Source organism: Quercus suber, unplaced genomic scaffold (assembly GCF_002906115.3).
Source record: "Quercus suber isolate HL8 unplaced genomic scaffold, Cork oak 2.0 scaffold_969, whole genome shotgun sequence".
Lineage (NCBI taxonomy): Eukaryota > Viridiplantae > Streptophyta > Magnoliopsida > Fagales > Fagaceae > Quercus > Quercus suber.
The window spans coordinates 3,123-75,211 of NW_027070388.1; the positions used below are offsets into that span (position 1 = coordinate 3,123).

Genomic DNA, 72,089 nt, shown 5'->3' on the forward strand with positions numbered 1-72,089 from the left:
TCCGAGGAGATAAATTATTTTTTTTAAAGCTAATACAATTCTTAGAGCTACAGTAAATCTTTCTTCTTCTTCCCTCCTTCTCTTTTTCGATCCCCCTTTCATGAGAGGTCTTTTACATTTATATAGTTTTCTTTTAGATCATCTTAATCGTACACTTGTTCTTCATCTAAGCATTCACTTGAGTATATGTCCCATCAAATATCTTCTTTAGTTCTCCATGAGTGGTGGTAGTTGAGACTGCATTGTTCAAGGGTCTTCTCTACATAAATGCGACCAGAAAAGTTGCTGCAGTGCATTTAATGCTGTGGTAGCAGCTTTTCCTTTAGATATTTCTCATTCTTATCATCTTTATACGTGCCTAAAGTTCATACTTATCGTTGGAACTTCCTGGGAGGTCACCCAAACCACCCAGGTGTTTGCTTGATCGGTATTCCTCATATCCGAGAAGGATACACTCCTCGAACTATATTTCTCTATCTTTTCCTTATGTGATTCTCCACTACGAGGACTTTCTCAATCATTTACTCCTCCTTGGACGTACTCACATCTTCAAATAGGGCTCAAGGCCCAATATATGAATTTGCTCCAGGCGACGCTATGTTTTTGGACATCCAACGGTGAACCATTGATCCAACGAATGACGTTTTTCCTCAAGATTTGGGCGGGATAATTCCCACTCATTTTCTGACCCCTATATAAAGCCTCAAAGGAGGTCATTTTTCCTTTACTTCACAATTTCTCTGACTCTCCAGCGAACTCAAGCATTCAAACTCACAAAGTTTTTCAAATCACCAGTCACATTTCTTTAAAAATCCAAAAGAATCTTTCTAAGGACTTAAGGATCACTCCCCAACCCAGTTTGTGTAAGTTCCAATTTCTTCTAATCCTTCATTCTCTCCTCAGCCATCTTCCTTGGCCTTCAAATTTCATTTCCCAGTTGTCATTCTTAGTGTTTCCCTCTTTCTGCTTATCTGAAATAGGTAGATTTAATTATTTAGTGGATAGTCTTGCCCAGATAGAGATATTTAAAGAAATGTATCACATACCACAAGACATAAACTTGTGGTATTGTCCCCCAGAAGGATTAGCAAAAGATGGAAGGGTGGGGGAAGTCATAATCCCTGTCATAGCTTTCATAGAAGGGGGAATGACTCTTCCTATAGGTTCCATTACAAGAGATTACCTTCGTAATCAAAGGATTAGTCCTGATCAATGCGCACCTAACGTCTTTAGGATCTTAGGAGCAGTTGATGCCTTGAATCATCATTTAGGCTTGGGGCTCACTTGGCTTGATGTAGTCCATATGTATGAGTGTCATAAACAAAAGGGGGTGGGATTTTACCTTAAATCCCGATCCGACATCGTTAGACTCATCTCCTGTCTTCCCAAGTCTAACAAGGGGATGAAAGACGACTACCTGATTGTCTCGAGAGCATGGCATGACGGTCTTCATTGCCCAACCCAACTAAGAGAGCCAGGTGGGATATCCTAGACATAGGTTCCCCAGCAATAGATTTAGAATCTTCATTACTAGCGTTGTCTTTCTTCTATTCGTATTAGTATTTTATCTTAAGTTTCTAATTATACTTAGTTTTGTTGTGGCGTTAACAGATAAAAGGCATGTAGCTCCTTGGCTGAGCCTGACTAACGTTGCCACGCTCAATTTCCTACTAAGATCAGAGATTTTTGTAAGTGAAGACAGGCAACTTCAAGCCATCCATCTTATTCTCGATTTCAAACCTCTCTTTGACACGTTTCAACCGGTCGGCAACGCAGTAAGACAGGGAGACTATCGGATAAACCAGATAGACGTATCTCGACCAAATTTTTTATCTCCATTTGATCTTCCTCCTGCACCACATCCAGTTCCACAGGGTGTGCCACTGTTCATCCCTCCAGTTCAACAGATTCCCCTTGAAGCCGCCGCAGTAGGGGAAAGAGTTGCTTCCTCGACTTCCTCGCTAGAGGAACAAATTGAAAATTTCCGTTTCGAAGAAGAGGCATCAAGGGAGGTTCAAGTAATTCCCCTCTTAGACACTAAGGAAGAGACTGATAGGCATTCCAGCATCCACGTCCCCGTTTTAATAACTGCCCTCCTAGACGACTCATCGGAAGAGGAAGAGGAGATGGCCTTGAATACTAGGAGTAAGAGCTTAAAGGATCTTATGAAGATAAGGAATAAAGTAGCCATGCCCAAAGAAACCACCAAGTCCTAGCCCGCTGTTAATCTTCCCCCACCCCCTCCTCAACTCCTTTCTAACCTCGGCCTAAAGCCAAACCCCGAGCTGAAGAAGAAAAGGCCTAATGCCTTTCTCGAAGAGGGTGAGGTGGAGCCCTTGAAAGGAAACGAGCAATAGAGAGTGCCTAGGGACCAACAGAGCAAAACGGCTTCGTCTGTTAAGAGCTGAGAGGACCATCTCATTGCTGATGTGCATCGAGGACTGCCCATCTGGTCTCCTAAGCTGGAGCTAGATGGTGCCCCCCCGGGATACTTCGATCAATAATTACCAAGGGGGTAGGCAAGTCTTATTGCTGAAGCCTTGGAGTAACCACTTCTTTTACCAAATGATATGGAGGCCTACAGGCGCTTCAATCAGCACGAGCTCTTCCTATCCCTAAAGAGGGATTTGGCCATGGTAGGTGACTTGATCTGCTTCTTTAAGTAAATTGTTGGTCATTTTCGTTCTTTCCCTTTTTTTATTTTTTTTTATTTTTTTATTTTATATATATATATATATTAATAATTTTTTCCTATTCTATTATGCAGATTACTTAACAAGTTTATGTGGCCGAAGAATGGAATAAAGATGCTCGCAATGAAACCAAAGTAGAGGCCCATTCTCAGTCCGAGGTTGAAAAATCTCTGGGTAATCTAAAGGAAGATTATTCTAAGCTATCCGAGCAGCTAAAAGAGATGACCAAGGAAAGGAATAGTATTAATGCAGGCCTTAACTATGTTGAAAAGCAGGCCGAAGACCAACGCCGTCAGTTGCATATGACTGAAATCAATCTGGAAATAGAGAGGCAAATGGTGAAGGACCTTCAAGCTGAGCTTCAAAAAGCCAGGGATGCTGCCCAATTGGCCAAGGAGGTAGTTGAGGTTGAAAAGCAGGTAGCATACAAGCTTGGGGTGGAGGAGACTCAAGTTAGACTCACAGAGGAGTTTTCCACAGTCTGCAGGGATTATTGCGATATAACCTGGGGTAAAGCCCTTGATGCTGCTAGGGTCTCTGCAGAATTTTACTTGAGGCGACCTGGGAGCGTCTATTTCGATCCTAAAATTTACAAACTCCCAGGTTCTGACTCCTCTTCCCTCAAACAAATCCCAAAGGCCTTGGAATAGCCCTTGGTCGGCCAAGTCCCTCCTACCCTTCCTGAAGCTCCCAAGGAGTCTGATGAAGCTGGTGGTCAAGGAAAACAAGCTGAGGATCCTCAAGATAAGGGTAAGGACTTGGGTAAGAAGAAAACTCCTCCTGAACCCAAGGACCAAGCCCCAGTTGTTACTGCCACCCAGTCTAGTCAGACTATTGACCCCGTAGTCTTCATAAAGAAGGCTTAGAAACTAGGATTTTTTATTTTATTTTTTTAATTTTATTTTTTAATCTGTAAGGAATTGATAAATACTATCTTTTTGATCAATGAAAGTGTGCTTCTTTTATTCTCTACATTTTCATTGCATTCCTTATAAATTTTATTGTTGCAAGTAATGTTAACCTGTAACTATCTTAATCTGAGTAAGCTCAACAATAGTATTTTGCTAATGATGCAAATAACTTAGATAAATATGGGCAAACATTGGGTCATATAAGAATTGTTACTGTACTTATTAAGTTAATGACAGGAAGAAAAGTCTTATGTATTAAAGTGAATGATTAAAGACTTTACCTGAACTGGATTATGTACAACACTTACAAAGGACACCGTGGAGCGTTAACTTTAAATCCAGTCTATGGTCCGAGAAGTCTAACATGGTTTAAGATTCATTTCAGCATTTATGAAAATTGTTATGAAGTGTAAACTAATTCATATCATCTGGTTTGAAGACTTCAGGCATGACTAAATTTAAGTTTAAACACTTATAAGATTTGCGAGGGAGTGTTAAGTAACCCATATCATCTGGTTCGAGAACTTTAGGCATGATTAGGTTTAAGTTTAAACACTTATAAGAATTGTAAAGGAGTGTTAACTAACCCATATTATCTGGTCCAAGGACTTCAGATATGATTGTATTTAAATTTAAACACATACAAGAATTGTAAAGGAGTGTTAACTAACCCATATCATCTGGTCTGAGGACTTCAAACATGATTGGATTTAAGTTTAAACACTTATAAGAATTGTAAAGGAGTGTTAACTAACCCATATCATCTAGTCCGAGGGCTTCAGGCATGATTGGATTTAAGTTTAAACACTTATAAGAATTGTAAAGGAGTGTTAACTAACCCATATCATTTGGTCCGAGGACTTCAGGCATGATTGGATTTAAGTTTAAATACTTTCTCTGAAACCTTTATGTAATAAATAAACATATTGATCAAAGAAAAAACTCGATTAATAATAATACATTTTAAGGTTATTTACAGTACAGGGGTGTGGTATTACTTGACCATCTAAGTCTTCCAAAAAATATGCCCCAATGCCAGCCCTTGAGGTAATCCGATATGGCCCTTTCCAATTGGGTCCTAATTTTTCCCAAGCTGGGTTCTTTGTAGTGCCCACAACTTTCCTGAGCACTAGATTACCAGGTGTTAAAGGCCTTAGTTTTACGTTGGCATCATAACCTTGTCTAAGCTTTTGTTGGAATATGCCAATTGGACCATTGCATTTTTCCTTATTTCCTCAATGAGATCCAAACTCTTCTCTAGCTGCTCAATATTGCTAATCGGACTGAATGAACTAGTTCTCAATGTTGGGAACCCAGTCTCCAGAGGGATAATAGTTTCAGCCCCATAAGTCATTGAAAAGGGGGTCTCCCCAGTAGACCTACGAGGTGTAGTTCGGTATGTCCAGAGTACATGTGGTAGTTCCTTCACCTACTTGCCCTTCGCGTCATCTAGCCTCTTCTTCAGTCCATTTACTATAACCTTGTTAACAGTTTCTACTTGCCCATTCCCCTGGAGATAAGCAGGGGTGGAGTATCTGTTCATGATTCTCAATTCACAACAATAATTTCTGAACGCTTTATTGTCAAACTGAAGGCCGTAGTCCGAGATGAGGGTATGAGGAATCCCAAAATGAGTGACAATATTTTTCCAAACAAACTTCTTTGCATCAATGTCTCTGATGTTAGCTAGAGGTTCAGCTTCAACCCATTTGGTGAAATAATCTGTGTCGACTAGGAGATACTTCTTGTTTCCTACTGCTTTAGGGAACGGACCCACGATATCTAAGCCCCATTGAGCAAATGGCCATGGGCTGGATAATGGATTAAGGATTCCACCTAGTTGGTGTATGTTTGGTGCAAACCATTGACATTGATCGCACTTTTTAACATATTCATGGGCCTCCTTTTGCATATTTGGCCACTAATAGTCTTGAGTAATGGCTTTATGTGCCAAGGATCTACCTCGAGTATGACTTCCACAGATTTCTTTATGTAACTCCTTGAGGAGTGATTCAGCTGCTTCAGGATGTATGCACAACAAATACGACCCTGAATAGGAACGTTTGTACAATTTTTGGTTCTCGGATAGCCAAAATCTAGTAGCCTTTCTCCGAACTTTGTTAGTTGCCAACCTTACTTCAAGCAAAGTATCCTCCTTTAGGAATTGAATTATAAGGTCCATCCAGCTTGGCTCAGCTCTGATTTGATGAACTTGAACTGCCTCTTTTCTTATCTTTGTGGGTTTATGCAAGTCTTCAACGAGGATAACTTGAGGCAGATTCTGTGCCGAGGAGGTTGCGAGCATGGCCAGAGAATCAGCATGTGCATTACCATTTCTAGGGATATGTAGCAAATTAAAAGATTTGAACTCTGACTGTAGACATTTAACTTAGCTCAAGTATCCTTGCATTCTTTCATCTTTCGCCTCAAATTCCCCTTGTACTTGACCAACGACTAGCCTTGAGTCTGATAACATTTCCACCAATTTTCCTCCCATTCTTTGAACCATTGCAATTCCCATCAGTAGAGCTTCATATTTAGCCTCATTATCTGTGGCCGTGAAGCTTAGTCTTAGTGATTTTTCAATAACAATCTTCTCTGGAGATATTAACACTAGCCCCATTCCAAAACCTTTCTGATTTGTTGCACTATCTACATATACCTCCCAAAATGAGGGCCCTTCTAAGAGATCACACCAACCGATTTTTCATCCATGTTCTATGTTGGTTTTTATTCTTCTAACAAGGGCTCAGTGAACTTGGCTACTAGATTCACGAGGACCTGTCCCTTTGTGGAGGTACGGGGCATATACTTGATGTCAAAAGCCCTTAAGACAGTGCCCTATTTAGCTATTCTCCTTGTGTAGTCAGCACTTCTGAGTATGGTTTTAAGCGGGAGTTGGGTAAGAACAATAGCCGTATATGCTTGGAAATAATGAGGCAACTTCCGTGTACCAAGCACTACTGCCAGGATAGCTTTCTCCAGTGGCATAAATGAATCTAGGCCTCATGCAGCAACTTACTTACATACTAAATTGGCCTTTGCACACCACGATCCACTTGTATCAACACCAAACTTACAGCATAAGGAGCCACAGCGATGTAGGCAAACAAGACTTCATCTAGCTCAAGACTGGACATGATTGGTGGCTGAGCTAGATAGTCTTTAAGTTGCTGGAAAACTAAAGAACATTCTTCAGTCCACTCAAATCCTTTCCACTTATTGATTAGCAAGAAGAAAAGTCTACATCTATCTGCTGATCGAGAGATAAATCGGTTCAGAGCGGCAGCCATTCCAATTAATTTTTGAACTTCTTTGAGATTCCGAGGAGGTTGTAAATTGTTGATGACCTTTATCTGATCAAGGTTAACCTCAATTCTCCTGTGAGTTACAATGTAACCCAAGAATTTGCCTGATCCCACACCAAATGAGCATTTGGAAGCATTTAAATGCAACTTGTGTCTTCTAAGAACTTCAAAAATGTTTCCAAGATCTTTCACATGCTTAGAAACAATTTTTCTCTTCATTACCATGTTATCTATGTAAATCTCAATACTCTTATCCAGCTGTGGCTCAAACATCCTCGTCATCATTCTTTGGTAGGTGGATCTCACGTTTTTCAAGCCAAATGACATCACTTTGTAGTGGTAGTCCCCAATAGGGGTGACAAAAGCAGTCTTCTCTTGATCATCCAGGGCTAATGGTATTTGGTGATAACCTTGAAAAGCATCCAAGAAACTCATCTGAGGATGGCCAACAGTGGCATCCACTAGCTGGTCTATTTTAGGCATAGGAAATGGATCCTTAGGGTAAACCTTATTTAAGTTAGTGAAATCTACATAGACTCGCCATTTCCCATTCTTCTTCTTCACCACCACAGTATTTGCTAGCCAGTCAGAATAAAAAACTTCTTTAATAGCTCCAGCTTGTTTGAGCTTTGTTACTTCCTCTCGCACTGCATTAGCGTGCTCTTTGGATGGGCGCCGAGGAAGCTGTTTCCTAGGGGTGATCAAATGGGTTGACCTTCAGATGGTGACATATGAATTCTGGATCCACCCCTGGGGCTTGGTAAGCATTTCACACAAATACATCAATGTTTCTTTTAAGGAATTTTATCAACTCTTCTTTCTCCTGAAGAGGTAATTGAGATCCAACTTGAAAGAACTTCTCCGGATCGTCTCTGATAGCAACTTTTATCGAATCTTCACACCTCGCACCCTCGGCTGAATCATCAATGGGCAATGCCAGAGGTTTTAACTGCTATAAATCTTTTTCAGCATGGGTCGAGGACTCAGCTTCAGGCTTATGCTGAATGGCAGCCACTAAGCATTGTCTAGCCATAGATTGATTTCCCAAAATTTCATTAACTTGGCCTTCAGATGGATACTTAACCTTTTGATGCAGAGTAGAGGAAACAGCCCCTAGCGTATAAAGCTAAGGTCTAGCCACGATTGCAGTATAGGGTGAATACGCACTTACAATAATGAAATCTACCTCTACAACCTTTAAACCAGTCTGCACAGGTAGTCGTATTTGGCCCTTCGAGATAACAACTCTTCCTTCGAAACTCACCAGGGGGAACTATAAGGCGTTAAGTTCTCGGGTTTTAAGTTCAGCCCCTTATAGAGATCAGGGTACATTATCTCAGTTTCACTGCCTTGGTCCACCATTACCCTCTTCACATCATACCCCCAAATTCTGAGGGTGATTACCAAAGTGTCGTTATGGGGTTGGATGGTTCCAATCTTATCTTTGTCCAAGAAACCTAGAACTGGTGGAATATCCATTTTAGCCCTCTTCGGATCTTGATTAACGTCTCCTGTGGGTAAACGGGCTACGGACATTATCTTGGATGGGTAGGATCCTATTCTCCTAGGTGTAGTGAAGATGACATTGATAGTTCCCAAGGGGGGTCTTGAAGAAATATCTCTTCGAGATTCTGAGCTTGCTTGACTCCCTTGACGACTAGAATGATTCAGGAGTTGTTTTAATTTACCCTTGCGGACAAGTTGTTCCAAGTGATCCCAGAGACTCCTATAATCTTCTGTGGAATGCCCATGATCATGGTGATACTAACAGTAGAGGTTATGATTACATCTTTCAGGATTTCCCACCATCTTGTTCGGTCGTTTGAAGAATGGTTCATTTTTAATCTTCTCCAAAACTTGATGCACTGGCTTTCGGAATACTGCGTTGATTGCTTGAGGATTCGCCGATCCTAACTGTCCAACGAAATCTCTCTGTGGTCTATTGTTACTGTAACAATCTGACCTGAAATTCCTACTCTTCTGAGGAATAACCTTATCCTTCCCTTTTCCTTGTTGTTGATCCTCTTCAACTCTTTTATACTTATCAATCCTGTCCATCAGTTGATGCACATTAGTGACAGGTTTTCCAGTCAGAGATTTCCTCAAACCATGGTCAGTGGGGAGGCTGAGCTTAAAAGTATTGAGGGCCACTTCGTCAAAATTTCCTTCCATCTCATTAAACATCTCCCAGTATCTATCTGAATACGTTTTCAGGGTCTTACCCTCTTGCATGTTCAAGGATAGCAAGGAAGCTAAGGGCAGAGCGACTCTTCGACAGGTGACAAAACGGGAACCAAATGCTTGAGTGAGTGCTTTAAAGGAGCTAATAGAATCTGCTTTCAGGCTATCAAACCATCTCATCGCAACTGGTCCTAGACTAGAGGGGAAAACTTTACACATCAAAGCTTCATCCTTGGAATGGACAGCCATCCTTTGGTTGAAATGACTCACGTGTTCTACAGGGTCTGTTTGACCATTATAGATAGTGAATGTTGGCTGATGAAAATGACAAGGAAGTGTTGCCTTTTCATTCCTACGTGTGAAAGGCGATCTGGAGATTTGGTTTAAAGCTTTGCTCATAGCGTCGTTCCCTACACCTCCATGTGATAGGCTTCAAAGTTGCTGTTTACGATAATGTTCTTCTTCATAGAAAAATGATTCACTAACTGGTGTTCGAGACATCCGTCTATAAGTAACATCTTGCTCGTCATCGGAATTGTCATTAGAGTTTGAAGGAGTCTGCTTTCTCTTTTCATGGCGTAACTCCCTTTTTAACTGGTCAATCTCCAATTGCATGTTCTTGTTATTCTCTGTATGAGACATATGACTTCCACCTCATGATTGGTTTCGGTCAGTACATGTGGTATGTACACTACCTTCACGATCACCTCTCTGCTCTAGGTTGAGAAAAGGATCAACATGTTGGGATGCCCTGGATTCTGCCAGTTGTTGACCTGGTTCAACCATCATCAACCATTGCTCTCACTCGTACTCAAGCTCTTCCAACAAACGGCGCCAATTGTAGGGTCAAGATTTGTAGCCCAAGCCTAAAAGATGTGGGATGTGAGCCCAACGAGCCCAATACAATGAATTTGTAGAAAGTGGGTGAAAGAGCTGGGGTGTTTATGAATTAAACAACGGTTAATAAATATTTGAAAGTTGAACAAGCACAAAAACACACTTGAAACTTGAATCAATTGATGTCCGAGGAGATAAATTATTGTTTAAAAAGCTAATATAATTCTTAGAGCTACAGTAAATCTTCCTTCTTCTTCCCTCCTTCTCTTTTTCGATCCCCCTTTCATGAGTGGTCTTTTACATTTTTATAGTTTTCTTTTAGATCATCTTGATCGTACACTTGTTCTTCATCTAAGCATTCACTTGAGTATATGCCCCATCAAATATCTTCTTTAGTTCTCCATGAGTGGTGGTAACTGAGACTGCACTGTTCAGGGTCTTCTCCAGATAAATGCGACCAGGAAAGTTGCTGCAGTGCATTTAATGCGGTGGTAGCAGCTATTCCTTTAGATATTTCTCTATTTTTATCATCTTTATACGTGCCTAAAGTTCATACTTATTGTTGGAACTTCCTGGGAGGTCACCCAAACCGCCCAGGTGTTTGCTTGATCAGTATTCCTCATATCCGAGAAGGATACACTCCTCGGACTATATTCCTCTATCTTTTCCTAATGTTATCCTCCACTCCGGGGACTTTCTCAATCATTTACTCCTCCTTGGACGTACCCACATCTTCAAATAGGGCTCAAGGCCCAATATATGAATTTGGGCCTTTATCCCCATAGCTACTATACCAAACACCTGTTTAGATGCGTATTTAGAAGCGTAGCATCCCATAAAAACCTCTTACTCAATTGACATAAAGCTAGAAAAGCAAACAGCTCCAAAAAACATGCAAGTACTTCACACTCCTAGCTTTAGTGTTCTTGGAACCAAATGCTTACTGAACATCAGATTTTGTATATCAAATTGTTGCACACTCTAAATGCTTTTATTCACCTATTAACAATTTCCACAATTACTACAACAGGCCATTGAAAAAATATTATATAGTAATAGTAACTAATAATGCTAGGTCTATCTTTATCTTAAAGCTAAGATAGTGATGTTTGAGGGAACATTTCAACTTAATGAGGTGTAAGCAAAATGCAAATCAAACTAAACTATTAGGATAAACCACTACTATAAAAAAAAAAAAAAAAAAATGCAGGTCCTCCCATTCCTTCTTGCAAGCCAATAGTAGCTGCAAGAGTTATCACGATTGCTTAATTCCATGAGTGTATTCCACCAATGGTCTTGACGCAAGCATCCTCCTTCTTTATCCCATCCCCTGCAACTTAAAATTTTTAAGAATGAAAATTGTCAATCAGTGGTTTCAAGCAAAAGTTACATTTGTACAAAATATAAGTGACCAACACCTCAGTTAAAAATTTCTAACTACAAATCGGAAATTGCTTCAATTTAGCTGGAAAAAAAGAAAGAAAAGAAAATGCAAGTCTACAATGCTTCCCAAACCTAAAAGAAAATAAAAAGAATGAAAGAAAATGTTCATCAAAGCATCATTCATAGTAATATATATATATATATAAAAGTGCCCAAAAGAACTACAAACAACCAAATCAATTAAAAAGTAACAATATACACACACAAAAAGAGCCTCATGTGAGGATTATGCTACTCTTTAAGTTTTTTTGTTTTTTTTTTTTGTTTTGTTTTGTTTTATTTTGTTTTTTTTTTTTTTTTTTTTTTTTTTTTTTTTTTTTTTTTTTTTTTTTTTTTTTTTTACTTTAAATCTCACTTATCAAAAAGTAGAACTTTTTTTTTTTTTTAATCTCTCACCATTTTGTGAGTACCATCATCAATTGTAACAAAATTAGAATCCTTTTGGTCTGGAATTTAGATTGGAAACAAATCATGCCATCAAAAACTTTAGATGTCTAGGATTTAAATCCTTTTAGGAATACAGAAAGAAAAAAAAAATAGGCACCCTCCTAGAGCACCTAGGTCATGTTCAACCGTTTCATCCATAACTACTTGCTACAATTGCTCAGTTGCATTGAAAACCAAAGAAAACCCAACAAATGCAGTTTTTTTGCATTTATTTTATGTATATGATGAGATGACACCAGCTAATATCCATTTTAATGACCTTCATGAAATATCAACATTGAGAATTTGTGATGCTGCATACAGCAAGATTAAAGATGGTTAGTCACTGTGGTTCTTTTGTCAATCATAGTAACAGGGTGCTAAGTAAACTGCTTAGCCCCTCAGGGGTGAAAAGCCCTTGAATTAAGCATCTCTTATGAATGCAAGTATATGTAGCCAATTATAACAATATAACCCAACAGTGCAAGTTGTTAAACAATTGTTTTTGTTGAAAACAAATAATTTTCCTTTGAAACAAATAGAAGCTCATTTAGCAAATATATGTTTCTGGGAAAATAGCAAGACGCAGATGTAATGGAATATGTAGCCCACTTTATCAATGAAGAAAAGCCAAAAGAATTGGTGCATAGAAACGTGATTTTATCAAAAATTTCTAATAGCCATTAGTCACAACAGCATACTAATTTCCTATATGTTTCTAAAAGAAATTTCACTAAACACATGGTATGAACAATAACTAAAAGTAACAAACACTGAAGAGTGTAGGACTACCACAATACTATTAATGCCGACTCCCTAAAATAGAGCACCAAAACCTTCTCATAGCAAACTCGTAAATAATAAATTAATAATTGAGACTTTTGAGACTTTGCAAATACTAAGTGGTATTTAAAATAAAGAAAAAAAACCACAAATTGAAAGAAAAGGAAAAAAATATTACATTGGTTTAAAGCAAGTATAGAGTAGTCATGAAGTCCCTCTAAAGATGATTCTTTCACAATCACGTGAAATTTGAATATGAAATCTGAAGAATTGGCTCCTTTAGGATATGGAATTCTGGAATGTGCGAGCAACTGAAAGGTGAGTGTCTAATGTTTCTTCACCAATCTGAAAGGTAGGTTTGTTCATGCTATGACAAAGGCTAAGGTTTTTGACTTTCTTATTAAAGATTATAAAACTATCCCCAGTTATTTTTAAGTCATTATGGTAGAGATCAATTGTAAATCATATGTAATGTCAATAATTTTGCATCCTTGTGAAACATGTTCAGGTTCTATAGATTTAACCTTACACGGTGGGCATATAAGTGCATAAATCCCCTTGAGATTAATACCGAAACACAATCAAATTAGTAAGTAAATATATGCATGTCTACTTATAGTCATTTCCAACAACAAAATAAAAAATCGAGGCCAATGACAATGTATCCAAATCAGAGTAGTGCTTCCAGCTTTTCTACTTATCATAACAAAAATCACTTATTTTTAAGGATTACATATATATTGAGGGGATGAATAACAGATAATCCTCATATTTTCCTGACGAATGTTATCAAACATAATATACAACGTACATTCAGTTGAATTAAGTAGTCAATTCAAAACCTTCTCCACTAATAGATGCTTTCATGTAAGAATGTAGTATTATTCATGAAATAGTAATATCAATTCAATTCTGACAAATAAGAGAGCATCGCCAACATTATACATGTTGATATTACAAATTAACTTCTAGTAATTTCAGAACTCTAATAACTAAAAATCATTATCATGCAGCCATTATATATGGGTTTAAAAGCATCCTATCAATCATTCAGACCCATTGCATTATCTAATAGGAAAAAAAATTTATAAAATTTAAGCAATACTAGATCTTGATGATCCTAAAAAACCATCTAAAATGTTAGATCTTGATTAGCTTGTAATACGTACCTGATACCTACAGGAGGTCTCTATCTACACTCTTCAACAACCACTCTTGTCTGATTAGTTTTCTAAGCTTCCATAAATTTCTATATCAAGATTAAAAGCTGTCTGCACCAAATTCATTGCTGTCTAGCTTCACTCACCCACCTTTGGTTCTGATTGTACCATAACAGTCAGACTACATTCAGCATAACTCCACCTCCATGACATGCCCATTTTGCTAATAACACTATACCTATGGAAACATCATGGTTGGTCTCTAGACTTCAGGCGCTTTTGAGCACTCCCACATTTCATGTGTCACCGATTCTGCACTATCCCCACATATTTCACTTGAGAATGATGGAATTATTTTCCTACAGTAAAGATTGAGCTTATTCATAGGTAAAATATTGTGGACCACCTTTCAAGCAAAAATTAAAAGTTATGGCTGCACATTTAGTGTCCAATACAAAGAGAAGTACTTTTTAGCACGTCACAACACATCATGCTCTTTAAGAGTGACAAACCACATGTGCAATATAGACCACTCCAATAAGAGCAATTGATGAATTTTGAATGTTCCCTAAATCCTAAATTAGACCTTGTTACAATAGTGCAGCCAAAAAAAAAAAATTGTACAATACAATCAACTATTATCAAAACTATCTAAATGTTGTTTTCTACAATATAAACCTATCCCACCATCAATACCAATCCCAATATCTAACAAATGAATCATAAAAAATTCAAACCCATACCAATCCCAATATCTAAATTAGAATATAACCAATATAACCCAATGTACTCACATAACACTCATCACCCAAATTAGAATTATTGTACATTAATTCTAGCAAATTTAAAGATTGTAATTTTTTGTAATTAAAATTTACAACATGAAACAAATATAACCCCAATGTACTCACATTACACCCATTTAAGAAAATACCAAAGCACAAGTAATGCAACCTATCAAATGAAAATTCTTCTCTAAAATAAAAATACATTATGGATGATAAACTTTTGTAATATCTACAACTACTCTTTACCTACATCATAAAATTCTCTATGTACTTCAAAGGAGAAAATGAGTTTCTTACCTGAGATGATAGAGAGATAACACCGAGTTTAGGGATGTATAATTGTGGTTTTATGAGGATAAGCTGTGAAGAAAATGAGGAAATTTTGTGCATTTGTGAAGGGAGGTGTGAATAGCAATATAACTCGATTATACCAGTGTCGAGTATGGGTTAGTAAACTTGATGTTCCTTTAATCGGGTTACATACACTACAAAAACAATTCAAGTGCAAACTGGTGATTTTAATTCCCTCAGTTATTAGGATTGAGTTCTGGTAAAATTAAAAATATTGTGGAAAATCCACAATTGCGATCCAGCATGGAAACAAGTTCAAGGAAACTTGACTTTAGTATAATCAAGTTTCGTATGTAACTTGTCTATTGGGTTATTGAGTACTAAAATAGGAACATGGGCCTAACTAGTTTGGAAATTGATGAGAATGCAAAATGTCATATTTTTTCTCCCTTAATGTTTAGTCTTTTATACTTATTTGGTGCCTAAATGTACTCATTATTCTTATATTTTGATTTAGGATGCAAATGGAGACATCAAGTGCAAAACGTAGTTAATTGGGTGATTCTGGACAGATTTGATATCGCTTTGTAATCTGGGCATAACTCTCTCATCCGAGCTCCGATTGAGATGATTAAAGATGCTGTGGAATTCCAAGACAAAGCTCTACAACTTTAATGTTTTAAGTTTTGAGAGTTACGGGACACATCAAGGTCGAAATTGGGCTTGAAGTTGCTGCACCTGCATTGTTGACGTTCTGGAATGTTCCTTTGCCTACAATTCTAATATGCAGATCTGATATGGTTTATTTTCAGAAGCTTCCAGATCTGGGGCACAAAAATTCCAGCAGAAAAACACCACTTTCCTAGTTATATTAGGACTTTGTTTTATTTTTAATATTTTTCCTTAATTAGTCAAATTTGGATATTATTATTTAGAATATTTTTAGGAGATTTTTTAGGCTTAGGAAAGGGGGAATTAACGTGTAAAAGGGGGAGGAGAAATCAGAATTGGACACACACGCCTCTCTCTCCCCTCTTCTCTAATTTTCTCCTTCGAGTTTTCTGTCATGGCCCTACATGGCTAAAACTTTTATACTTGGTCAAAGGAAACTAAAGCCTTGGAATCAATAAAATTGTGAGATCTAATTTGTTTTTATTGTTCAATTTATGCTTTGAATATTAGATGTTCTTTTGTGCCTATTTTCATGATTGTCTCGTTTAATTACTAGGAGGCCTACTAGTTGATAGGCCAAAAACATATTGACCCCTTGTGATTGAATTAATTGATTAATTAGCTAAGTTATTAATTAATTAAATTAACATGCAAATGCCTGATAGCATAAACAAATCACCAATTAAACTAAGTATGCAGCGGAAAATAAATTGACACAGTGATTTGTTTAGAAATAGGGAAAACCTACACGGCAAAAACACCACTGGGTGATTTTAAGGTCACCACTCCCGAAATTCCACTATTATCACAACAAGCAGTTACAAGTAAAGGAATCCCAGTACCTTATACTAACCTACAGTTAAACCCTTACCCCAATACCCAATTGGACTTGTTTTGTAGTGACAATTTCTCCTTTCGATGCACGGCTCCCAGTACGTGACTAACTAATTGCGCGGATCCTAGTACGCGACTTCAATCACCAATTAGAGAAGGTTGTTGGTTACAAAGTTCTTCAGTTCATTCACACGATGAAGATTAAGAAGATGCTTGGTCACAAAACCCTACGGTGTACAAACATAGCAACTTCTTCACAAGAATGATGAACTAGGGCAAAACTTTTTCTCCGGTCACAATTTGCTTGAACAGACTTTGCTCAATGCTTGTGCAACTTGTGAACTCTTTGACAGCTCTTAAAATAATCTTTTTATATGTCTAGGGTTAGGAGATAAGTCTCCATAAAAGAACTAGAAGAGCTACCAACATAGTGAGGAGAAGCAATCTTTTCTTTTTCTTCCTCTCCCTCTTCCCCTCCTTCAGAAGATGGAGACTAAAAGTCCAACATGCAAATATTGTAGAAATATGGAAAAGGAGAATACAAGATGAAAATTTGACTTCAAAAGGGAAGGGAAATACTGATGTCATAGAAATGCTAGCCAAACAACCTTTCAATTAAATTTGAATAAATTCAAAATAAGTCCCTAGTATTCCTGAAATAACATGGCTAACACGAGCCCGAGCAATCTCTTCATTAGTTAGAAGATCAGTCAACTGGATGGAGGGATAATGAGGCATCAGAATTGTTGTAGAAGGGTACATATGTTGAACCTGTAGCAACACCCGATCACAAAGATACCGGTACCTCCCATGCCTACATTCAAACAATACTTGATGATTATTTAGCTCTAAAGCCTGCTGACACTCATCATATATATAAAACTACAAAAGTATCTAAAATATATATATAATTGATCCATACTAACTTATTGCCCCAGTGCAAATATCACAAGGGCCGCCTCCAAGGCCTAAGAGGGAGTTTCATGAACTTTATATGTTGATGAGTCAAGTATTTGAAAGCCTTAAAACAAAAGGGTTACTTAAACCCTTAGACCAAAAACCAGTCCCAAACCCATTACCTGCAAAGTTTGATGTGAGTAAAAGTTATGCCTCCTATCAAGGCCCCGGCCATGACACTGACCGGTGTTATAATCATTGTCATGCAATCCAAGAGTTAATAGACACCAAGATGATTGCAATGCCTACAAGGCCTAATATCACCAAAAATCCCTTGCCCAACCACAATTTTGGGAGAGGACCAAGAATAAACTATTTGATTCCTGAAGGGGAAAGAGAAGAGGACCCGTTTGATTTGATCTATGAGCTACCCGAATGCTTTATGATGACTTGGGAGGAGCTAATAGGCATGACGTCTATGGTAAGACATGATATATGGAGCGAAAATACTATAGAAATCCCAAATTACCCAACATCCACATATCGGGGAAACACTTCAAACCCCAAATAGATAATCCAACATTCACACATGGGGGGAGACACTTCAAATTCCAATCAAATAACCCAACATCCGCATATGGGGGGAGACACTTCAAACCCCAATCAAATATCCCAACACCCACATATGGGGGGAGATACTTCAAACCCTAAGACAATGAATCAAATGACCCATAAAAAATTGTCCACATTACAAGGGGGAGACACTTCAAAACCCCACACTTGGACATAGACAACCCAGTAGAGGCCTTGAATAAGGCAACCAAACAAACACCCAATGAAAAGGAAGAGGTCCTTAAGCAGTTACAGAAGACGCAAGCCAACATATCCTTATGGGGTTTACTCATCACCTCATACAAGCACCGCCAGAATCTGGTGGACCTTCTCAATCAAATCTAAGTCCCTACAACCACTACTTCTTAAGATTTGAATGCTATGATTGGGTTTATAAGTAGGGAGCTTACTATTTCCTACTCTGACATAGATTTGATTATAAAGGGGAAGCGTCATAATGACCCAATGCACATTATTGTAGATGCCAAAGGCGAGGATACCAATGGTCTTAATTGATGATGGAAGTGCTCTAAATGTGTGTCCTTTAAAAACTGCAAGTTGCTTAGGCTTGAGTATTGAAGATTTTGTACCATCTGATCCAGAATGTAAAAGCATATGACAACAGTAGAAGGGAGGTTTTAGGGACATTGACACTGGAGCTCACCACAGGGCCAATGACCAAAAAAGTGAAATTTCAAGTACTGAACATAGCATCATGCTTTAACATGCTTTTTGGGTGACCATGGATTTATGATACAGAGGCCATGCCTTTATCCTTGTACCAAAAGGTTCGATTTCCACATGAAGGATCTATAGTTACAATATATGGTGACACTTTAACTGTATCAAAGCTTATTTTTGGTGTCGATTCTAAGAAAGAGCCAGTAATCCTAGATGGTTTTGAGATTGAGAAGCCTGGCTTTGAAAGAAGGGAAGAAGAGGTTGAAAAGATCCCTATGGATTTCGATCCCTATAACAATAAGAATGTGGTAGGAATGATGAGGAAGACGAGTTATTTTCCAGGGATGAACCTAGGGATGACCGTGAAAGAGGTGGTTGTTCAAGTCCCGACAATTCCTATAGCCACACCACCTTTTGGGTTAGGTTATAAACCTACGAATGATGATCTATTAAAGTTGGAGTTGAGGAAGATGACCCACGTAAAGGATAAAGCAAAAGGACTTCCTAGTCCCCTAGAACCTTTGAAGCCATACACTCCTACACTAAATAGAAATTTGTCAAAACTAGAGATAGTCAGTGTTATTGGGATTTCCTGAACCGAGATATGATCTTAAATTGAAAAAAATGGTGCTTGGATTTGAATTATTCCTTGATTGTGACAATAAGCTTCCAGAACTAGAGGAAAATACAAATCGGGTCCCGACTAATTGGGCAGATCACATGGATACTGATGCAATGACTACACTGTTGGAAGATGCACTTTAATATAGGAGAGGAAGAGTACTGGGAGGCCTACCAACACGCATTGAAGAACCCATACGAAGCAAGAACAGAGGACAAAAATGATGAAGGGGAAGAACCCCTAGTGATGATGATGAAGGTATTGGCGGTGAAGATGATAATAGTAGTGATAACAATAGTGATGATGGTGAAGACAGTGATGGTGGAGACAATAGCAGTGATGATAGTGATAGTGAAGGAAGTAATAGTAAAGATTATGATAGCCAAGATAGTGGTAATGATAGGGGTGAACCCCTTAGTGATAGGGAGGATGAAGATGCATAAGCCTTCTATGAAGACAATTCTTATGATGATGTGGACTATTATGATGGAGACATAAAAGATGATGCAGAAGCTGTAGGTGGAGACTATAATGAATACCTTTATGGGTGACCTTTAGATTGGAGTTGCATTACAAATGCTAGTTTAGAATCAAGCCCACAATATGATAAGAATGGTAGGGAGATTCTTGAGCTTAGTTCATTTCATATTTCAGAATTTGGCTCATTGACTGCATACATTGATGAAGAAGATTACATAGATGCAAGATTGGTGACACTTGATAGAAATTTAATGATCCACAACTTTAGAAACTTAACTTTGGAGGATTTTGAAGATGAAGACGAGAGAATGGAACGGAGCAAATTAGAATACTTCCCTAAATATGTTCGTCCAAGCAACAAAGGAAGGCAAGATTTATTTAGGGAATGGATGGATAGTATAGAATGCCTAGATGGCTATGCATTTGACAAGCCCACAAATATGGAAGTTGATGGTGAAAGCCCAAATTATATGGATGAAGACCCCAAAGTTCTGATACTGAAGGAAGAAGGAACTCACTAGGAGCCAGTTGCCATTGTCAAAGCCATAACTAAGTTGCCCACCCCATGGAAGACCATCTGGAGAAGATCAAGATCATCGAGCCAGTCACTCTTGCCAAAAACATTGTTTCTATCCCCTATTGAGTTTATCTATGCTAGTATTGTTACTCCTACTGAGTCTATTTGTGATTATGTTTCAATTCCTATAGAGTCCATTCTTGTTGGGTTCATTCAAAACTCTATTCCTTATAGTATAATTTTTTTTATTTTGCTTATTTGTTGGCTTTAAATGTTTTTATTTAAAAAATTAGTAAAGAAACTTTTAATAATGAGGAATTAAAACAAGGACATGTAGAACCCATAAACGAAGAAACCCAATCTATTAACTTGGGAATTGATAATGGACCTAAGATGGTCCAAATTGGTAACCCCTTAACCTCCTCTTAAAAGGATGTATTAGTCACACTACTGAAGGAATTCAAAGAGGAATTTGCATGATCATACGAGGATACGCTCGGGATTGATACAGATATAGTGCAAAATTGCATTCCTACAAACCCAACTATGAAGCCAGTCAAGCATAAGCCGAGAAGGATGAAGCCAGAATGGACTTTAAGATCAAGGAAGAAGTTGAGAAATAGTACAATGTAGGATTCTTAAGGGTGGTAGACTACCCAGAATGGTTAGCTAATGTGGTTCCAATACTGAAAAGGGATCACAAAGTGAAAATGTGTGTAGACTTCAAATACCTTAGTAAGGCCAGCCCAAAGGAAGATTTTCCCTTACCTCACATTGATATTTTGGTTGATAATACAGCAAGACAAGCATTGCTGTCATTCATGGATGGCTTTTTGGGATACAACTAGATAAAGATGACTCTAGAAGATATGGAGAAGACATCCTTTATTACTCCATGGGGGACCTATTGCTACAAGGTTATGCCATTTGGCCTTAAGAATGTTGATGCCACTTACCAACGGGCAGCCACTACTCTGTTGCATGATTTGATATACAAAGAAGTAGAAGCTTATGTGGATGACATGATAGTGAATTCCAAAGAATGTGAAGAACACATACCGGCTTTACGGAAGTTCTTTAAGAGTATCTGATTTTATAAGTTGCAGTTGAATTTGAAGAAGTGCACTTTCGGCATGACATCCAGAAAATTGTTAGGGTTTATGGTAAGTCAGAGAGGAATTGAATTAGATCCCAAGAAGATCAAGCCAATTGTAGGCATGAAGTCTCCAAGGACTGAGACAATACATAAGCAAGTTCATAGCCTGACTTACCATGACATGTGAACCACTTTTTTAATTGCTCAAGAAAGAAGTTCCCAGGATATGGAATGAACAATGCCAAGAAGCTTTTGAGAGGATTAAGAGTTATTTGATGAAGCCACTGATACTGGTTCCACTGGTACCTGAAAAGCCATTATTGCTAAATCTCACAACTGTGGATATAGCAATGAGGGCTTTTCTTGCTCAATATCTAGAGAAGTCTTGAAAAGAGAATGCAATTTATTATATTAGCAAGAAGATGTTGACTTATGAAGAGAAGTATACAACACTTAAGAAGACATGTGTAGCACTTGTATGGGCTACCCAAAAACACTTAAAATTATGTAAGTCATGATGCAAATTAATTTGCAAAAGAAAGAAGTTTACCGATGCTCCTGAGATGTTAGCTAAGCAACCTTGTAAGTGAGCCTTGACAATTTCAAGGTAGTGTCTCGGTGTCCCAGGAACGATAAGGCCAGTCCGAACATGAGAAGGTCTGACAACTGGATAGAAGGACAAGGATGGGCAAGAATCATGTCAGGAGAATACACATGGTAAACCTATGGAAGCACCCAATCTCCAAGATACCAGTATCTACCATGGCCACATTCAAACAAGGCCTGATGCTCATTCAACTCTCGAGCCTATGCACACTCATCATGCTCCTCACATCCAAGCCAAGGGTCTAATGACATTTGAACATTAAAAAAAAAAAAGAAAAAAAAAAAGAAAAGGAAAATCACAACGAACCCAAAATTAAAAAAAAGAAAAAAGAAAAAGGAGAAGTCATACCCAAACAAAGAAAAAAAAAGAAAAAACGAAACAAAACTCACCTCATCAACATCTAAGTCGTCAATCACCATCTGCCAAGCCTACAAAGAATGCTTGGGGGGCGCTAACAGATCATGCTTAGGCAGCTAGCAAATAAGCCTTTGAAACATATCATCAACATCTTTTAAACTTTGTGAACCAACCCCAAAATATTCATACATCCAAACATGTGAAAAAAAAAATAAGTACACTTCAACAAGGGCACATTTTTACTCCTAACTCATGGAGGGATCACACCCAAAAGACGCCTAATCTCCATTGGTGAAATGGAGTCATTACCCTCAATTCTCTCACTACCCAATTTTAAGCTAGTAATGGCTAAGAAGTCATATGGTGTCAACATCACCTCGCCAATTCCCAAAAACTAAAAGGTACAAGTGGTATCCCAGAATCACTTAGACAATGCGACAAGTAGTTGAAGATCCTTATATTTAGTGGTGTCGTAATCCAAAAGAGCTTGGAAAAAGGTTTGGAAGTCGGCTTCATTGATGACATTTCTAATGTCTAGGGATAACGCCACCCACCTGTGTTTCAGTAACTATAGACTACCTTGGCTCTTGAGATTTTACAATTAACAAGGATACCCCACATTAGAAATATGAAAAAAAAAAAAAAAAAAAAAAACAAAAAAAAACAAAGCTTAACCCATCATCATGATATTCACAAAAATACCTTGTTCCAAAAATACTTAGTCCAAAATCCCAATGAACAAATAAAATGTCCCTCACAAAAATTAGTTGCGCCCAAATGTCATTTCACCAATTTAAATTCTACAACACCCTAACAATACCCCAATCAACCAAAAAAAAAAAAAAATCCTTCATCCCATAAAATCATTCAACAATGACTCAAACATATACCCATGAAAAATGATGCCCAAACATCCTAACAAAATCTTCGTACTCGTAAAAAATAAGCTTACCTAATTTTGTCTACATATCAAATTCACAATTCAATAAAAAATTGTCCAACAATATCCAAAAATCATATCCAATACAAAACTCCACCAATGACCAATATTGTCCAAACTTCACAATATCAAACAACTCAACAATTCAAAAATGTGCCAAAAAATCAACATGCCTACACAATGATTTCCATCTAAATCATACAATATCCAAAAATTCCCACAAGAGCATATGACAACAATGACAATGCCTCATCATAAATTTCCCAATAAAACAAGAAATCATCAAATGTACCCACAAAAACAAAAAATGAGCTCACCTTGAAATCTTTTTTGGATCAGTGTGGATTATGAGTGCTTGGGTTTTGAAGAAATCCCTCTTCATCATTCCATTCTTTTGATGTGTGATACTTCTTCCCATTGAATGTAAGAAAGTAAGGTGGTCTAGGAGGAAATGCCACCGGGGGGGGGGGGGGGAAGAAAATTGGAAATGGGTTTCAAAAATGGGTTTCGCAAAGATACTTAAAAACTTAAAGATCTGAAGAAATATTCAAAGGGATTGTAGATATCAAGTTTAGAAGCTTGGAGAAGTGATTTTCTAAGCAAGAAATGGTGTGGAAAAAGACAAAATGCAAGAGGAATGGAGCTTGGAATAGCAACAATGGCAGAAAAGGAAGAAAAAAGAAGTGAAAAAAAAGTAAAAGGGGGCCAAAATTTTGGCCCCCTACCCTTTTTTTTTTTTCACGAGTTGATGAGTCAAGTCAAGTTTGACCAAGTTGACTCGGTCAAACTTGAGTTAACTCATCAAAAATAAATAAATAAAATGAATTTTAAAAAAATGAATGAGAGATGAAAAAAAGAGTGAAATGGAAGAAAAATGGATGAGAGATGAAAAAATGAGTTAAATTAAAAAAAAAAAAAAAAAAAAGAATGAATGAAACAAAAAAAAAAAAAAAAAAATTGAAAGAGAAATTTTTGAAACAAAAAAATGAAGGAAAATAGGTCTTTAAAATCTACTCTGTATTTTTCAAAATAAAAATCTGACCTGTTTCTTTAAAAATAAAAATCAGATCTGCATTTTTTGTAAAAAAAATGATATTTTCATAAATTAAAAAAAAATCTTTTTTTCTCACATTTAAAAATCCAAACTAGATATGAATTTTTATTAAAAATTCACTCTTTTTCCTTTATGGAAACTCAGATTTAAATTTTTCATCAAGCCTCTCATCAAACTTTCTTTACACAAAATAAATTGTAGATCTAAGGTTCTTAAATTGAATTTTAACCCTAGGTCTAGGATTTGACGTGGCATTTGTTGTATATCATTTGACATTCTAAATATAGGTATTTAGTGGTCATTTAAAGTTTATAAAACTAGACTTTGTCTGGGTAGGATAGGTTAACACCTTCCCATCCTGTAACCTAGCCCCTGAACCTTAGAATTTTAGGTTGGTAGATTTAGTTTCTTATTTTTTATTTTGGGTAGAATGTAACTACGAAACAAAACTTTGTATTTTTTTTTTACTAGATTGTACCTAAGAATCAAAGCAATGTAAAATTCTTTCTAGCAAGATGTAATTGTTTCCAATTAATAAGAATGCGTACTATTCAATATATATTCTAGTTTGTAAAGTTTTCTTATTTTACTTATAAAATAAGTGGTTACTCCATAGAATCTTGAAAAAGGAAGGTGTCGATGCCTACACCATTTTCTGAGAGCAACCAAGTTCCTTGGTCTCTCACAGGCATGATTAGAAATTGTCTATTACTCTACTTTCAAACAATAGCATAATAGTCATAAATAATTGCAAAACTTCAATTTAACAGGAAAAATTCAAAGAACATGTATCAGTACTTCCAAATCTACTATCTAAGCCCATATCCTACCGATCAAATTGTTTGGACATTCAATTGCAAAAAAATATCACGCAATGGATTTTAAAATCTCCAATGTACTACCTAGGGCCTTTAGTGTTACGACATGCAATCATGTATCAATCACCCTTCAACCCTGCTAATCCTTTATTTATTTATTTATTTATTGTCAATAAGTAACCTTCTTAGTCCTTTCCCTGGTCTAAGCACCCTCAAATTTCACAGTAGTACTCATTATTATTGCAGTAATAAGTTCTTACCATTAAACCAATTGTGAAAACTGGTTCTCGCAAAGCAAATCCTCCGCTTTTCAAAGGCAACAAAGTAGTGAAAATTAACCCACTATTTTCCTATTAGATTCAATAATCAATAAATCAACTTGGCTCACAGTGAAGTCTCACAAAATATGCTTCAAAAATAGATATGGCAGAAGAAATAACATAACTCTAACTTTGCTATTGTTGGAATTTCTAGACAGCTTCTAAACTCTATAGGTTCAATCCTTCCCTGTGCATGGCTGAAAGTAGAAAATAAAAGTCAGTAGTAGGAATGGATCTTAGCTTCAATGGTTATTCCAAAATTTAAAATATAAACCTTACCGTAAATAACAAATAAAATTTGTAGATAAATAGCAAAGCCAAGGTTGCTGGAGGAGGATATTGGAAAAGATGGTAGGGTCTGCAATTAAACAAAGAATCAAACAAAACCCCTTAAAAATCTAGATGCTGCTCTTAAAGAAGATTCTTATAGCATGGTAATAAAAACAATGGTAAACTTGAGATGAAATAATAATTAAGCTAAACATAAAACCAAGCTTGACCATAACCCAAAAACATAAATTAAATCCAAACACAAAAAAAATGAATCACAAAAACATCAAGGGCATGACAAGGATGCTTGTCTAATTAAAGGACAAGAAATATCATTATTGTCCTAAAAGATCAGCATCAAGTATAGTAGAAACCTTAACTTGTGTTATTCATTCCAGCTATCACCTTTTTTTTGGGTGCAAAACTCCTTACACAAAAAAAAATAAAATAAAATAAAATAAAAAATAAAAAAGAAACAGAATAACAACTCTAAAATCCCAGATGGATTTTCTTGCGGCCAATAATTGAAATTAACAAAACCCACTACGGGCTCCAAACCCGTCAATCTAAGCTAATCATTCAAACGAAACACTCCTAAGTGAAACCATAAATCATATTTAACAACCAAAAATGAAACCCTAAATCATATTTAACAGCCAAAATTATAGAACAAAATTAAAAACTTACCGGTAATTTTGTGGAGAGAATCTGGTCTGATGGTAAAGTCTCAAAATCAAAAAGTTTCTGCCACTGAAGGAGTGGGAGGCTTGCTTCCATGGACTATAGTTTAGGAGTTTGAGAATTGAGAGAAGCAAAGAGAATAGAAGAGGCAAAGAAGGAGAGGGAGTTTATCGGGTGAGGGTAGTTTGTCAAGTTAACAAGTAAAAAACCTAATAATTTTTTTTTATTAAAAAAATAACAAAGCAGAAGGACCTAGAGACAAAGTGGAGAGAGAGCTCAAAGGTTAGGGTTTTGGGTTTTAAGAAAAAGAATAGAAAAAAATTAATTGCTAATGTGGAAATTTGTAGAGCTTAGTAAAAACGTCGGAGGCTTCAGTTATATATATATATATATATATATGTTTATATAGATTAGGTGTTCTATGACCATGAAGAGTTATAGTATTAAGAATTCAAAATAGAGATCTTCCTATGTTATCAGTTTCACCTGATTTCGATTTAATTACATTTGCCATCCATTGTTAAAAAAATTTGCTTTAAAAATTATAATTAGAAAAGAATCATCATCTACCTATCCTTATGGAAATTCTTAGAAGAATTCCACCTTTTTTTTTTAAGAGAGAGTTTTAACCTATGATGTCCGCTTTTGATAATACTTCTTTATCATCAAACCAAAACACCAATCAGTTTTTGGTGTAGACAGAGATTGAACCCCAAATCTCTTATTCAATCATCAGAAACTTTACCAGTTTAGCCAATTGAAACCTAAGACCTTTTGTTTTCATTACAAGGGAAAGATAAATTTGAATTGGGTCCTATTAATGGATGCTTTTAGGGAATTCTTTTTCTTTTTCTTTTCTTTTTTTTTTGAGAAAATTTTAATACCATTTTAAGAATGTTGTAATATCATTTCATGTGAAATATGAAAACTATTAAAAAGCCAGTTGTTTATTTTTTTCTTTTTCCATAAAAAGTCTATAAAAATATTTCATAAACCATTGCCCTTAGGGTCTGTTTGGTTAGAGAAGTGAAAAAGTAGAAGGATAGAAAATAGAAAAATGATGGAAAAGTGCAAGGATAGAAGAGATTTAGTTTTCTCTCATATGTGTTTGGTTGAAAAGAAAAGTGAGAGGATGGAAAATGAAGTTAGTATAAATTAACTCATATACCGTTATCAAAACAATTATGCTTAATTAAAAAATAAATAAACAATCAACCAAAAAAATAATCCCACCAAGTTTATTAAAACAAAAATATGTCCAATTAAAAAAAAAAAAAAAACTAAAAGCAAATGAGAAAAAAAAAAAAAAAAAAAAAAAAAAAAACCAAGACTCCTAACATTGAAGTAGGAGATTCTTGAATTTTCGTTAGCTCTTTCCATTTAATTTGAATTTAAATTCTTTATCACGATAGAACTTGTTAGGGTCATACTTTTATGTAATTGGCTAATCATTTGACAAAATGCACTTTACTTGTAATTAGGTAGATCTAAGTTGGGTTTAATACATCAAGAAATATGTTGTTCAAGCATATCAAGTGTTTGTATTAAAGACATGAAGATTGATCTAAGAAACAAGTGAAGAAAAATTGTTCATTAAGTCTCGACATATAGCCCAACAGAAGATTGCTATCGAGACTTAATACAAAGCTCGATAGATGGCTTGACACATCCTCAATCCATTGAGAATTACAATTTTTAGTTTTCTAGATATGAAATTTGGTCCAATCTTATGTATTTGTTTAGGGTTTCTTTTCTCACAACCCTAGACATATATAAGACTTATTTTAAGAACCGTCAAACACGGATACAGAGACCAAGAGATTATTTTTCTCTGTGAGAAGCTACTATATTTGTACGCCATAAGGTTTTGTAACCAAGTGCTTCATAATCTTCATTGTTGATGAAATGAAGAACTTTGCAACCAACATTTGTTCAAGTTACTGAAGTTAGTTAAGTACTAGGATATGTGCAAAGAGATAGTCATAGATTGGAGATTTGTGTATTAAGGGAAAGAAAACTACTACAAGATCAAGTCTAATTGGGTATTGGAATAAGGGTTCAACTGTAGATTGGTATTTCGGGATAGGCCAGGGTAGCGGTAAGATTCCTTATTCTTGTAACCGCTTGATTGTTGATTAGTGGATTCTTGGGAGGGTGCCCTTAAAATCACTCGATGCGGTTTTTGCCTTGTGAGAGGTTTTTCCCATTTGTCAACAAATCGTTGTGTCAATTTATTTTCCACTACATTTAGTTTAATTAGTGATTTTTTGGTGCCTCCATGATTTGTATGTAATTTAACCTAATTAATTAACTTGGGTAATTGAATTAATTAACCGGGATCAAGCTATCTTAACCCAACAAGTGGTATTAGAGTAGGTGCACTCAGATTAGGTTTTAATCTTTGCTGTGTGATCTATTGACTATGGACAATCCCTAATTATTTCTCCTTTATTTAATGGTACTAACTATGCATACTAGAAAGTACACATGAAAGCCTTTTTGCAATCTTTAAATGAGAAAGTTTGGCTTGTAGTTGAAGTAAGTTAGACTAAACCTATATATCCACCAATATCGTGGGATAATGATAAGAAAAAAGCTACAAATATTAACAGTAGAGCTCTAAATGCCTTGTTTAGCACTGTGACCAATGAGGAATTCAGGAAGATCTCCTCAACTAACAATGCAAAGGAAGCATGGACTATTCTTCAGAATACCTACGAGGGATAAAAGCTGTTAAAAACTCCAAAGGTTCACTACTAGTTTTGAGGAAATAAGGATGGATGATGATGAGTCATTTGATGATTTTTATGCCAAGTTAAAGGACATAGTGAATTTAGGTTTTAATCTTGAAGAATAGATTCCAGAGCCTAAGATTGTCAGAAAGATTCTCAGATATCTTCCAGAAAGATTTCATGTTAAGATCACTGCCATATAAGAATCAAAGGATCTTGACTCTATTCCTTTGACAGAACTGATTGGGAATTTGCAAACCTATGAAAGATGCAAATACAAAGATAACACGACAATGTTTTATCGAAGAGGAAACCGAAGTACTTGGCGAAAAACCTCTCCGCCGTTCTCCAAGCAATCAATAATCCACTAGAGAATAAAGTTGGGATACATGAATAGTAGAAGACCCTCCAAGCCTAATTTACCCAATGCACCTAAGCCCTCCGAGCTTCTTGCTCCAACAAGGTTATGCCGAACCTTGTCTTCTCTAACTTACCAGATCCCGCAATAGCCCATTTCATCAATCAAAATGAATTGGTCCCTTCTGAATTGCTTCCCAAGCACCAAAATACCTCCTCACTGATATAGGTATGGGGAGATAAGGATTTGGCTAAATGTACTTCTTAAGGATATGTTAATGGAGAGGGTGAAAGTAGAGGAATTTGGAGACTCAAATGGTAAAGATTGTGGATGAGTCAATCTTGTTTTTCTCTAGGGTTTCTCTCTTAAAATTCTCTTTGGAAGCTCTCTACATTTCGTGAGTATGAGGGTATTTATAGTAGAGTGTATGAGGAATGCGAAAGGTTAGTTTTCATCAAACAGGGCTTTCTAGTGACTCGACCTCGCGACTGAAACAAATTGTGAGCTAACTGCCTAGCTAGACTGGAAGTTCTATCCTGTAGTGCTCTAACTGTTGTGACCCTTCAGCTCCCCCTGCATGCTTCACACATGTGCCATTCTGGCGACTTGCCAGTCGCGAGACTTCCTTAAATTGCACACTTCTTGAGATTTCTTCACATTCTCTCACATACTACCCTTACATAATTCCCACCTAAATACAGGGCATCCAATTGTTAAATTACAAGCAAATTTGGTACGGAATAAAGCCAACTCATGATTGAATAAATTCAACCTTATAATCTTCTCCTTTGGCTCTTCTGTTACAAAACCCTAAAACAGACTCTAGACTTAATATGTGAGTTGGGGACAATTGCCAAAACTCACTCACACCTAACTCTAGAAACTGTGAAGCTCATGAACCATACGAATAAGTTTTTCCTAAAAACAACAACACAAGACGATCATTGTAAGTAGAAATCTTGAAATGCATATAGAGCAAGCACAATACGATCAACTATAAAGATTAAAGCAATAAAGCATGACATGACCAAACAGGACGCTATAAATAGTGATCACAATGATCATTCACACAAGAAATGAACATTCAGACATGAAATCTAATAAGCTCAATGCAAACTATCATTTGCATGTCCAACACTCAACCGATACAAAAACACAAGGTAATTGCATTAAGGATATAAAATCCAACAAGAGTATAAAAGTGAAGTACTAAATAAAATGCTAATATTAACTAAAAGTACTGAGCCACAAAGCAAAGGTACAAAAAGAAAAACAAACAAAAAAAAGTTTTCTTATAATCAAAGTCTTCTCCCCCTTGATATATGCATCTCCCTTATGGAATATCTCTCCCCCTACAAATGTGAATGAGAAATAGAATTTCTTCCCCTACGAATGTGCACAAGAGTCATATAGAAATGACAAAACTCTCCAGTATACTCTCTAGAGTATACTCTCCCCCTTTTTGTCACGAATAAACAAAGGGTCAAGGAGAAACAAAGACAAGAGACAAAGGTACGAACAATGATAATGATGCATGAGGAGTGCGAGATGAATTAGAAAATAAAGCTCAAACCTAAGAGAAAACAAAATTCTACAAAGCATAAGGTAAACATGACATGCTAGGATGAAAAAACAAGGTATAGACCAATGCATGATAAGGGTAGCAAAAGTGTGTGCAAGAGGTGGTTATGTACAATGCATGACCAAAGCATGGAAAGTGCACATTTGGGGCAAGGTGTGTTAAATATACAACCAATGAAATAAACATGTTCCTAATGAGGAAACATGACAAACACCAAATTTTGGTACTCATCAAAGTCCAAAAAAGTGAGAAAATGCCTAAAAGGCATTTTATTAAACACCTAACGTGCACACTAAGAACAATAATGTAAAACAATGCACGAACATCATGAAATCCACCTTTAATACATGTTCTTTTTGCCATAAGGGGCCAACGTCCAAAGCAAATCATCAAAAGAAACCAATCCCATACAAAAATTTGACAAAAATTAAGTTTCCCCAACCCCTATGATGAAAATCCCAACCAAGAGCATAAAACTCTGCAAAACATAATCTAAGGATCCAAATCAATGAAAATAGTGTAAAATTACCTTAGAGATGTTAATGTAATGAAAATCCATTCAAATTGAATGTAAAAATATTGAAATAGGGGTTTAAGAGAGGATGGGAGAGGTTTAAAATAGGTTTTCTACGAAAAACATTTTAAAAAGCTGTTTTTGGGCGATTCGCAACTGGTAAGTTGTGAAAATTTTCGCCAGTTGCGAGTGAGTCATGAGAGCTTCTAGATGAACTTGCGACTGGGTGAGTTGCCAAAATAAGTAGCCAAAACTCGCTACTCATGAGAGTAGCAAGAACTAGCAGCCAAAAATTCTAACACCTATTTTTCAACACAGAACATGTTTAAACAATGAAAAACAAAGTAAGCACTAAACATGAACACAAAGAGTGATAAAAATTACTTCCAAATACATATAAAATGATCAAAAATCTTTTTAGATTGATCCATATATAGTTAAACACACACACATCACATTTAAACATGTACAATCGAATAAATGAATATGGCATTCATTGAACATTAGGCATGTGTATTGTGTGCGTGTATCAAATGTGGAATAGTCCTTAGTCTAAACTGAAGCTTCAATGATTAATTCAATCAAATCATACATAACTAGTACTAAGTCAAGTGGTCTATCTCAATTATAGAAATGAACATATATGACCTCCCATAAGAAAATGATTACATATCTTTGAAGCTTTTCATTTGGCTTCTTTATAATTCATAACATTTGATTATTTCTGATCTTTACATCTCTTTTTGAGATTGATGCCTAAAATTTTTGATATTTTAATTTGATGAACAAGCCTTGGGCTTTTGGGCACCATACATTTTCAATACTAGTCACTTTCCCTTTTTCCTAGTCAAATACTAGTATGTGTGATGGTTTTTGCAGCTCATTATCTCTTTTTGAGATTTGACATTAGTTAAGCTCTTAAGAAAAAAAAAATGAGTGGGAAGAGATATAGGCACAAGTCTACGCATCGATTAAAACCAATATGAGTATTGACTGATCATTCATGACAACCTTGAAGATCGATTTACAAAAATCACACATAGATATCAAGATTTTTTTTCCATAAAGATAGATATGCGTACATAACAAGCTAAGCTCACAAATGCACTAAGTCATTTGTACGAAGGTACTAGGCCAAACTCACATTTGATATGTGCTTAAACATATACGATCAAATTTTTTGAATTTTTTACTTTTTATGTGGTTTTGGATTTTTACTCACACAAAACTAAAACATAAAAGTAAGATCAAAACAAAAAAATGCATATAAAGAAATGCAAGATGCACAAAATGCATGAAGATGTGACAAACAATGCATGAAGGGTCCTATAATGATCAAAAGAATTAGATCAAGAACCAAAAGAGCAAAAGCTCAACCATAGGAAACCTTCCTTATCCAAATAGAAAAATTGTTTGGCATGAGTGTATCATGAGAAGAGACGAGGCTTGGAAGAATGAGAATTAGAAATGCACATAGACAAGGAATTAAGAGCATTTAACACTTTCTTTAACAACATGCTATTTTCACCCAACACTAGTTTTGCTTTCATAGCACAACTTCAAAGAAGCTCAAGTTTTTCTTTTCTTTTGATTCTTTTAAGAGCATGAAACTTAGAGCAATGAGGTCTATGATGACCAAAAGCACCACAATGGTGACAAACAATGTGTTTAGGTCCAGTAGGCTTTTTGGGAAGGGGTCTAGCAACATGGTTTTGTTCTCTCTTCAACTTATGACATTGAGGTCTTATATGACCAATCACACCACAATGGTGACAAGTTGGAACAAATTTAGATCCATCCAATACCTTAGGTTGATACCTAAACAGAGGCTTTGACTTAATAGCCTTTTTGTCCACCTTTGGATTTCTTTTGTGTAGAGGAATGTACACCGATTTGTCCTTTGAGGTAGAACACACAATAGGCACAAATTTGGGTACTATAACATGATTGCAACAAATATTTTCATCATTTTTATTAATAGGTTCAGCAATCAAACACTTGGCATGCATCTTAAGAGAGTCATTTTCACATTTTAGCTTATCAACATGTTTGTTAAACAGAACAAGTTTAGCATCCAAGTCCATATTCAAACATTCAAACTCTTTCAGCTTTTTAAGAGAATTTTCAGCAAGTTTCTTATATTTCTCAACCAATTTGTTGGATTCATTGTGCTTAGCAATCCAATCATCATTTTCACAAAATAACTTACACAAACTCTTATGAAACTTCTTAGCCTTTTTCTTCAAGAGTTTGAAGTTAGGAATATCAACAACACCCAAAGATTCATGTAACATAGCATCACAATCACGAGGATTATCACTCATAGAGTCATTTTCACAAACATATGGCATGTTACATTCATCATCAACCAAATCATGCATAGAGGCATACAAAGCACTATCCATGACAAATAAACACAAGGGGTCAAGGATCACACTTAGGTATTTAAACTAAAACAAGTGTACTAATTTTGATACCAATTGAAAGTTCAAATAGTGTGTAAAACACTTATGAACGTTTAGACCCCCAAATATAAAAATACCAACACAAGCTTCTACTCAAACAATATATGTGTGGAAAATGAAATATAAGCTATAACCAAATTGGTATCACATTCTAAACCATAATCAATAACCAACACAGTAGTAATTAAAAGGTAAAGAGAAAGGGAAGAAAGATGCAAACACAAAGATAACAAGGTGATGTGTTATCGAAGAGTAAACCAAAGTATTCAGCAAAAAATCTCTCCGCCGCCTTCCAAGCGGTCAATAATCCACTAGAGAATAGAGTTTGGATACATGAATAGCATAAGGCCCTCAAAGCCTAATCTACCCAATGCACCTAAGCCTTTCACTTTAGGTTGTGTATTCACCTTGGGAGATGGAGCCATAAGTTGGAGGAGTGTTAAGCAATCTTGTATTGCTAATTCTACCATTGAAGCGGCAAAGGAAGTTGTTTGGCTCAAGAAATTCCTTTCTAATCTTGCTGTTATGAGAATGGTGTAAGTTCTTATCACATTGTTTTGTGACAATAGTGGAGCGGTTGTACAATCCAAAGATCTAAGGAACCACATGAAAGGAAAGCACATTGAAAGAAAGTACCACATCATTCGAGACATTGTTGCTTGAGGAGATGTAGTAATAGCAAAGATTGATAGTGCAAATAATCTAGCAGATCTCTTTACCAAAGCCTTGCCCCAAAGGACTTTTGAGTCATATTTGGAGAGAATGGGAGTTAGATTAGTGCATAGTCTTTAGGGCAAGTGGGAAATTATTAGGGTTAATACCCTTAAATCCTATTGTATGATAATATGTATGACATTATATATGACTTAACGTTGTAATTAATAAAATTGTTATATTATTATCAAAAATAATGGTAACATGAATATTTGGACATTATCATATAGTCCATGAGATGCATAGTATGTGATTTATGTGATTTAGTCATAGAATATATAAGTTACAAGTTCTTTGTAAACTCAAAATTTTAGTTCGTAGTTGGTGATGAAATTGAGCATTTCATTTGTGAAGACTATAACATATCAACTAAGATGATTTGTCTTGATCATGGAAGTGGAGACTTCTAGTTGATATGTTTTAAGAGTCAAGACATGTTGAATTGGACCACCGTAAGATTTATTACTCTCCTAATGACTGTCAAATGAATAATAAATATCACAAATTCTATTTACATGAACTCTTAATCCTGAGAGAGTAATGGACCTAATCATGAAGTGTAGGTTGCTTTGATATATCAGGAGTGAGATCTAAAGTTACGATCAAAACCTTGGTATGTTAGGCAGTCACATTTAGTGTTGATGGAACATATATTCTCTAGATGAAATTCATAATCTCTTAACGGAGATATAAAATATTCTCTTGAGATAAGTTTAATGGGTTTGGTTATTTAGAGTGTTAAGCCTAACCACTTTAGTAAGGAGTTACTAAAGTATATATTTATGAAATTGGATTTCATAAATATATGATGAATAATTTAAAGGATTAAGCTGGGTACTCAAGGATTAAGATGTAGTAATCTTCAAAGTGGCAGTCTACATTCATGACTTTATATTACTATGAATATTATTTTCACCCTCGTTGAGGTACCACGAATATATATACTTTTAAGCTTGTAAAAACACCTTGTTTGTTTGGTTGACGATTGCAGCTGTTGGCCATGTTTGTTTTTCTTTTTTAGTGACTCTAGGATAGTGAGTCACTTGCCTTTCTCTTGCTATTGCCAAAACAAGTTCTGAGATAATGAACATGTCGTTGCTTGATTCCCAAGTAACAAAGGCGAAACTTTAGACATATGAATCCCATGCAACTCTACGAAGTTGCAACCCGCCCCACATATGCATGTTGTTTGTTGTGTGCGTAGGTTGGGCCCGAGTCGTATGTTGAAACAAAATGTCTTGTCTCTTATTCTTTTGATTTCATTAGTGGAGCTCACAAATCAAAAGAAGGGCATCTGTAGAAACCACATTTTGTACCCTTTATAACTCAGGTCCCCATTCCCTAATGATGTTGGAATTCTAAAGGCCGAGGTTGGTTTAGGGCTCGATCAGATTGAAATTGACTTGAGGAAAGTGTTTTCATAAAATATAACTCTTCTATGAACTAAATACGCTATTTTTGGAAATGAAAGGTCATGTAAACCCTAGGGCATGCATATGCTTACACGCATATACGCACGCATGCTTAAGATCTATGTGCTCATGCTTTATGCATACATACGCATACATAGGCATACGTGCGCATGCTAGGGTTCTAGAAACTATGAAAAGCAAGTTTTTCTGCATTAGATTTTGGTTTTGGAATGAATCCCACATAGTTTGGAAGCCGTTTCAAACCCCTATTTTCTTACTATAAAAAGTCATACATGGTACCTTTTCAAAACACGTAGAAAATCATAAGGGAAAACACAAGATTCACTAGAAATAGTGAATGAAAGAGGGATTTTTTCACAAAACATCTTCAAGTCAATATATTTTTGATTGAGGCCTTTTTTGACCTTGATCTTCGAGTTCAAATTTACTAATCACTTTCTTTGTTTGATTGTGAATAGATTGATTGAGGGGAACAGTCAAAATCAAGCTAAGGAGCTTTGTGTTTTGAGGTATAATGTTCTAGTCCCTTTTCTTTTTCTTTTCCTTGTTTTGATCTTCTTTTCTTTGTTTTTCTTGTTTGTTTGTATTTTAACATGCTTGTTTAGTTTAGGTTCACGTTCCTTTTCTGTTTTTAAGCATGCTAGATTGCTAGATTTAAAGTTTTTGTACTGCTATGTTCTTGTGTTAATGGGTTAGAGCTTAGTGCGTGTTTGCGTACGCATGCTTACTACATGCGCACGCATACTTGAAGTATACGTACGCATACAACTAGGCTGCACAAGTAGGCCCTATGCATGCACACACATACTCATGCCCAGAATCCCTAATCCGAACCTTTTTACTTCTGTTTCTTTATTTTACTTATATAATATGCCTCTACCTTGTTTTGTTTTATGCTTATGAGTCTCTGCCTCCATGTTTGTTTGCTTCATTAGTTCTTTGTATGCTAGTTTAGGGTTTTTACCTTTTATTTTGCCATGAACATGCATATAACATGTCTATGCATTGATGCATAAGTGTTGAGATGTGGTGAGGTAAGGCATGCTTTCGCATTATTAAGTTATGGTTTTTCATATAACATTTATGTTGGCTTTATTTCAAGTCAAAAAGTGTTGTAATTTCATTAAATTATTTTCTTGTATTTTGTGGGATTTATTTGTAATGAGTTTAGAATTAAAGTGGCGAATATTTGCTCAAGAAGTTGATCTCGTGACTTGGCTTGTGAGTGGTGCAACTTGTGAAGGTCACATGAGGAACACATGCCGAAAGCCGAAGAGTTAGAGTGTTTCGCGACTCATCTTGCAACTTGGCCAACTCGCAGGATGACCCGTGAAATGCACTGATAGCTGGGATTTTAAGTGTGAACCTTATACCCTTCACCCATACTATATATACCTCATTACTCGCAAAAGTGTAAGTAGATTATTCAGAAGAAAACCTTAGAAAGGTTTCTACAGCACACCCACTTTGTTAGAGAGAGCTACTCATCCTCAAGACATAAATCCCTGTAGTCTTTTCTCTTCCCTTCTCCCATAGTCATACCTTGAGTGGAGATTTGTATCCAAACACAACCCACACCTACTCAAAGAAAATTCAAGCATAGGAAGCAATGGGGATTTGACAAAATAAGCTGGTAAGGCTTGGCGAATGCAATTTGGTGATATTGCGGGATTTGGGAAGGTAGTGAAGACAAGACTCTGAGAAATCTGTTGGTAGCAGGAGCTTGAAGGGCTCAAGTACTTTGGGTATATTAGGTTGGGAGGGCCATTTTGGTATCCTTGTACTCCAACTTATTCACTAGTGGATCATTTCGACCTGGAGGGTCGCGAAGAGGTTTTTCACTGAGTTTTTCGATTTCCACTTCGATAATACATCTTGGTGTTAGCTTGTGTTTGCATCTCTCTTCCCTTATTGTTTAAGCTTCATATTTGTTATTGCTTGCTTGTGTTTATGGCTTAGAGTGTAGTTCTAGTTATTATGTATCATTTACTCTTGTTCTGCACTTAGATAAGTTAGAGTAAACTTGTTTTGGTATTAGAGCGGGTACACTTATTTTGGTTTAATTTCCTAAGTGTGATCGTTGACCCTTTGTGTTAATTGCCATGGATAGTGCTTTGTTTGCATTTTTGCATGTTTTGGATGATGTTGATTGTAATATACCATGTGTTTATGAAAATGCCTCTATAAGTGTTTATCCTCATACATGTGATGACATGTTACAAGACTCTTTGGGTGGTGTTAAAATTCCAAATGTAATCCTCTTGAAGAAAAATTCTAAGAAGTTACATGAGAATTTGAGCAAGTTCATTTGTGAAAAGGATAATTTGATTGCTGAGCTTAATGTTATTATTTCACATTAAATGGCTCCATCTTCGGGAAAAGAAATGATGTTAATTTTTCGGTTCAAACAAATATGGAACTAAATATTATCTCTGAGATAATAAGCCCAATGAAGCCCAAAATAGCTGTATAGATGTCTGAGGATATAGGCTATTTAGACATGGCCCAAAACAAAGAAAATAAGCAAAAATGAAAAAGGAAGTTGGAAGAAAATGGCTAGAGAGCAGGGCCTAGTGAGGGACACAGGTATGAGGATCCATGAATGTGATGTTGGGGATAAAAGAATAAATAAAGGGGAAAGCTTGGAGATAGAAGAAGGCAGAAGGCACAAGAAAGCTAAAGAAAGAGCTCACATAGGTAATATTGTTCTGACTAATGAAACGACGATGACTACTAGTTAGGACCACCGAGACCCATGAGTCTCTTAGGATGGAACTATCGGGGCGTGGGAACCCCTGGACAATTGGAGCATTGCGGGAATATGTGAGGTGTTGAGATCCCAAAGTTGTCTTTTTATCGGAGAAGAAGATGAAAAATAAACAGAATGAACAGAGCGAAGGGAAAAATTGATTTTGCAAATGGTTTTTATGTATAGAGAGAAGGAAAGGGTGGAGGCTTGGCAATGTTTTGGAGGAAGGAAATGAATTTGGAAATCAAAAGTTTCTCAAGACACCATATTGATGCCGTGGTAACGGAGGAAGGAACATGATTTTATGTGGAGGATAACTAGGTTTAATGGGCATCCAGAAACTCATCAAAGAAAGGAGTCATGGAATTTTCTAAATACACTAAATAGGCAATACAAGCTTCCATGGTTTTGCTTTGGAGACTTTAATGAGATTCTCTCAAAGGAAGGAAAAATTGGGAGGAGCCCCAAGACCTTAACAACAAATGGATAGTTTTCACAATTTGGTTGACAAATGTGACTTTAAAGATATGGGTTATTGTGGTCTAGATTTTACTTGGTGCAACCAACAAGAAAGGAACGATAGAATTTATTTAAGACTTGATCGAGCTTTTGCAATAGCTGACTGGATTAACCATTTTAACAATATCAAGGTACACCACTTGCTTGACACAACATCTGATCACTGTGCACTTTTACTATCTGAGTCCATTACTATTGGACAACGTAGAGGTCATAGGTTCCATTTCAAAGTCATGTGGACTAGAAAAGCTTATTGTAAGGAGATAATTGAAGAAAAATGGAATGAAAGTATGGAATCAAGCACCCTAGAAGGTATTGTAGCTAAGCTTAAATAGTGTGCATCTACCCTAACAATTTGGAGCAATAATATTTTTGGCCACATCCCTAGAAGATTAAAGAGAAGAAGAAGGTTCTCAATGATCTGATTATACAAGATAAGGAGGGATATAATGGAGTAGAAATTAATGAACTGTTAGACAGGGAGGAGATGTGGTGGGTGTAAAGATCAAGAGTCCAATGGTTAGGTGAGGGGGACTGAAACACAAAGTACTTCCACTATCGTGCCACGGAATGATGGAGGAAGAATACAATTATTGGTCTATGGAGCGAAAGTGGCTCTTGGTGTGATGATAGAGCCAGCATAGTAGCCACTGCCATATCATATTTTAAGGAAATCTACACCCCCACACAACCTAGTTGAGTAGAAGAAGTAACAAGCCTTATCCATCCTAAGGTCACAGATGAAATGAATGAGAACCTCATCAAGGATTTCATAGTAGAAGAAGTCAGGTCAACCTTCCAATAGATGCATCCAACAAAAGCCTTCGGACCAAATGGTATGTCTGCTATAGTTTTCCAAAAATTATGGAATGTTGTTGGCTCAAATGTTACAAATATGGTGCTCAATATGCTTAACTCTAATATGCTTATGGCTGAGATTAATTAAAAAAATATAATCCTGGTGCCAAAAACAAAAAACCCCACTAGAATGTAGGAATTTCGTCCTATTAGCCTTAGCAATGTTACTTACAAGTTGATATCTAAGGTGCTGGCTAATCATCTCAAAGCAGTGCTACCCTAGATTATTTCAAAAAATCAGAGTGCCTTTTTATTAGAACGTTTGATTACTGATAATATCCATGTTTCTTTTGAATTAATGCACTATCTAGAACACAAGAAGGAAGGCAAAGAAAGCTATATGGCGATTAAACTCGACATAAGCAAATCTTATGACATAGTAAAGTGGGTTTTTGTGGAAAAGGTAATGAAGAAACTAGATATCCATGAAAAATGGATTGCTTGGATTATGAAATGTATCTCAACTATATCCTACTCTGTCCTAATCAATGGAGAAGCCAATGGCAACATAATCCCATCTAGAGGACTTCGGTAGGGTGATCCCCTATCATCTTATCTATTTCTCTTGTGCATAGAAGCATTTTCAACTCTTATTATGGATGCTAATAACAATAATAGGCTCAATGGTATCTTTATATGCAGGGACTACCCAAAAGTCACTCATCTGTTCTTTGTTGATGATAGTCTTTTGTTCTTTAAAGTAGATGGCCAAGAATATCACAAGCTTGTAGAAATACTTGAGCACTATGAAGCGGCATCAGGGCAGAAAATAAATACAGATAAATCCTCGATTTTTGTTAGATAGAACACAACCAGTGAGACAAGAGGTGAAGTTCTTAGTATTAATGGGCCTATGCAGGACTCCAGACATGGTAAGTACCTTGGCCTTCCATCTGTGATTGGAAAATCAAAGAATCATGTTTTTTCGAAGATCAAAGAAAAGGTGTCAAAATATTGTCGGGTTGGAAGGAATAATGTTATCATTAGGTGGCAAGGAAATTCTTATTTAGGCAGTTGCACATGTGATCCCAATGTATACCATGAGTTGCTTCCTTTTACCAAAGGGATTATATGAAGACCTAGAAAGGATGATTAGAAATCATTGTTATTGATTCTGTTCCATTCTAGCCAGAATGGCTGGAATATTTCATATTGGTATGCAAATCGGTATGAGAATACCAATCATTCCACCTTGGGTCAGATTTCAGCCCATTTCGGCCGAGATACAAATTTCGAGCGATACCAGATTTTGCAAGTAAAAAAAAAAAAAAAACATAATGTCTAAACTATGTTGTTTTGGACTTCCTTAAAAAAAACTAATCTTATTTTACTCTTTCTCTTATATCTACCATTGCTTTCACTCTCTATGTCACTCACTCTCTTGTTCTCCCTTTGTCTATCACTCCATCATTCTCCCTCAGTCCCTCCGTCCCTCAAGAACAACTCAACAAAGTTCATTTACGAAATTCACTTCACGAATCAAGTATTCTTTCTGTCTCTCACTCTCTCTGTCTTTCACTTTCTTTATCACTCACTCTCTCGTTCTCCCCCTGTGTGTGTATGTCTTTCACACCAATAGAAATAAGAGCTCCAACACTTCCATTACTTCATTCACAGATTCAAGTATTATTTCTCTTCTTCTTCTTCTTTTTATATAAATTTTTCTTATGATTTTGGTTACTAGTTAAGAACTTAAGAGTTAAGATTAAGACTTAAGAGTTAAGGACTTAAGATATGTGATTGTGTTTATGGTATTTGAGATTTTTTTTTTGAATTTTGATTTGTGGTATCTGTGATTTTATTTGTGGTATACAATTAAATGATGTTTTTTATTTGTTTGTATTATTTGATATTTAGTTATTTACTTCTTTGAATTGACAATTTTATGTTGTACAAGAATATATATAAATGATTTTTTCGGAACCCTGAAACACCCTGAAATGGTATGTTGAAATTGGCCGATTCCTAAATATTCCATTGGACAAATTGAAACGAGGTTCAAAACGGTATTCATAACATTGTTAGAAATTTCTAGTGGGGGCAGAAAGGTGAAGACGTAAAAATGGCATGGGTTGGGTGGAACAGAATGTGTACATTGAAGCTAAACAAGGATGGTGACTCCTCACGAATAAAAGCTCTCTTGTGGCTCGTATCTACAAAGCCAAGTATTATCCTAATGGAGATGTATTAGGTGCAAAATTGGGTAGTAGCCCATCTTATGCTTGGCGAACTATTCATAGCAGATTTGAAGTCATTAGGAGAGGTACAAGATGGAATGTGGGTAATGGAAAGTTAATCCACATTTGGGAGGACAAATTATTGCCGACACCAACCACATACTGAGTATGCAACCCATGCACACGTCCTCTCTTTTCAATATACTTGTTATATTTGAACTGTGTTGAGACTTGTCTAATTGTCTCTTTCTCTCCCTCTCCTTTCCGTTTACGTTAGTCGTGTCTATGGCACCTAAATGCAAGTCTGCTTCGTCCCGGAACCCTTTTCGTTTCGGGGCATCGTCTTCCTCTGATCCTACTCCATAACATATTCGGTTCTGTGATGAGGATGCCAGTAAGGCCTTCTCAGAGAACTTTTCTTGACGAGGCATTCATTCTGAAAGCTGAGTCATTTTGGCAGACTTCACCAACACTGACCTACCCACTGTCATTCACAGTCGGGGTTGGGAGTCACTGTGTAATGTCCTGGTCACTTTTCCATCTGTGCTGATTCATGAGTTTTACTCCAGCATGCATGGATTTGATTTTTTAGTACCTTTTTCATACTTGCGTTCGAGGTACGGGCATTGCTGTCACATCGTAGCTTGTTGCAGATATGCTTCATGTCCCTAGGGTAAAGTTTCCTAACTACCTTGGTTGTGAGCGTCTAAGGACTGTGTCCAAAGATGAGCTTAAATTCGATTTTTGTGAGGGCCCTTCTAATTAGGGTGAGTGTCAGTTCACTTACTGTTCGGACTTTGCGAAAGGTCCTCGATTTTTGAACATGGTTATGACTTTTGTTCTTCACCCTCTCTCTCTCTCACTATAATTCTATCATAAAGCCTCGTGCTCGATTTTTATTGTCCCTTCTTGAGCATCTTACCATAGATTTTCCTTTTCACTTTATTCTTTCTGTCGTAGATGTCTATAAGGATACGGCATCCCGTTATAAGCTCATCTTCCCCTCCACTATCACGAGGATCTTACGCCATTTTTCTATTCCCTTTCCAAAGTCCAACCACTTTACTCACATTTGTGCCATAGATGCCGCTACCGTTAAACATAGAGAGGCGTAGTTTAGGTCGAGGTAGTCTGGGTCAACAGCTTCTCCCTCCTGTTCGGCTCCATCCCAATCTACTCCATCCACATTTGCTCCCTCCTCTTCTACGAGTGATGTGACTCTAGGAGACATCATGACGCAGCTTCAGCGCAAGGATACTCGCCTTGATACACTCTCTACTAAGTTGTATTAGGTGAATGTTCGTGTTGGCCGTATTGCTTGACGGCAGACAGTCAAGGGTGGCTTCGTTGATTCTCCTCCATGTACTCCAAAGGCTTCTGATGTTGTGGATGATGATGATGATACTATTGCTTTTGAGGATGATGGTGATGGAGATGCTAGCTTTTCTGGTACAGATGAGATGTCAACTTGACACTTTTACCCTTTGTCACTCGTGACAAAAATGAGGAGTAGTTTTGTATATGAGAGTAGTCATACTTAGGGGGAGAGTTAGTATAGGACCATTTTGATAGGGGGAGTGTTGATATTTTGAGGGATGTAGTGAGGATTACTTGTATCTTTTTCTTTTCTCTATTTTAGATACATTTAGGTCTTGTGACCATTATCGACATACTTTGTACTTATCTTCTTTATATGTTGATGTATGTTTCTTTCATCTACCCTTACATGTGTTGTTTCTTATCTCTCTTTATGCATATGCACCTTATTACGTGTATGCAATCTATTATTTCTGTTTCACACAAAGATACCTTGATGAGTTTTGTTTAAAGCATTTCAGAAATACAGGTTGTCAAAGTCTACTTGCCATAAACTCTCTTCTTGCAAAGTTTTTCAAGAGTTTATGTTATGATAGATTTTATTGTATTCAACAAGTGAGTATGATTTGAGTGATTTATGACTTCTCTCACAGGTTCATTTGTTTGTTGTAGTTTTGTCACGGATTGCCAAATGGGGAGATTGTTAGGACATATGTGATTCACTTGTTAGGAACATGTCACTATTTTATGTAATTGGCTACTCTTTTGAAAAAACGCAATTTACTTGTATTTGTGTAAATCTAGGATGTGTTTAATACTTCAAGAAACTTTGTTTCAAGATCAAGTGTTGAAGCCATGGAAGTCTGTCCAAGTTTCAAGCCAAGAAAGTGCCTATCATTATATCTCGACAGCTAGCCATCTGTCGAGGTTTAAAGAGCTGATCAGCCCTGTGGCTCAACAACAGCTCGACAGTGCCTCGCTACATTTAACGGTAGCGGCATCTATGGCACAAATGTGAGTAAAGTGGTTGGACTTTGGAAAAATAATGAGACACATAAGTTGAGGATACATATGAAGAAAAATATTCTTTCTTTCAATATATGCAAACTTGACACTATGTGGCCCATAAACAAATGTATGCAAACACTTCAAGCACAATCAGTTAAGACAATACAATATAAATCGCAATGATATAAAAATTCAACATGCAAAGTGTTTTCATGTGTCAAGATATTTTGAAAACTTAAATCAACCTTTAGAGCAGAGAAAATATTTGCACATTTATTATACACCATATTTCTTTAAAAAAAATATTCCCAATTTTCAGCAGTTCACACATCAAGAGAAATAGCATATACTAAAATGTACAGAACTCAAAAATTAATTAATCAATTTTTAAGTCAAGTTGAGTACCCAATTTAGCAAAGTGTATGCGTGTTGTGTGTGAAACTAATTTTAGGAGATATGACTACTACAATGCAAGATAGATAGAGTAAACAATGCAATGCAATCCTAATCTATATGTGCAATGCATGTTAATCCAATCACAAATGATGCATGAAAAGACTGATCAGTTAAGAACCTAAAAACTGTAAATTTTCAGTTTTAATCAATCGAACTTCAGTCAAGAATCGATCAAGAGAGGGAGAGAGTCTTGAACACAAAAGCTCATAGTTTTGATCGGTCGAGGGAGATTTTTGATTGGTTGAAGTAGTGAAAAATTTAAAACATAAAAGTCTAGAAATTTTATGCCAACAAACAACTTTGAAAAGTAGTTTTTAAGACTCAATACCGATGCACATGATCTAGAAAAGTTTTAAAAAAATGACGCCTCTTAAATGAAAATATCAAAACCAATCAAGAAGTACAAAAAATGTGATATGTAGATAGTAATCAAGCAAATTTTTTACATTATCAATTACATTGGTTTGAAAAAGTGACTATCACCTAAAGCGTTACATCATATGACTCTCACATCTCCTAGAAAACACACTTGTAATCATGTAAAAGCATTTTGATTCTTTTCTTTCTTTCTTTCTTTTTGTATTTTTCATTTTTGAGCATAATCAAAGATATCATGCACAAACGTATAGGAGATAGAAAAGAAAATACCCATGTTACAAACTTCTTCTTTTTTTTTTTTTTTCTTTTTCTGTTTTTGTTGTTGTTGTTGTTGTTGTTGTTGTTGTAAAACATCTCGTTTTATCTTGTTGTGCAAGTGCTACACCTTATCGAGCACGACTTTTATGATTTGCACACAGATGTCAATGATTGGCGAGTAACAGTGATGAGATGGTTATTTATGCCTTTCTCCTAAGATTTTCTAGTCCTTACGATCAAAAGAATGTGAAATCAAAATCAAGATCATTTGTTTAAAGACAATAAACAACTCACACAATTAAGCACAAAATAACACAAACTAGTAATGTGCAAAAAGTAGCTCATTAAAGCTAAGCAACGTACACAGTCATGAAATGTAAATTTCATTGGCCAACCTTAATCACACACTAAATGGTGTGCCATACGTTAATAAAAAATAAAAAACATAAAAGAAAAAAAGAAAAAAAATATTTTTATGTTTTTATAATATTAACAAAAATCAAACAGCACACATGCTAAATGAATAAAATTGAAAATCAAGCATGTTATAAATCAAGAGAGAGATATTATAATTCATGTAAACCTCAAGAAAAATAAAACAAGAACTAAAATAAAATATTTTTCTCATTTTGAAAATTTTCAATGTCTTTGGATTATTATTGTTATTATTATTATTTTTTTTTTTTTGAGTCATCAAAACAAACTAGAAACAAAACAACCAAAAACTTAAAGCAAACATATGCACAAAAAATTGGAAGAATTAAATTAAGGACAAGTAAACAACACTCACTTTAGAGAATTTTTTCTCACCCGTACAACACTTGGCTTTGTAAGTGAAAAAACATGAGAAGTAAAGTGTATTTGAGGGATTACACAATTCTTCTGAGAGAGGCGGAAATCCTGCAATTTCCTTACTCACGTGACCACACGCAGCTCCGAATCCACGAACTCTTCCACCAGAATTTGTTGTGCACAAATACCCCTGTTTGTGACTCTAAGATCCCACTCATTGCTTTAGATCATTAACACAAACTCTCCAGTTTGTGACTCCAGGATCACCCTTGAAGGTTTAAATCTCTAGCACCTATGATGACTAGTGAGGGCAACAACTTCAAACCTACCAATTCTAATAATGTGTAGATGGAATTCCAGTAGTCACTTTGAAAAGAGAAGGCACAGTACCTTTTTAGATCTCACAAGACCACCTCCAAAGTCTCTTCAAAATGTCTTAGGGTTTCCTTTAAATACTAGGAGAATTAGATTTGAAACCCTAATCACTTAATGGGCTTAATGAGCTATTGGGCCGAAATTAAATTCTGCAGATTTGTGTCTCGATCGGTCGAACCTTACAAGTTTCTAATTCCTAAACCTATAGCTTCCTTTTTCTTGTATTATGATTTGCAATATCTTGTGCATTGTCTAATATACCCTATAGACTTAGGAATCTATATCTAGACAAATTTGTGCTCACAGTTTGCCAATTATTCTAAACTTTTAGAATCTAAAAGCATAGATCGTTTAGCTGCATTTGTCAACCAATGTTAAAAACAATTTGCTTTGAAATTTGTAATTTGAAAAGATCAATCATCCGCTTAACCTCATTGAAACTCCTAGAAGAATTCGGTCCTCTTGAAGGGTAATTATTTTGTTTTTTTTTGTTTTTAATTACAACAGGTAGGGATAGAGAAATTTTAATTTAAGTTCTGTATCACGTGCGAGAGAGAACTAAACAGTATCACATAGCTGATGTATAATCATAAAAATGGAACACAAAAAGTGATACGGAATATTTAGATTCGCTGTAAGACTCCTAACATTGCACTAGCAGATTCTTGCACATTCATAACAAATCAGAAGAAAAATAACGAGTGGGACGCCTATTTATGGCAGTATCTGTCAATCATCTCTCACAACTCACAAGACAGATGGAGCTTCGGTTTCAAAGCAATTGATGAGTGCAGCATTTGTTGCCACCAGAAATGCATGCGACCCTAAAACAATACAGCAAATCGCCTGTTCGTACCATGCTGTCTTATTTCCAAACCGGTTACGTCGCTTTCACATTTTTCACTTTGTTTCTTCTCCAAACAAATAAATAAATCACTTTGTAGACAAAATAACAATATACAAAGATCGAGGGGTATAAAACTATTTCAATAAAAACATTAAAGTATAAAATAGGTAAAAACTATAGAGCAGCTATCGAGTTGGAAATAACATTTTCCTAACTAAAAACAATTAATGAAGATAATTAAAAAAAAAAACTAAAAATTAAAAGCGATTAATGGAACATATCTGGGCACTTCTTATTCGAGTATTAGGCTGTTAGTTAGATAGGTTGAGTAAATCATTAGGTACACTAATATAAAATTGGTCAGTATCAACTCACATCATAGCCTAACAAAAGGGAAAAGTGAAACTTCAAAAGACATTACTACTAAACAGTTTACATTATAATAATAATAATAATAATAATAATAATAACTAGTCGTTAATCCGTACGATGCACGGAAAAGCTATTTACTCTGGAAAAAAATGATGAAATATTTAACTTCTATACTTTTCCATAGTTTAGAAGTGCTGTATAACATTGAATGTTATTGAGTTGCAAGTACATAGTTACCGAAACCTATAAAGTAATTTACAATTCTTAAATTAATAAAGCAAAACTCCCAATAGTTATATATACACAGACATTCAAAACTAATATAAATTATAAATATATAAACAAAGACCATGATACGAGGAAGACACACCAAGTTTCAAATTTGACTAGCAATATGACTTTCTCGTAGTAATAACAATATGGACAATTCAAAACATGGAACAATATCAAAATTATAATACCTAATTCCATTATCTTTTATGTTGAATTCAAACAAATAACTAATTGAAATTAATCCAAACAAATAATTAATCAACCAAAAATCATAGCTTTTTAATAAGAAAACAAAAAATCACATGAACCTAAATAAAAAGCATTTAAGGTAAAGAATTAAGATCAACCTACTGAGATGCCGTAGGGGCCTTTTTTGCTATGTTGGGCCGGGCTGGTCCTTTGTGAATGTAGGCCCAAGTGTTCTGGGTTGCAGGAGTCGAGACCGGGCCAGCTGGAACTCAACTTGGCTGGTTTGTGCATGAACTAATGCCTCGTCTGCCAGGAGAGTACTTACCGCAGACTGAGCTGTTTCAGAGAAAAGCTTGCGACAGGCAGATACAATTGACAAAACAAAATCATATGTTCTGGAATGACCAGATAGTTCTTTTAACAAGAAATGATCAAACTACAATAACATTCAACAACCTTTGACAAAATAAGGGCAAATAGTAATGAAGATTTAATCCACAGTTTATGTAAATAAATTCAGTTTTTTGCCCGCAGGAGTAAGGCCAAAGAGAAAGAACGCCCCTTCTCAACGCGATTAACCTCCGAGGAAAGGAAAACGGGATTCCTGCCGTGGAAGTTAATAGGTTTGAGAGAGGAGGGCCTGAATGGGGACTTCTCGAAATAGCTGTAGAAGAGAGCAGTGATTCGAGAGGGAGAGAAGGGAAGGGGCCTATCGGTGCATGCCACTCTCACTCACCCCGTTTTTTCTCTCTTTCGCTCTTTCTTCCCTAGTCCTTTCTTAGTGATTTTCCACTTTCATCGTTTTTAGTGTTATCTTCCTCTGTTTTTCTAAACAAGTTACAGAGTATTCCTTTGTTAAGTTGCATAGTATTGCTCTCCTGACTCTCCAGCCGTTTTTGCACCTGGCAGAGGCGCCCTTTTATAGAGCCTGCCGAGGTCGATTCTTTACTATTCTACCCTCTAACCATTTTTTGTCTGGTCTGGGCGTACTCGCAGACCTTTACTGCTGTCTGCAAGCCCCTCTGCCACAGACCCAGGCAACGATTTGTCTGTTAGTGTGCCGCGGCACGTTGTCCTGCCGCGGTGATGTTTCTCTCTCCTATCCCTCATGGCATGCACCCATTGGTCCCCACTCAGCCTTGCCTCTTTTGGGTGATATGCCATCCCAGCAGGATGTACTCCCCAAAAGAGTCTGAGTAGGGACCTCAAAACAGGTCTTCCCCTCTCCCCACCTCCAAACCATGCCCTCTTACCTCTAACCCATGACCCTACCATGCCCTGTATTGGCTGGGTACAGGCTGGTGGTGTCTGGGCCTTGCGCGTGGTTTACGTCTGAAGGTTGCCTGCTGTTCATGCATCTGCCGTGGGCTGGAGACATTGCCTGCTATCCGCTTCTGGCTTCCCGCGAGTTGCTGCTCTGATTTCTTATCCCCATAAGGACTAGGCTTTGCCGTGTGCTGGGCCTTGTGTTCCTTTTCAACCCAATTCTTTTCCCACCATGTTGTTTGGCCTTTCCTGCCGTGGCAATTTGTTCCTGCTAGGCCTCTTTTCAGGCCTGCCATTCCTTTCTTTCCCCCAGTGGCTTAATATGGCCACTGGTGTCCTTGCTCGTGGGTTCCAGCGTCCCTCTCTTTTTACTTGGGCTTATCCGGCCCTCTTACTTCTTTTAGACTCCCTTGGTCCATTTACTAATTTTGTATCCCATGGGCATTTACTAACTCAATTGGTCTTCCTCGGCCCAATTTCCTCATTCTTATCCTTGGGGTTCATGGGCTTGCCATTATCCCCTGCTTTCTTTGTTTACATTACTTTGGGCCTGTTGCGGCCCATTCTTACTTTTTCATAACATACGTTGCCCATGGGTGTCTTTTCTTACTTTCCGGGCCCATTGGGCCCGCTTGCTTTCTCAAGACCCATTTATTCATGTTATGGGCCCGTGTCCTACCTTTCCTGCTGCTTGGGCCTAACAGTCTTATTTCATGCTTGCCACCTTTATTGCCTGTTTTGCTGGGTTGGGTTTGTCTTTACAGAAATGACCCTCAACATTTAGCCCCCTGAACATATGGATCGTTCTTGCGGTTCATATGTGAATGAAGGACCCTTTTGTCTTTTCCCACTTTTTCTTTTCCTTCGCGGGCTTTTTGAAACCACAAACTCCTTCCTGCAGAGATATATATATACATATATATATATATATATATATAAAAAAAAAAAAGAGTCTTGCTTTGAACAGTGATAACTCTTCGGATTTCCCAAAATGGTAGTTGCTTTAAAACATAACTGCTGCCTCATTAATTTCGTTCTTTTCTCAATGGCCAACCCGTCACCTCTCTTTGCGCCGGCCTTAATAACTCAGGTATTTAAGAGAAGAATCCCTTCCCAACGCAGACACCAACTCCTTTTATTTCAAAATATTTTCCTTTCCTCCTCATCATCTTCTTCTCGAACACCCCTCTCTCTCTTGCTCCGTTCAAATCCTTATACCATGGCGCCGGTGAAAACTCCGGCTTCTTCCCGCCGTAAAGGGAAAAGTGTCGCCGCGGATCCTCCGGTGGAACCAGAAGTAGAAAAGGAGGATGTGCACTCCGATTCGGACCATTCCAAAGAGGAGGAAGTGCGGCGCGACCCAAACAGCGAGTGCGCCCCTCTTATTGACCCTTGGTACCGTCCTAGCCCTCACTTTCCTCGGGCTCTTGGTGATTATGTACCGCCGCCGCCGGGCCGTGTGTGGCTCGTTCTTTGCCGGCGAAACCCCGATGTTTCTTGGGCTTCGGTGTCTTCCTCCATCTCCGATTTGGTCATCCGTCAAGGCGTCGCCCTTCCTGTGCCTATTCATTTTGAGTTTGGGTCTGGCACCGCCTTGGGTTGGAAAGAGTGGGTTGACAGTGAGTTATCGGATATGCAGTTCATGGGTTTGCTTCAGCGGGCCGGTGTTCTAAAGGCCGTCGTTCTTTCTCGAAGCCTTTCCAACTTCCGAGACCTCTACAATCTTCGCCATTTAGTTCGCCGATGGTGTTCCACCACTCATACATTTTTCTTCTCTTGCGGCGAAGTTACGGTTACTCTCGAGGACGTGGCCAATCAACTTCTTTTGCCTATTCTCGGGGATGCTGATCCTGCTGCTATTGAGCTTTCCCCAGAAGAAGAAGATATTGAAGCGGAGTTGAAGAAGAGGATGACCGGAAATGCTAAGCTGTCTTATTGGGTTAGTTCTTCTTCTAAGTTTTCTGCTGTTGCTCGTCGTGCTGCCTTTACTGCTTTTTGGCTTTGTAAGTTTGTCTTTGGGTCCCATCCCCATTACGCCATAAAGCCGTTGTATTTTCGTTTGGCCATTAAAATATCTGCTGGGGTGAGTCTGCCGCTAGCCCCCATGTTCCTGGGGCATTTATATGTGCAACTAGATATCCTGCGGAGTGATGAGAGTCAGGCCGGTTCCTGCCACATAGTTGCTTCCTCTGTACACAGCACTATTCTGCAGCAGTTGTTGTTTGAGTGTTGTGCTCAATATTTGGCAAAGTGTAGGCCCATCAGAAGTATTTGGGACTCTCGGCCTGGCTCGATCGATCGAATAATAGACTCGATCGATCGAAAATCGCACAGGTTGAATTTTCTGCAGAATTTCCAACTCAGCCCTACTTCATTAAACGTTTAGGGTTTTATATTTTTACCCTAGGTATATAAATAAAACCCTAGCCACATTTTTGGATGTAGTCCATATTGTATTGTTGCTCATACATTGCTGTTTTGTGTGAATCTCGTGTGAGATCTTTGAGGAGCTTTCCTTTACACAAAACTTAGGGTTTTCATGGTGGAGATTATTTCAACATCTTGAAGATCATTATTGTTGCAACCATTGGAGATTAAAAGAAAAGCAAGCAGGGAGCTTGTAGCTGATTGAAGAATTCAAGAAAGAAGTAGTCCGTGGATTCGGAGCCTGCGCGTGGTCGTGTCAGGAAGTTCTACTGGTGGGTAGCATTAGGAAGTCGAGCGGGGAGCTTGTAGTCCTTTTGTACGAACTTCAATTCTTTCATAGTGAATTCAGGTTAGCCTTGAGGATCGGTGGGTCAAATCCTCCCTAGGTTTTTACCGTGTGGTTTCCTGGGTGATCATATCTTGTGTTATTTATTTTCCGCTGCATTATTATTCTTGATATGATTGTTTGATTGTTTTAACCTAGAATTGCTTAATTTGACTAAGTAACAACTTGGCTAATTAATCTAGGCTACGCAATCTGTGTGTTTTAAGGGGTCTAAAACCTGTCACATCAGGTCCGTCCACAAGGGGCCCGTGCAAATGATGGATCCGTTTATTCGGGCTCAAGAGCACAACCCGTTCACTCAAGCATCCGTCGCTCGTCGCATCCTACTACAAGCTTCTGGTGAGTTATTTTATATCCGTCCTTTCTTTTTTCTTTTATTTGTACTTAATGCGTCCGTCGTTATCTCCAACCCGTCAGAGTCTTAGGTTTTGTAATTATATGTAGGAAATGTCTAATGCGTCAAGTAACCAGTCGGTCGTTCCCGACGGGGCGGACTACGAGGGGATATACCCGTCAGGTCCCAAAGACCACGACGTCTCGAGCGAGAGTAGTTCGTCGTCATCTTCCTCGTCCTCAACACATGAGGGCCTGGAGATGATTGAAGTCCAGGAGGTTTCAGATGACGAAGAACAAATAGTGAGGTCCGTCGTGGGGGTTGATGGACTTAGGGAGTTCATCTTGCCCCCAGAGTGGACGGTCCACGCTTTTACGTCGACCATCAAGGAGGGTCACTTCAATACAATAAGGGACCGCTACCAGATTCCTGACCATATCCCACTCCGTCTACCTTACATGTCAGAGAAATGTTATTACGAAGGAGTGGACGGAGTGGGCGTGTACGAGCAGGTGCTAAAGGCTGGGTTGAGGTTCCCATTGAGTTCACTACACCGCGAACTCTTAAGCTACCTAGGCATATCGGTCAGCCAGGTGTCCCCAACGCCTGGAGAGTTTTTATCGCCATGGAGGTCCTGTACGGAGCCATGTCGGACGGAGCAAGGAGGCTTACAATAAGAGAGTTCCTCCATTGCTACCGTCCAGACGAAATAGATAAGTCAAGGGGTATGTACAGCTTCGTCCCTAGGAGTCCCGTTCTGAAAGTCATCTATGAGACCCCGGACTCAAATAGGGATTGGAAGAGTCGTTACTTCTTTATGGAAGGAGACGACTGGATGAGTCATCCAGGGGAGACGGACTTCATGCCCGTCGACACAGTTTGGGGCATTTTAAACTCATCTGGTATGGTCCGTCGTAAACCACTCCGTTCATTCATGTAACTTGTAATGTTTCTAACCTCCGTCTTCTATTTTGCAGTTCGACGGCGTCCCCAAGTTACACTCGAGGAATTCAGTTTCCTTGAGAAAATTTTTTCTAAGACAACACCAGAGGAGAGGACGTGGGACAAGCTCGTCAACCTCGATACTATCCATTGGTATTGCGACGGTCTTGAACCCACCCCGGCGGCCTTAAAGTACGAGAAAACGACCCGTCTGCGTAAGTCCGTCCACCTCATGCCCTTTTCACTTCTCTTTTTTTTTTTTTTTTTTGTATCATTACTATTGCTCCATAATCCGTCATCTTTTTTCAGAGATGGAGGATGCCAAAAGACGAGCGGCCATAAGACTTCAAGCCGCGAAGAACAAGCAGGCCGGGACGGACCCCATAGGGACGGGCTCTAGTAAGCCCTCTCTAAAACGGAAGCTGCCCTTGAAGAGCGACCGTCCGCCTAAGCAGCCTAAGGTCCCTTTGGACCCCATCCTCGGCTTGATGGCTGAGGGGAGTAAGTCAGTGCCTCCGTCCAAGCACGGTAAAGGCAAGGGGTTGATGACGGTCAGTCGCAGGCGAGCAGAAAAAACCACCCGTCCTGCTCCGTGAGGATTCCAAGTATGCCTTGGAAAGGATGTCGTCGATCATCACTACCGACGACTACGAGGATCTTGGGAACCACTCGACGGAGGCGATGGGAGAGACGGGCCTCTTCAGCATTGCCCAGGTAATGATCCGTCCACCTCATTCCATCCGTTTAATTTTTGTCTTATATCTTGTTAACTTATTTTCGTCGACCTCAGGCCATGATCATGACGAAAGGCCTTATGGGACGGTGTCTCAACCATGAGACGACCATTGGCCGACTCCGTGAGAAGGCCAAGAGGACGGAGGGGGAACTGCTCGACCTGAAGGCCTGGAAGATCACCCAGGAGAAGAAACTGGGGATGGCCGAGACGGCCCAGGATGAGGCCGTTCAGATGGTGGAAGGTTTGAAAAAATCTCTAGTGGACAGAGACGATGAGGTCCGTCATGCCAAGGAGGACGCCGTACGCGAGTACCGTGACTCCACTGAGGTTATCGCGGAGCTGAGTCTGGTTTACAACGATGGGTTCGATGATGCCCTCCGTCAGGTGAGGAGGTTGTATCCGGAGCTAGATTTGTCCACCGTCTCCGTCTCAGCCCCGGAGCCGTCCACTGCCCAGCCTGCTCAGACGGAGGATACCGACGCTCTTTTTGATGAGGACGGCATTGTCCGTGAAGCTCCACTGGATCATACTGCTGCGGACAGCAAGGCCAAAGATGCTGGGGACCGTTCAGATGAAGAAGGAGACGGAGCTTGATTATGCCAACTCACCTTTGTAATAACTTAGTTTTTTTTTTTTTTTTTTTTTTTGGTAAGTGTGGAACAATTCATAGCACCCGTCATGTTTTACGGGGTTTATTTATACACTGACCGTTCAGCATGCTTATTATATAATGGGTCCGTTGACCTTCTGTTTTATCTCTGTGGAATGCATTTTTTTTTTTTTTTTTCAACGTATTTTCATGCTTAAGTGAGCTCCGTCCTGCTTACTGTGGTACTTCCTTTCACGACTCGCTTAGCTAAGGGCCGTCATCCTTTTGGATGATTTGTGTGACTTGGAGATACTACTCGCTTTTGAACGGTTCGAAAATGTTCGTTTTGCATAATCTGAATCCATCCGTTAGGTGGACCGTACATTGATCATGCCCGTTAGGCACAATTTAAATCCACACGTTAGGTAGACTGTTTTTTGTACCCGTCCATCAGGTATCTTACTCAGCTTCCTTTGTGAGGCCCGTTCAACTAGCGGACGTTGTCCTGGGTCTGCTCATTACATGGACTCAGTAGTATCCGTCTATTTGGGTTGGCCTGTCCTCTTACGGACGACGTCGCGGGTCCGTCCGTTATATGGACATCGGTTTTCATTCTTTTGGGATGGTCCGTCCATTTGGCGGACAGTCGTATTGATCCGTCCATTATATGGACTTAAGTTTTCATCCTCTTGGCATGGTCCGTCCATTTAGTGGACAGTCTTATTGATCCGTCCATTTTATAGACTTAAGTTTTCATCCTCCTAGGATGATCCGTCCATTTGGTGGACAGTCTTATTGATCCGTCCATTATATGGACTTAAGCTTTCATCCTCTTGGGATGGTCCGTCCATTTGGTGGACAGTCTTATTGATCCGTCCATTATATGGACTTAAGCTTTCATCCTCTTGGGATGGTCCGTCCATTTGGTGGACAGTTTTATTGATCCGTCCATTATATGGACTTAAGTTTTCATCCTCTTAGGATGATCCGTCTATTTGGTGGACAGTCTTATTGATCCGTCCATTATATGGACTTAAGTTTTCATCCTCTTGGGATGATCCGTCCATTTGGTGGACAGTCTTATTGATCCGTCCATTATATGGACTTAAGTTTTCATCCTCTTGGGATGGTCCGTCCATTTGGTGGACAGTCTTATCGATCCGTCCATTTTATGGACTTAAGTTTTCATCCTCCTAGGATGATCCGTCCATTTGGTGGACAGTCTTATCGATCCGTCCATTATATGGACCTAAGCTTTCATCCTCTTGGGATGGTCCATCCATTTGGTGGACAGTCTTATTGATCCGTCCATTATATGGACTTAAGCTTTCATCCTCTAGGGATGGTCCATCCATTTGGCGGACAGTCTTATTGATCCGTCCATTATATGGACTTAAGCTTTCATCCTCTTGGGATGGTCCGTCCATTTGGTGGACAGTCTTATTGATCCGTCCATTATATGGACTTAAGTTTTCATCCTCTTGGGATGATCCGTCCATTTGGTGGATAGTCTTATTGATCCGTCCATTATATGGACTTAAGTTTTCATCCTCTTGGGATGATCCGTCCATTTGGTGGACAGTCTTATTGATCGGTCCATTATATGGACTTAAGTTTTCATCCTCTTGGGATGATCCGTCCATTTGGTGGACAGTCTTATTGATCCGTCCATTATATGGACTTAAGTTTTCATCCTCTTGGGATGATCCGTCCATTTGGTGGACTTAAGTTTTCATCCTCTTAGGATGATCCGTCCATTTGGTGGACAATCTTTTGATCCGTCCATTATATGGACTTAAGTTTTCATCCTCTTGGGATGATCCGTCCATTTGGTGGACAGTCTTATTGATCCGTCCATTATATGGACTTAAGTTTTAATCCTCTTGGGATGATCCGTCCATTTGGTGGACAGTCTTATTGATCCGTCCATTATATGGACTTAAGTTTTCATCCTCTTGGGATGATCCGTCCATTTGGTGGACTTAAGTTTTCATCCTCATAGGATGATCCGTCCATTTGGTGGACAGTCTTATTGATCCGTCCATTATATGGACTTAAGTTTTCATCCTCTTGGGATGATCCGTCCATTTTATGGACTTAAGTTTTCATCCTCCTAGGATGATCCGTCCATTTGGTGGAGAGTCTAATTGATCCGTCCATTATATGGACTTAAGCTTTCACCTCTTGGGATGGTCCATCCATTTGGTGGACAGTCTTATTGATCCGTCCATTATATGGACTTAAGCTTTCATCCTCTTGGGATGGTCCATCCATTTGGTGGACAGTCTTATTGATCCGTCCATTATATGGACTTAAGCTTTCATCCTATTGGGATGGTCCATCCATTTGGTGGACAGTCTTATTGATCCGTCCATTATATGGACTTAAGCTTTCATCCTCTTGGGATGGTCCGTCCATTTGGTGGATAGTCTTATTGATCCGTCCATTATATGGACTTAAGTTTTCATCCTCTTGGGATGATCCGTCCATTTGGTGGACAGTCTTATTGATCGGTCCATTATATGGACTTAAGTTTTCATCCTCTTGGGATGATCCGTCCATTTGGTGGACAGTCTTATTGATCCGTCCATTATATGGACTTAAGTTTTCATCCTCTTGGGATGATCCGTCCATTTGGTGGACTTAAGTTTTCATCCTCTTAGGATGATCCGTCCATTTGGTGGACAATCTTATTGATCCGTCCATTATATGGACTTAAGTTTTCATCCTCTTGGGATGATCCGTCCATTTGGTGGACAGTCTTATCGATCCGTCCATTATATGGACTTAAGTTTTAATCCTCTTGGGATGATCCGTCCATTTGTGTGGACAGTCTTATTGATCCGTCCATTACATGGACTTAAGTTCTCATCCTCTTGGGATGATCCGTCCATTTGGTGGACTTAAGTTTTCATCCTCATAGGATGATCCGTCCATTTGGTGGACAGTCTTATTGATCCGTCCATTATATGGACTTAAATTTTCATCCTCTTGGGATGGTCCGTCCATTTGGTGGACAGTCTTATTGATCCGTCCATTTTATGGACTTAAGTTTTCATCCTCCTAGGATGATCCGTCCATTTGGTGGAGAGTCTCATTGATCCGTCCATTATATGGACTTAAGCTTTCATCCTCTTGGGATGGTCCATCCATTTGGTGGACAGTCTTATTGATCCGTCCCTTATATGGACTTAAGCTTTCATCCTCTTGGGATGGTCCGTCCATTTGGTGGACAGTCTTATTGATCCGTCCATTATATGGACTTAAGTTTTCATCCTCTTGGGATGATCCGTCCATTTGGTGGATAGTCTTATTGATCCGTCCATTATATGGACTGAAGTTTTCATCCTCTTGGGATGATCCGTCCATTTGGTGGACAGTCTTATTGATCGGTCCATTATATGGACTTATGTTTTCATCCTCTTGGGATGATCCATCCATTTGGTGGACAGTCTTATTGATCCGTCCATTATATGGACTTAAGTTTTCATCCTCTTGGGATGATCCGTCCATTTGGTGGAATTAAGTTTTCATCCTCTTAGGATGATCCGTCCATTTGGTGGACAATCTATTGATCCGTCCATTATATGGACTTAAGTTTTCATCCTCTTTGGATGATCCGTCCATTGGTGGACAGTCTTATTGATCCGTCCATTATATGGACTTAAGTTTTAATCCTCTTGGGATGATCCGTCCATTTGGTGGACAGTCTTATTGATCCGTCCATTATATGGACTTAAGTTTTCATCCTCTTGGGATGATCCGTCCATTTGGTGGACTTAAGTTTTCATCCTCATAGGACGATCCGTCCATTTGGTGGACAGTCTTAATGATCCGTCCATTATATGGACTTAAGTTTCATCCTCTTGGGATGAAACGCCTTATACTCGGCCTCATTGTTGGTCGTCGGGAATCCAATCGGATCATGCACTCGATCGTTTCTCCGTCAGGGGTTTGGATTACCACTCCGGCGCCCCCGCTAGCCTGTTTGATGATCCATCCGTGTGGATGTTCCATGGTCTGAGGGCTTGTGGTTCCTGCTGCCCTGTTTGCGTAAATTCGGCGATGAAGTCAGCCAGGCTTGGCCTTTTACGCGGTTCGCGGACGGTAGTGTATGTCAAACTCGCTCAGCTCTATCGTCCATAGGGCCTTTCGTCTGGCGGCTTCGGGGCTGCTCATTGCCCTTTTTAGGGGCTGATTAGTTAGGACGATGATGCTATGGGCTTGAAAGTACGGCTTCAGTTTCCGAGCTGCGGTTATCAGCGCGAAAGCTAGCTTCTCCATGTGGGGATATCTTTCTTCAGCCCCCCGGAACCCCTGCTTACGAAATAGACGGGCCGCTGCGCTCCTTCTTCTTCCTTACTAGGGCCGCGCTTACTGCCACCTGCGAAGCAGCTAGGTATAAGTAGAGATCTTCCCCTGGTTTGGACAGGCTGAGCAAAGTGGCGAGGAAGGTACTTCTTTAGATCCTCAAATGCCTTCTGGCACTCCTCCGTCCACTCGAATGATTTCTTCAGGACGGGCGAAGAACGGTAAGCACCTGTCTGTTGCTTTTGAGACGAACCTGTTTAAGGCGGCAATTCTGCCGTTCAAGCTTTGTACTCCTTTGTTGTCCTTGGCGGTTCAAGCTCCATGATGGCCCGTATTTTCTCTGGATTGATTTCTATTCCTCTTTGGGACACCATAAAACCCAAGAATTTTCCTGCCGTCACCCAAACGCGCACTTGTCCGGATTCAGCTTCATGTTGTATGACCGTAGGGTATCGAATGTCTCCTGGAGGTCGTTCAGATGATCTTTCTTGAAACGGCTCTTGACCAGCATGTTGTCAACGTAGACTTGTACGTTTCTCCCAATCTGGTGTGCGAACATCTTGTCCATTAATCTTTGGTATGTTGCTCCGGCGTTCTTGAGTCCGAACGGCATCACTTTATAGCAAAAGAGGCCTTGGCTGGTGACGAAGGATGTTTTCTCCTGGTCGTGTTTCTCCATCTTAATCTGGTTATAGCCCGAGAAGGCATCCATAAAACTTAAAAGCTGGTGTCTGGCCGTGGAGTCGACCAGTGCATCTATCCGCGGGAGAGGGTAACTATCCTTCGGGCATGCTTTGTTAAGGTCCGTGAAGTCGACGCACATCCGCCACTTTCCACTAGGCTTCTTGACCATGACCACGTTTGCCAACCACTCTGGGTAATATACTTCCCTTATAAACCCGCCTCCAGTAGCTTTTCGACCTCTTGCGCTATTGCTCTGTCCCGTTCAGGAGCGAAAACTCGCTTTTTCTGCCGGACCGGGGGGTTGAAGGGTTCACATTTAGCTTGTGGACTATGACAGAGGGGTCGATCCCGGGCATGTCTTCATGGTTCCATGTGAAGATGTCCTGGTTTTTCCTGAGGAAGGTTATGAGGGCCTGGCGCACAGGTTGGCAAGCCAACGTTCCAATTCTGGTTGTTCGCTCTGGTTTGGACTCGTCGAGTATTACTACCTCCATCTCTTCAGCCGGTTCTGTGACCGTCCGCTGTTCTTCTATGCACATCGCCTGGTGGTGATCTTCCATTTCTAGCATGGCAATGTAGCACTCTCGGGCGGTCGCCTGGTCCCCGCAATTCTCCAATCCCATAGTCCGTTGGGAATTTGATCATTAGGTGGTACGTAGATGTTGCTGCTTTCCATGAATTAAGTGTGGGTCGTCCGAGAATACCGTTGTAAGCGGAGGAGCAGTCTACTACGAGGAACATTACATTCCTCGTGAGTTCTTGCGGGTAATCACCCACCGTTACCGGGAGTGTGATGGAACCGATTGGGAATACCCTGGTTCCTCCGAAGCCGACCAGGGGAGCGCTTGCCGGCATCAATCGTGCTCTGTCTATCCCCATTTGCTGGAATGCTGGATAGTATAGAATATCTGCTGAGCTGCCATTGTCGATTAGCACTCGGTGGACGTTGTAGTCCCCCACACGTATACTGACGACCAGCGCGTCGTCATGCGGATGATGAAGTCTCCTTGCATCTTCTTCGGTGAATCCTATAATAGGGCTCTCCATTCGTGTGGTATTGGGCCTTGAGCCCGTCATGTGGACGTTCAGGACCGATCTTAGGTACATTTTTCGAGCCTTTTTGGAAGAATCGGTAGACGCGGTTCCCCCTACTATCATCCTTATGTCTCCGATGGGGGGTCTCGGACGCTCGTTATCCCGCCGGGGGCCAGCTCTTGGTGATTACGATCCGTTTTCTCTTTGTTGATGAATTTCTGCAACTTCCCTTGTCTAATGAGGGCCTCAATCTGGTGCTTTAGGTCGTAGCATTCGGCCGTGTCGTGGCCATGGTCTCGGTGGAAACGACAATACTTGTCTCGCGACCGTTTACTTGGGTCGCTCTTCAGTTTTCCCGGGAATGTCAGCTTCTCCTCGTCTTTGATTTGCATCAAGACTTGGTCGATCGGGGCGTTCAGGGGGGTGAAACTTGTGAACCTTCCACTTGGGGGTTTTGGGCGTCTGTCGTCCCTTCTGCCCCTGTCCTCTGTCTTTTCTGCCCTTGGTCCTAGCGCATGTCCGCCTGGCGTTCTCTCTTCTTGGGCCTTTCCTCCCGTGCGAGCAGCGCGTCCTCCGCGTTCATGTACTTGGTGGCCCTGTAGGGTACTTCTGACATGGTTTTGGGGTCGTTTTTGTATAGCGAGAACAAAAACTTGCCCTCCCGCAATCCGTTCGTGAAAGCTGCCACCAGTATCTTGTCGTCGGCTTCGTCAATTGAGAGGGCCTCCTTATTGAAGCGGGTTATGTAAGATCTTAGCGTCTCGTCTTCTCTCTGCCTGATGCTCATCAAACACGCTGTGGACTTCTTGTACCTGTGTCCCCCTATGAAGTGTGAGGTGAACTGAGCGCTTAGTTCTTTGAAAGTGCTGATGGAATTCGGGGTCAGTCGACTGAACCAAATCCTCGCGGAACCCTTCAGCGTAGTTGGGAAGGCCCTGCACATGATTTCGTCCGGCACCCCTGTAGATGCATCAGGGTTTTGAAAGTTTCCAGGTGATCAAGAGGATCCTTCATCCCGTCATAGCTATCTATATTTGGCATGCGAAACTTGTGGGGTAGGGGGAAGGAATTCACGGCAGCAGTGAAGGGTGAATCGGTACGATTGACCAGATCGTCAAGGTCGCTTGAGACTTGCCCCTTGAGGGCGTTCATCATGACCTCCATTTGTTCCCTCATTGCCTGCATCTCGGCGGCGATATGTGGTGGAGTCGCATCCGTGAGGGATGGCATGCTCACATGCTGCCTCTCCGGCCTGCTTGGGGCGTGGCTGCCCTCAGGTCTCTCCTGATTCCTGTTTGGAGCGCTAGTCCCTTCCTGATCTTCCGGTTGGCCATTTGGTGCTGCATCCTTCTGGCGCAGCTGTTCTTCCAAGTCAAGGTTCCGTTTGGTGAGACGCTCCACGGCGGCACCGAGAGTCTGAACTTGTCTCTCGAGGGCAGTCGTGGGTGGTTCCTCTCCTTGTACGTCATTAGTAGTTGCCATTGAGCGAGTGAGTACCATGCAACCTTTTAGTCCGGGAAACGATAATGTGGCTTAATCACTTAAAAGCGTTTCCCACAGACGGCGCCAACTGATGATGCTGAAAAATATCAACAGTGAGTTGCACAATGCTCGTACCCTCGAAACGACACCTGCACAGAGAAAAGAGGACCTAACAGAGAGCACCGGTGTGGTGCCGGCCAAATACCCTCCGAAGGTCAAGTTAGAAAGTATGCCCACAGCTCTAGAGTGCTAGAGAGGGTTAATGATGCGTACCTTGGCTTGTGAGGTTATTGGGGCTTTTATAGTGGCTTGAGGTTGACATCCCTTTCTTGGCGCGGAAGTCTTTTTCCTTATAGGACTCTTCTTGTAGAATCCTAAACGTGATGAATAAGTCTCCTCCTTACGCGGAAGATTTTTACCAATTATACAAGATTTCCAGAGTCCTACTAGCGCAAGGACTCTATTTGGGCTCTTATGAGAATGGGTCAAAATATCCTTCATTAGGGGCTTAGCAGGCCCATGGATAACTAGCCCACCATTCTTCACCCCGTCCATATCCGGCCCGTTCACACCAGGTCCGTCCACAGGGGGCCCGTTCACACCAACATGATGCATTCCTTATAGTTTCCTTAACAGAAGATAACGAAATTGTTGTCATCCTCATCAAATTTTTTTAACTTCAGTTCAAATTTAAGCTTTCTCAAACCTCATAGTCTCTTTAGCTCTACATCATTCTAGTTACCAGCTGTCTGACACCACATAGATCGTTACAGTTCTATAAAGAACCACTCATAGAAAGGGAGACTAAATAAAAAATAAAACACCAAACATTCAGCAGTACTGCAACAGAAAAGAATTTAGGGTATAATTCTTGATCATGCCGCTTGTGCATCATGGGGAAGCATTTGATCAAAGTGCCAAACACCTGCAAATTCACCCAAGAAAACCACTTCTATCAAACAAATATTGAACATTTAGACGTTAACATCCATGTATTTGAAATAAGATGGTCAGTATTGATCAACTTCAAAATTATTTGAACTAATATATAAATGATTACCATGTCCTTTGCCCACCCTTCTCAGCTGTGCTACATATTCTGAGATTTTCTTACCCAAGAAAACCACTTCTATCAAACAAATATTGAACATTTAGACGTTAACATCCATGTATTTGAAATAAGATGGTCAGTATTGATCAACTTCAAAATTATTTGAACTAATATATAAATGATTACCATGTCCTTTGCCCACCCTTCTCAGCTGTGCTACATATTCTGAGATTTTCTTAATAGCTTCCACCTGTATATAGAAGAAACAAATGACCAAATCATGCACACAATCTTCAAAGTTTAAACTAACATTTATTTAACAAAAATAGCAGAAAGATGGGTTTACCTGCTAAACCATTATCTTGGGTTTATGTCATGGATCTTTTATTAGATTTTAGTCTTTTATCAATTTCTTCCTTTAAACTATTACTCTTCTTGTAACTATTATCTTTCCCTTCTTTGTTGACTACTTTGACCAAACTAGCACTATTATGTCTTTCATTTTCTTTCTCTTTCCTTGTCATGTGTCTTTCTTTTTTTATGTCACTTTCTATTTGTAACTTCTTACGTAAAGTTTGTATGTTGGCCAGCTTTAGGGTGATATCATTTTGTCTTTAAATTTTCTCTAACATCTCTTTTACCACTTTTTTCTTTTTCTCCATCAATTATGTCTAGTTTCTTCTTTTGTTTTATTTCCATAGCACTTTTTTATTTATCTTCTATACGTGTTGTTCTTTTCATTATTAGGCCGTTTTTCTTATTATTACTCTTTTGTCTTTTTTTGTCATCTTCTTCTTGCATTATTTCTATAGGATTACTTTCTTTCTTTTCTGTCAGAGTTGTTTTTAGTATCTTCAATTTATTCTGTTCATCACTTGTCTTTATTAGGCTATCTTTTTTACTATTTTTTATATCTGTCATGTTCATTGATATGTCAATACTTACTAAGTTATCATTTTGTCTATTATGCCAATTATCTATCATGGTTTTTGCTGAAGGTGGTCTATGATGAGGTTCAAATTCTCTTTCTTTTTCTAAAGTTCAATTTAAAGTTTTCATTCTTTCAAGAAGGTCCAAAAAACTATCACTCTTTCTTTCTACTCTAGTGTTTATTATGGATCTTTCAACATTTTCTAAAGATTTTAATTTTTTATTATTCATGTCTAACAAACTATTATTATGTCTATTAGTTTATCGGTTGATTTTATCTCCTGTTAATGTACTCCAATTATTTGTGTTACTATTATAATTATAATCATCTATATCACTGTCAGAATCAAAATCTATTTCATCATAATCCATATTACTATTTAACCAATTATTGTCTATATCTCTTATGCTATATCCTTCATCATAGGATACTAGTGGTAGGCATACATGGCATTGTACACATAGGAGACTTTGTATTCCATGCTGTTAAAAAAACAACAAACGTGGATAATACGATGATGATCAAGTGCAAATTTTACTTATTTAATTTACTTTCTTAGGAAACAAAAAGAACACAAAAAGGTAACCTTATTACTATTCTTATTATTTCAAAATGTGTCGTGAGAAAATTTACTATTCTTTCCCTCAAATCATTTTGAAGAAAATAGAAATGATTTTATTGAGAAGCTTAAAATAAATAGGTAGACTAAAAGCATATGCAAGGCAAATCCACGGAATTCAACATGAAACCGATAATAATTTACTCCCAAAATTGGAGGATGAAACCGATCGACAATAAATTTTCCAAAATTACATGGTTCGATAGTGTGGTATATACGACTTGGAGGAAAGAAGAAAATTTTAAATCTTTTGCCGATAAGGTTTGAAACTTGTCAAGCGTCATGTTAAGTTAATCCAAATATACATCGCTAATTGGCTAAAAAAACAATATATATGTCTTGAGGACCCCACTAGACAGCCGTAGAGCAATAGATTGAACAAGACCAATAGACTCTTGACTTTATAGATCCAAACATTTTGTAATAAATCAAAAGGGAAGGGAGGAAAGAAATTGTTGTTGCACACACTCTTTGTTTTATATAAAAGACAGTAATCCTCGCGTGCATTTGGGTATTACAGACATATAGGATCTACCAAATGTTCAAGGGACTCTGCATAGCAGCATAGGCCCGTCTCACAATATACTTTCCTGTGTCGGAAGTGGGTTCAATCAAGCATAAACATTTCATTAATTAAGTAAAAAAAAGAACTTAATCCAAGACATGAGCCAATGAGAAAGGTGTATAAATTCAAAGCTGCACACCTAAGAAGTAATAGGCATTTAAAAAAAAGAAGAAAAAATAATAATAGGCCAAGAGGAAAGGACCCATCAAAATGTTTTGTGTGTAGCAGGTCATCAACAATAAAAACATGATAGGAGTTATTTGTTTGTTATTCTTTTTTCCCCTAAATCTTAATAAATGAAAATACATTTTGTGTAAGAAAGTTTCATCCTTTTTTCAAGAATCCTTTTTCCAATGGGCTTCGTGAAAGTTGAAACACACACGCCAGTGTAACCGATAAACAAACTACACAAAACAAAGATTATATATCAAACAATCAACCAAAGAACCACTTATATGAAAATGTATTTATATCGGTACGTTTATACTTCATATGTAATGCTAGAGATTGTAAAATGTGTTGGAGTATGTGTGTTTCAAGCTCTTAAACTGTGCTTGTGTCCCACATTGGTTAGAGATAGGCTACGGGTTAAAGTTGAGCTTGGGTTAGACTTAAGCTTGTTTCTATCTCTCTTGGGCCTCATTCATTTTCCCTTTATTTTCCTTTTAGCCCAATTTGGTTCTGCCCATTGGGCATTAAACAAGTAGCCCGTTGGGGCATAGTGACCGTTGCAGCCCCTAAACCCTCACATTAGTTGGTTTATAAAACCCTCTATTCCTCTCTTTATTCTCTTTAATTTTTTTCAGCTACACAGCCACCTCTTCCCCTCTGTTTTGCTCTGTTTTTTCTACTCATCTCCATTGAAAATTTCAGCATCAATTTTTAGTTTTAAGGAAAGGCAAATTAAGGTTATTTTTAGTTTTTCTTGCTTGAATGTGTGATCAACTTGAAAAAATCACTATAGTCTAATCTTAGGGATTGTTTGGCTAAGAGAGCTATTCACACCAAGTTTTACTCCGGGTGACACGAATCAATCTTTAAAGACAACGCATTTTGCGTGATTCTAGTTTGTGAGATCTTTCTAACCCTATCTATTTATTTTTGTCATTGCTAACTTTTTAGGATTTGTATTGTTGAATCAAAGCTTGTTTATTTAGCCAAATTTTCCAACAAAATGAAACCAACTTGATCTGCTCATTGATGGCTGCTTCAGACTGGTCCGTGTACTTTTGGCGAGCGAGCGATGCATAAGGGACAATAGGGACCAAGGGGAGCTCCTTCTTCACCTCTTCGAAAGGGTCAAACACAATTTCCAATGTGGGTCTGTTATGAGCTTCCTTTGAAGCTAAAACCACAACCCCATTACCCACATTTCTCTTTGAATATTACACAAAAGATAAACTGTTTGGAGTTCTTCAAAGCATTGAAAGCTGAGGCAATGGATGACGAGACCAAGAAGCTATGGCTAGCTTTGTGTGAGATCGAAGAAGAAGAAGAAAAGAAAGAAGGGTATAGAATCATTTTGACACACGTGAAGAGACAGAGTGACACAGATTGAAACAAGGGGAAATGAAGACAATGAATGTAGTATGGGGAAAGGGTATGAGAGACCAGGGGTGGAGGCATACATTGACCAGGGGGCAATGCCCACCTATATATATATATATATATATGCATTAATTTTAGCAATTTTGTTCTACAAAATTACATTTTGCCCAATTTAACAATATCATTGATAAGGCAAAAGTATACCACAAGGCATCCTATGCTCAACTCGTCGTTTTGGATCCTTCAGCCTATGTTGACGGGATAAGTTACAAAGAAGGCTGAAGGCCCTAAAACTAACGGACCATGATAGGCTGAAGGGTCATGGAGAACCCTTAAGGGCTGACTCCCTTATGAGGCTGACGACCCCTCCTGATTGAAGAGGTTGGGACAAACTAACGGTCTCAAAGCTGACGGTTCTGGTAAGAAACTTGACTTGGCCACCACGCATAAGCTATAAAATGATGACTTGCAGACCACGTTCAATATAAGACTCCTATAAGGAAAGGATTCCGTAATCTACGCTCAAAAGGATTCCTACAAGGAAAAGATTTCTACTTCAAGGCAAAGAGGTCAACTCTCTACTACTATAAAAGCCCCCAATACCCACACAAATCGAGGTATGCATAATTGACTCCTCTCTAGCACTCTAGAGTTGTAACAAGTTCTAACTTGACCTTTGGAGGGTATTTGGCCGGCACCACACTGGTGCTCTCTGTTAGGTCTTCTCCTTTTTGTTGTGCAGGTGTCGCTTCGAGAGTACAAGCATTGTACAACTCACTGGTGATATTTTCTGCATCATCAGTTGGCACCGTCTGTGGGAAAGAATCGATAAGCCATAGAAAACGCTTTCCGGACAAAAGAGTTGCATGGTGCTAACTCGCTCGATGGCAACAATGAACAACGTTCAGGGAGACGAAACCCAAGCAGCGGTTCTCGAAAGGCAGGTGCAGACCTTGGCCGCCGCCGTAGAGCACCTTGCTAAGCAAAACCGCGATCTAGAGGAACGGTTACATTAGAAAAATGCAGGTCACGGCACTCAAGAGCAGGACCAAGAAGGCACCAGTGCTGATAGAAGAGAATGAGAAAGACAAGAAGGCAGTAACGCTCCGAGTAGGCCGGAGCGACCGAATTTGAGCATGCCATCCCTCACGGATGCAACTCAACCACATATTGCCACGGAGATACAGGCAATAAAGGAGCAAATGGAGGCCATGATGAACACCCTCAAGGGACGGGTGTCCAGCGACCCTGATGATTTGGTAAATCGCACCGACTCACCATTCACTGCAGCTGTCAATACCTACCCCCTCCCCCATAAATTCTGAATGCCACATATAGATAGTTACGACGAAGTGAAGGACCCACTAGATCACCTGGAGACCTTCAAGACTCTAATGCACCTCCAGGGGGTAGCGGACGAAATCATGTGTAGGCCTTCCCTACAACGTTGAAGGGCCCAGCAAGGGTATGGTTCAGCCGACTAACGCCGAACTCCATCAGCACTTTCAAGGAGCTAAGCGCTCAGTTCACTACACACTTTATTGGGGGACACAGGTACAAGAAGTCAGCGGCATGCTTGATGAGCATCAAGCAACGAGATTAAGAGACGCTGAGATCCTACATAACAGGCTTTAATAAGGAAGCGCTATCGATCGATGAGGCCAACGACAAAATACTCGTAGCAGCCTTCATAAATGGGTTGCGAAAGGGTAGGTTTCTGTTTTCACTATACAAAAACGACCCCAAGACAATGTCGGAAGTACTCTACAGGGCCACCAAGTACATGAATGCGGAAGATGCGCTGCAGGCCCGGAAAGATAAGCCAAGAAAAAGGGAGAGGCAGGAAGTGGCGCGACAAGACCAGGGGCAAAAGAGGCCGAAGACAGGACATCAAAAAGATGAGAGGCGTTCTAAACCCCCGGGGGGAAGGTTCACAAGCTTCACCCCGCTAACTGCCCCAATAGATTAGGTCCTAATGCAAATCAAGGACGAGGGGGCCCTGAGCTTTCCTAGAAAGCTGAAGGGAGATCCTAACAAGTGCTCCAGAGACAGATACTGTCGCTTCCACCGAGATCACGGCCATGACACAGCAGATTGTTACGACCTAAAGCAGCAAATTGAGGCACTCATAAGACAAGGGAAATTACAGAAGTTTATAAGCAAGGAAAGGATGGATCCACCGCCTTAGGAACAACCCCCCCCCCCCCCGACAGGATAATGACCGTCCCAGACCTCCCATTGGTGACATAAGAATGATTGTAGGAGGAACGCCTAAATACATCAAAAAAAAAAAAAAAAAAAAAAAAAAACCCCTCAACTGCTAAGACTGAGCTAGAGGTCAGAGTAGCCCCTTTTAACTCAAAGTCTTGGCTCTGTCCCTGGAGAGAGTGATACCTATATGGCTTAGGGGGATACGTGGCCATTAATGATGAGAAGCGTGGATGGCTGGGATTGAAAATAGGGCGAAGAGCGGGTGGCAAGCTCATGGTTCCCATGAAATTTGTTTTGGTTATGCATCAAATTCTAAAGGGATTGATCTTGTAACTGTCTAACTTCTCCCTTTCTCTCTCTCTCTCTCTTGAAATGATGATTGCATTTTTTTTATTGTTGAAAAGGGTGATTAAAATATTAAATCTCTGTTACTATCTATATCTAAATTCCAAAACTGAAAAGATATTTCCAATTTTAGTTGTTAGTATTTTTTTTTTTTTTTTTAAGTTTATCTTTCTTGTTACATTTTTGTCATTTTTCCTCTTCTAAAATTCAACTAATCTCAAGTAAAGAAAAGAAATCAAAGTCTTACTCAAGTTTGGGTTCTAATTAGTTCAACCGGTAAAGTTTCTGATAGTTGAATCTCTGTTACTATCTATATCTAAATTCCAAAACTGAAAAGATATTTCCAATTTTAGTTGTTAGTATTTTTTTTTTTTTTTAAAGTTTATCTTTCTTGTTACATTTTTGTCATTTTTCCTCTTCTAAAATTCAACTAATCTCAAGTAAAGAAAAGAAATCAAAGTCTTACTCAAGTTTGGGTTCTAATTAGTTCAACCGGTAAAGTTTCTGATAGTTGAATAAGAGATCTGAGATTTAATCACCTCTTACACTAAAAACCGATCAGTGTCCTGGTTTGATGATAAAAAACTATCGTCAGGAGTGGATGACATAAGTTAAAACTCTCTAAAAAAAAATCGTACTTAAGTGAGCAAGCCAAGCTTTGTTGGGTTAGCCTATTAGGCATGGTTAGGGGTGTCCACATGGTTTGGTTGGATTCCCCACCAACACACCACCTGTAATCAATTGATCCATTAATCAAATTGGTCAAATTTTAAGTCAGAGCATTAAAGACATGCAATCCAACAATTACGTTTTTGAAATTTACATCCAATAAAAAGTTATAGGAAGAGTTTGAAATTGTTTATCTCCAGACTAGTTTGAAAATAAACCTTTCAAACTCTTCTTACATCTTTTTATTGGATGTAAATTTCAAAAACGCAATCGTTGGATTGCATGTCTTTATTATATCATCTATGCTTGCAAAATTTCAAGAAAATCAAAGATCAATAGTTATGCCATTGATCAAATGATTAAATTACAAGTTTTGCAATCTAAAATTTTGCATAAAAAAAATAAGTTTATTGATTGAATAGTAAATGACATCTGACTTGAATGAAATTTAACATGTACGTTAAGAACATAAAGAACATACAATTTAACAGTTAGATTTTCAAAATTCATATCCAACAAAAATATATAAGAGGAGTTTGGAGGGTTTTTCTCCTAACTAGTTTAGTGAAAAACCTTGTTCCATTCAAGTTAGGTAGTTTTGTTGGGTCTAGGTGTGGTATGGGTTCGACTTGGATCTAGTGTCCTATGCATTGGACTCGATAGGATGCTGTCATGTGTCTATGAATTACCACATGATAGAGGTCATTCCACTATAACTGTAGTGAGACATCCTAGGATCATATTCCCTTAGCATCACTAGCTTCATTTGGGAATTCATAAAGGAATGGAATGAAATGAAATGATCATAAGGGAATTGAAAGGAATGGAATAGAATAGAATGTATTTAAGCAAGAGAAAAGAATAGAATGGAATTAAGTAACTTTGTTTGGATGTTTTAAAATAAAGGAATGAAAATGAATTGAATTTAAGTCACCTTGTTTAGAACTAACATAGAAGGAAATGAATGGAATTGTTTTTATGACAATATTACTGTTAGACTCCTATTTTAAAATAAATGGTTGAATATATAGGGGTATTTTGAGAGTTGTAATAAAAAATTCATTAAATCTAATTCAATTTCCTCTTAATTTCAGGAGGAATGAAAATTTATGGTTTGAAGGGAATAGAGAGGAATGAGTGTTCCCTCCTACTCATTCCATTCTCTCCCACTTAAACTCCCAAATAAGAAAATGAGTTTTCCGTTCCCTCTATTAAAACTCCTAAACAAGGGAAGGAAAAAAATATTCTAAAATTATTTTTTTAATTAATTTCCATTCCATTCTATTCCTTCCTTCTAAATGAGGGCTTAAGGAGATAATGTTGCCAAATGTTTTTCTTGATTTTATGGCAAAG

At 38.4% G+C, this 72,089-nt stretch overlaps 1 protein-coding gene and 1 long non-coding RNA gene across 3 annotated transcripts; both read right to left on the reverse strand.

Moving 5' to 3' along the window:
• Positions 1-8,676: 8,676 nt before the first annotated feature.
• On the reverse strand, positions 8,677-9,342 carry LOC136065436 (uncharacterized). The gene has a single exon (XM_065768592.1). It carries the CDS (start codon positions 9,340-9,342, stop codon positions 8,677-8,679), a length of 666 nt encoding a protein of 221 aa, XP_065624664.1.
• A 1,563-nt stretch (positions 9,343-10,905) lies between these two features.
• On the reverse strand, positions 10,906-23,799 carry LOC136065435 (uncharacterized). 2 transcript variants are annotated; one of them, XR_010627059.1, is made up of 5 exons: positions 23,454-23,799; positions 22,229-22,325; positions 21,783-22,080; positions 13,752-14,101; positions 10,906-11,266 (listed from the first exon to the last, which is right to left on the reverse strand). It is a non-coding gene; the product is annotated as an uncharacterized LOC136065435 (long non-coding RNA). The 2 variants fall into 2 exon arrangements; XR_010627058.1 differs by lacking the exons at positions 21,783-22,080; positions 22,229-22,325.
• Between the last annotated feature and the right edge of the window lie 48,290 nt (positions 23,800-72,089).

Excerpts from the sequence above, each read along its gene's own strand:
- LOC136065436 (XM_065768592.1), bottom strand. The coding sequence starts at position 9,342 with ATGGCTGTCCATTCCAAGGATGAAGCTTTGATGTGTAAAGTTTTCCCC.